The sequence below is a fragment of the Lissotriton helveticus genome, chromosome 11, assembly GCF_964261635.1.
Source record: "Lissotriton helveticus chromosome 11, aLisHel1.1, whole genome shotgun sequence".
Lineage (NCBI taxonomy): Eukaryota > Metazoa > Chordata > Amphibia > Caudata > Salamandridae > Lissotriton > Lissotriton helveticus.
The window spans coordinates 427,015,918-427,088,006 of record NC_136072.1 but is presented as its reverse complement, the minus strand read 5'-3'; positions in this window follow the sequence as shown (position 1 = coordinate 427,088,006).

Genomic DNA, 72,089 nt, shown 5'->3' with positions numbered 1-72,089 from the left:
TGGAGTAGGAGAGAGTGGATTGGCATAGAGTGGAGTGGCGTAAAGGGGAGTGGCATAGAGTGCAGTGGCGTAAAGTGGAGTGGTGTGGACTGAAGTGGCATATAGTTGGAGTAGCATAGAGTCAAGTGGCATAGAATGAAATAGACTAGAGTGGAGTGGCATGGAGTTGCAGAGAGTGTACTTGCATACAGTTTAGTGGTGTGGTTTGGCATACAGTGGAGTGGCATGCAGTCAAGTGGCATAGAGTTAATATCGTACAGTGGCATGGTATGAAGTGAAGGGGCATACTGTGGAGTGACGTAGAATGGAGTGGCCTAGAGTTGTGTGCCGTACAGTGAAATAGCTTACAGTAGAGTATCATACATTTTAGTTGTGTAGAGTGCAGTGACATACAGTAGAGTGGCATACAGTGGAGAGGTGTAGAGTTGAATAGTGTAAAGTGAACTGGCATAGAGTGGAGTAGCGTAGAGCAGAATGGTGTATGGAGTGGTGCATACTGGCATATAGTCTAGTGTCACAGAGTGGAATAGCATAGGGGGCATTGCATAGAGTGCAGTGGCATATTGTAGTGTAGTTCCTATCTTCCCAATAGGCTCTGCGCATTGGAATAATACCTACAGCAGTAAAGGCCTAGGCCAGACGTTAACTAGGTCTACTACTGTCGATACTAGACTTAAGTTTTGGGTTTGCCAGCGTAGCTCAGAGTTCGCTAGAAACTTTCTCGAATGTTCAGGAAAGAATTAACTCCCCTGATTAGACAAGAAGGGATTTAGTTTCTGACAACCATAGAACATGACAACTTTGCTCTCCCCTAATCAAGAGTGTATCTCCAGAGTCGTGTGAGCACAAGGCAATTATTTTACTCAGTCAGTACGTGCATTCTTAGTCTCATCAGATTGTAGAGAAAAGGAAGAGACGGGCGTGTTCAATAAAAAGGTGATATTTATTGATCAGTCTCTTTTCTCGTACAAGAGAAATGGATCGATATTATTGCAATACTTATAGTTAAGTAAAGTGCATACATTAAAAGCAATAGTATAAAATAATACTGTAAAAACATTGATATGGTTTCTGAGCCATATGATGTTTAAAATGATTAAAATATATTTACATACACATATACATTTGACTAAACGTACTCAACTGGTGTTTCTAAATACGCCTACCCCGTGTACCTGACCTAAGTCTAATGCGTGGGCGGGAATAGAAAGTTACAGTTTAAGTTAAGTTTGTTTTTGCCAAGTGAATAACTAAAGAATTCTCTGTGAGGGGTTATTCAGTTCTGTACCTGGAAGTTAGGATGAATGAGGAATGGTATCTCTTTCTCTGGTCTCGATATTCCAGGCTGCCTGCGAGGGCTGCCCGAAAGCGCCGGTGCTGGGTCTCTCGGTAGGAGATAGCAGCGCGTCTCTCAGCGCGTCAGGAAGGCGGGGCTGCTGCCAGCGGGGTCTGCTCTGCTTCTGGGCTTCGGCAAGTATGGCTGCTCCGTCTCGTCACCACGCGTGTGTTTGCATAGGGCAAGATCGGCAATATTTATACCTTAAAGGTGCCGAGATTGACGTAAGGATGGACATAGATGCGTCAATAAAGATGTCATACGACTTGCTCGTTAGCACATTCTTTTACTGAAGTTCTCTGTGAAATCAAAACAATGGCCGCACGGATTTTCCAGGTTGTCATAGGTTTGATTTGTTATGAGAACGTCGTATGCCTTATCAGGGGCTGGAGGAATGTCGCTTGTCTAATTAGATCTCAAGCGTTATGACCTAATCAGATAACACGTTCCTGTGCCGTAGTGTGACTGCGTCAGATAACGGTATCTGCATCATGGGGGCTTTTCTTGCCTCATGGGCTGACTGTTAGTTAACTTGATAGTTAGTTTAACCAGAATAGGGTCAGGAATAGGGGGATTGATTCAGAACCTATAGGAATACATGACACCCACTCCACGCTAACTATGGTCATATTTATTAATCTATGCATAGTATACACTTAGTACAACATACTATAGAGTATAGTGTATACCTTACCACCCCAAAATACATAAATGCATTTTGAAATTTTCAAATATACTGAAAAATTGCAGTCATATATATTGTATGCACTTAAGCTATGAATTAAACGCTAAAGTAAACACGCATTTGTAGACATTATTGCTTATTTGGTATATGAGAAATACACATGAAATGGCTCTTAATATGGCTATACAGAAAGAAAGTTCGAGACCATTTCATCACATAATAAAATATTTGTGAACATACCAGCGGGCAACTAAAGTTTATAAAGTATCTAAAAATAGAAATCTTAGTTCTCTAGGAATAGTTTCTTACTTTAAGCAGAAGATAAGTGTCCCGAAAATTTTGTAAAAAATAAATTGGGGCTACTAAAAAATTGCTGTCCGTGAACTGGTGGGAAAAATTGTTCATGTGACTTTATTTTTAAAGTTGAAGGCCGAATTCAGGGAACGCCGTGTGCGAGCTTGCTCAAAAGTCTCTATTTCTGTTCCGGAGAGAACATCATATCATTAAGGCTTTCGAAAAAACTGTCAACAGCTTCATGGGAAAGTTCCACTAAGTCAGAAATAGGTGTAACCATGCATTCATGCGCATGATTGTCTCCATTGACATTCTGATTCGCATTGCTGACAGAAGGTCGTACCTGATTAATGCTGCTTTCATCTTGAACTTCACTACTCTTCAATCGTAGTGGTGAAGACTCCACGAATGCCGTCATCAGGATTGGCAGCCTTTGAGGGCAGCACAAAGCGTGAACCTTGGTAGGAACCAACAATGTATCTGCATCCACTGGCGCATCCGATTGTAGCGTCAGACAGGTGTCTAACACGCATTCTTCTCCGCATAGCAGACATCTCAATACAGGTAAAACACATCTTTGCCACATTGGTCGAAATGATAGAAACCAAGTCATGTTCAGGTCTCTAAGCCGGGAGAGTCCCAGGATTTTTGATATCCGGTCCCGGTATCCAATGGCTAGGATTGTATCTTCCATTGTCGCGAGAGTTTGATCTGTGACATGGGTTGCCATAACGAAAAATAAGGACTAAGAATAGGATTCCTGCAATTAGTCCCAGGATCAGGGGAAGTCCGCCAAAAATCGAATGGACGAAATCTGGAAAAATACCCAGTATGGCTTTGAATGGTGTTAATGCCATCGAAAATACTGTCTTAAATACCTTTGAGACCCCAGTGGTATCAGAAATATTTAAGATTTCGCTCAGGATTTCCGCGAAATGTACGGGGGAATTAGTTGATAATAATGTATGTATCTCTGCAGTCGTCCTTGCGACTTGTAGATCATACGTTTCTTTTGATGACGTGAGCCTTGTAGGCGTCTGAAGAAGCACTGTTTTCATTCTGCTTAAAGTATCTATTCGAATAGAAGTAATTTTCAAACTGGGCCATGCCCTTGCCTCCCTGTCTGGAAAGGAGCTGGGGAACAAAGAACGTCCACAGCACTTGACCTTCGCAGTCGTAGTGACTAGATAAGGAGTCCCGGGCATAAGACTACAACATTTGCGGTCTACAATAAGAATGTAACTCCCATTATAGAGTCTTTGAAAGAATGGTTCTATTTCAGTTGCAGGTGCGCCTTGCTGGTGACATGAAAGGTTGTATGAATTCCCTTCACAGGCTCCATGCAAACTAATTCCGTTACACAGAAGCGTGCCGCTTAGTGACATAGCACAATTGTTGCCACTAAGAAACACTTTCTGTCCTTTATTACTGACACATGCATGTGAATAGGGCAGGTCCCAAGTTGTTTTAAGGTACCCCTTTCCCAATTTCTCGTACATGCCAGCCTGTATATATTTTTGGCAGTATTGAAACCTGAAGGTTGAGATTGGAATATTTATGATTCCGTGGATTATCCATTCACTGACAGGTCGTTCTGACATTGTCATTGGTAATCTTTCTAGTTTTTCAATGCTCAAGATTGTATAATCAGCACCCTTTTGCGCCATACCGATTTGTCTATCAGTAAGGTTAAAGATTTGGAATAGTGACGTTGTGTTGATTAAACGCCAAGGCACATAGCCTGAACGCAGATTTTGTAACGTCCAGCCAAGCTGTACAATAGAACGCAATTGTGACTGACCATGTTGTAATAACAGTAAGTCTTGCGATAATATATCGATTGCTGAAGACACAATGCTGTCCAATGAAAAAATTCTGGAGGACAGAGTCATTAACCCATTGTCCACTACAGAAAGTGATTTTTCCAAATTAATACGGTCAATTTCCCGTATTCTCTCTGCTGTTTCAATTTGATTAACCTTCCAGGCCTCATTGTATGCTGCATATACAGAGGCTGCTATGAAACGCTTTTGACGCTGTTTGCGTGGTCCCATTATGAAATCACGCAAGTCAGCACCATCAGTAAGTAAAGTTAGGTGTTGCTTAATTTCAGGCAGTGTGGAAGTTTGTAGCCATTGAAGGCATAATTTGCCCACACTGTAGGTTGTTATTATCCCTGGGTGATGTCTTTGGGGATATCTAGGGTCTGGCCTGGTCATTTTGAACCCCTGTGTTTTATTCAGGAATCTGTCTTGACAGTTATTTGTATCTGTGGGCCAGATCAACCATTGTTTCCAATCAGGATGTGTTCTGTTTTGGTTTAATATATGGTTTACGTCTATCTCTTCATCCGTATCAGAGCTGTTGCTAAACATTGTTGGCTTTGGAATAGACGGTTTATTTAAATCTTTGATTTTGGCTAGGCCAAGACAGGTGGTTTGTTGAACAGTGTCATTTAAAAATATCATTTGTTCTGGGATCATGCAAGCTCTAAACAAAGCTTCTAAACCCTGTACTTGCCATTCTTTTGTACCCCAAACACTTTTCAAATCAACATTTTTGTCCCAATAATTAAATCCTAAAGTATTCATTTCTTCGAAGAATGAATCTGAATATATCAACTTTGTGTTGGTTATCATGGTTTTCATCCCTGTCTTGTTTGACAATTTATAATAAAATGTTTTAGCATTACTTGTGTTAAAACCTGAAAAATATGAATATTTGTCGTAAACGGTTCTTGAGCTCCCTTTTGGAGGTGTTGCACAATGTTCCCATTGATTATAATTTAAAACATTTCTAGGTTGTGCAGATTTATGTAAAAAATGGTTACCATAGTGGTTATAGCAATACATACTATCATAATTTGTAGAACCTTGCAAATAATCATGTTTTGTAAATTTAGCAGACATTACTAAGTCAGACATCATGTTATTAATGCTTTCGAAGTCCCAATCATCAGCAAATGAGTTTGGTTTTGCAAAGTCACTCAAGGAGATCTTGATTTGGTGTGGGTATTTCAGGATCTCGACCGGACCATAAATTTCATAGTCAGTGTTGTCCCAGGCTACCCCACCAGGTATAGGATTGGCTGTGAAGTTGGCTGAAGAAAGTTCTCTTTTCTCGACGTGTGAAGATGTGTGTGGTTTGAGGACCAAGTTGATGTTCTGACTTGCTGTGTCCATTTTAGCATATTTTCCCTCAATGAAGCGTCCCAAAGTTAATACCATGATGAGCCAAAGTATGAGGATAAATGCACCAAAACCCACCCAAAATTCAATCCATGGAGAAATCAGATATGTTTCTTTCAGTTGGTTCAAAAGTTCCTTAGCTTTGTCTTTAAAGGATTTTGATGATGGCTGTGTCTTTGATTCACTGAGGCTTTCAGAGGAATCATCGAAGTTGATGAAGTAGCCGGATGCAGTTCTGTCAATTGTTCCAATTGCTTCAGGATTTTTGTTTCTTGCATTTTCACTTGGTACTTCATTATAGATTGGTGTGTCCCTGCTAAATGTTTTTATTTGGGTTTTCAGAGGTCTGAGTTCTATTGCATCGTTGCATAGTCCTTGTTGTTCTTCTGTAGGCGTTTCGAATGTGATGAGCCTCTTCGTTAGGACCTCTGTACTGGTAGCAAACCTTGGTGTTCTGCTACTTATTGGGAGTCCACTTGGCCTACTGTTTGTTATCGGCCACATGTTGTGGTTTTACCAGGTCGATGGATACAACTCGGTTCTCCTTTTTACCAGCAAGTGGCGGTAGTACAACTGATCTTGTCCCGTTGACAGACAAGACAGGAACTGCTTTTCTGTAAGAAGGCCCAAATTCCTTCTTTACCGCGATCTTCTCCCTGACTAGATCCCCGACTTTTGGAATCCAGACAGGTCTTGCTGGGACAGGTGGTGATTCTTCAGTGGTTGTTGGCTGTTGTTTCAACTGTATGTTGCTCAGGTCTTTTCTTCTTTTGTTTAAGTCCTGCAAAATAGCCAAACGGTCTTTGACATCAAAGCTTTTTTCTTTAACCACTGAAGTCTGACTGTCGAGGTCAGAGATAATCATTCTAGTTCCAAATAATAATTCGTACGGACTGAATCCCTTCAGAGAATTTCTTGGCAAGTTATTTAGACTACGTTGGACACTTATTAGATGTTTGACCCACCCAGCTCCCGAACCTAATATCCTTTCCATTATAGATTGCTTTCTGCCTTGGTTTTTTCTTTACACCATCCCGTACCCTCAGGAAGGAAGTGAGAAGATTCCCGCTGGGCTGTGCTCATTTGGCCATGTTTCCCCCCCGGCCGGAGGGCTAGAGTGAAGACAATGGTCAAACGTAACATGCTCTTAGCGTATATGCCATTTAGACTCGCAAATCTTTGTATAACAGTCCGGACGTCAGCCGAGTGCTGGTGATCTACATTATAAGTGGAAACTAGCCTGTATATGTTAATCGCAAGCCCTGCTTTCTATTGGTCATATTATCTGCCTTGATACGACGAGGTATTAAACTGTTTCTCTCCCCACTGCGATCTCTGTTGCAGTTTGGGCAGTTTTTTACAAACATGGTGTAATGCAGGCTCATGCCTGGCCACCAGTACCGTGATTGTAATTCTTCCAGAGAATCTTTCAGTTTGAGGTGTCTGAGACCCTCGCCCATGTTTGCGTCTGCGATTAACAAGCTTCTCCTGTCCATGTTTGGAATCACTCTATCCCCCACTCCAGGGATTCGAGCAAAAGGGACGGAGTTTGCATCGATTATGTATGTATAATTGAGTGGATAGTTGATCGGTAACGCTGAGCAGTCGCCTTTTGATGACGTTTTCACCGCCAGCATTGTTTCACCGTCAATGTATTTTAATGTACGCTTTTTTCGATCTACGGGAGCCGGTTTAGTGGCTGCCGCTGCGGCTGTTTCAGCCAATGAATTCCCTACAACGTGAACGCCATCACGCTGATGACTCAGTGAGTGTGTCACGTGAGTCTTTGGTAGTTCTTTTTGTAAAAGAGCTATTTGTTCCCAGAGCAATTTCTGCTTTATTGGTGCATCTGTGTCATCTTTGTAACCGTTCTGAATCCATGTCTGCAAATCCTTGTTATATGCTTTGACGCAGTAATATGAATCTGACACTATAAGTGTCGGGAATTCGCGATCCGCATTATCTAGCGCCATTTTCAATGCTATTATTTCAGTTTGTAGTTCTGAATTAGTTTCAACTGAGTGTGTTTTTGTTAATAGAGGTATTAGTTTACCTCCGCGCCACACTTCTTTTGTAATCTCACATGTGGGGTTGTATGCATGTTCTCCCCAAACGGAGGGTTGAGCATGTCCGTCTGTATAGATTACACAGGCGTAATGTCGTAGAGGCAGAATGTCGATTGGCAGAGGATACGTCTTTTCATATTTTAGATTTTTTAATTCTTCTAGTTATTTAGAAAATTGTCAACCAGGCTATACTTGATAATTCATATCCTACGTATAAGACCGTTAAATGGGCAATTCTGGATTTTTTAAAGTTGAATTTGTAACCCTCTGCTGCGAACCCAAGTATTATGGTGTTCACTCTTTTCAAGTGAGTATCCAAGTCATCATCTGTTAAGTAAATGTCATCGACATAAGATAATGCTTCATCATCATATAGTTGAAGTAATTCTGTTACTCTCGCTGAGAATACCCCCGGGCTGTTCTTGTACCCCTGGGCTAACCGACAGAATTGCTTTTGAGTGCCATTTACTGAGAATGCAGTTAAATATCTGCTCTCTGGTGCTATGTTTTGACAAAAGAATCCATTGGAGATGTCCAAGGTTGTTTTGTATTTTTTGCGCACTATGTTATTCATTAGTGCAGCACTGTGTGAGTTTTGCACTGCAAAGGTTTTGCAACATGTGTTAAGGTGTCGGTAATCCAAAACTAGACGATATGAATTGTCTGGTTTGGAGACCGGAAACAAAGGATTGTTCATTTGTGAGGTGCAAGTTTCAATCACCCCCTGGTATTCTAGCTGATCTAGTATTTCATTTACCTGTTTTTTAGCTTCTTGCTTAATTGGGTACTGCCTTTGTGCAGTAGGTTGTGATTTTAACTGGATTTTGTGAGGAGGAGAATCCTCATCCCATCCTACATGATTTTTATATAAAGCAGGTGCTAAGGCCACTGCCCACTTTCTAGCAAGTGTGTATTTTTTATGAATCGGGATTTGATTCGAGAAGGCAGGCATAATTACTTCTTCGCCATGAGGGCACTCCCTGACAAACTCTGGTGGCCAGTCTTTTTCAGCTAGAAGGATGTCATAGCCCTTGGAGAGGTTATCCCAAAATAGTCCCCTTATTTTCCTAGTCTTATCTCCCTCTATACGTAATGTTATCTCGTATATCTTGTGGGGTTTGCTAACTCTGGTGTCTGCAGTTTCCACTTGAAGATATTCATTCGTGTCCACTGTCTCCAGATGATTCATAAGGACTTTGCGAGCTATGCTCACTTCTGCTGCGCTGTCTAGCATTGTCTGAGCCCACTCTCCGTTTTTCAGTTGTGTCCTCAGTATTCTCGGCATTGTTAACTACCTTGATACTGGCTACCTTCTTTTTTGGAAATTGTAATTTCTTTTTTTGTTGAGCAGGTTCCTTGTCTTTGGACTTGGCGTGCTCTTCTCTTTGTTCTGATCGTCCTCTTCTTTCCGATTTCTGCGAGGAAGTCTGAAAAGATTGAGAGGGACGTGTATCAATGTCTTGATATCTATCAGGTTTTTTAATATTATCCCTATTTCTAAGGTTATATCTTTTCCCAGAGGGGTCACTCTGGGGTGACCTGTGTCTCTGGTTCGGAGATTTCTCCCTTCGCCTAGGAGACCTTCCTCGGGACTGGAATTTCTTTTCTTTTGGATTGGATTGTTTGTTTCCATCCCAGTTCTTTTTTGGTGAATTATTATTAAAAAATATTTTTTCTGGACTTTCAGTCAGTTGCGGTTTTACTGGTATTCCACCTAAACTATCTCTACCTAGTTCTTCATAAGATTTTTCTATGATTCTGGCAATTTCAGCTGGTTGGTCTGCTATATCTGTCTCTTTTAACCTCTGGCGGATCGCCACGTTTGCTGCTTCACCTTTTATGTTGGCTAATAATATAGCCGAGACCTGCTTGAAGTCTTTCAGTAATTTCATACCAAGAGTTAAAGCTGGTTCTGGACCGTATTCATCTTGAATTTGTTTTAGCACATCTGGTATTACCGAAATGGATGGTACACCGTGCGTTTTTGTGTAGATTGAAGCAAAGACTGTACCCCAAGTGTCACAGTCCTCTATGTGTGGTGCGATTCCCATTGGGAGACATATAGTCAGAATCCTGTGTTTTTCTAATGGGGTGGTGTCAGGAAACACCGCCTCTATTTGGGTGATTTTCTGTGCCAACCAGAATGGTATTTGTTCCCGTTTAGCCGGAACTTTACCTAGGCAGGATTGGATGTTCTGTGGTGTGATTTTATTTGTGTTCCCCTGGTGAGGGGTCAGCTGTGGAAGTTTAATCGCTGGCTGAATTGTTGAAGTCCGCATTACATACTGGACTAATTGTCTATGAATTTTTAGTAATTGTTTTAGCTGTATTAACAGCTCTCCAGTAGACATCCCTTCGATGTCTGGGTGTGGTGTGTATCCGGCTAAGACCGGCCACGTTGCTCCTGGTCTACCTAAAGGACCGAGCCTTGTAATGTGATTATTATGTATTAGGGCGCCATCAAATAAGAGCAAATGCTCTTGGAATTTGAGTGGTACTTCCACCTCCTCGAAAGGAGTGTAAATGTCGGGTGGAACCTCTATTTTGTAATAGTGGAAGTACTTTGTTACAGCATTTGCTGCTGGAAAATGTATCCATGTATAGTATACCTCTGTCTGCCGATATTCGTGTGCCTCAATTACGAATATGACTGTGCCACCTTGTGGAAAAGTAAATTTTGCCATGTTCTGTGTCCCTACGAGTCCTCCATCATATGTTATGTGTGCATGATTAATATGCATATGTATTCCCTACGTTCGATTAAAGACGCAATTACAGTTGTGTCCACCTCTAGTATGTCAGTTTCCAGTTCTCGTGAATACTACGAATATCAGGCCTATGTAAAGTTACGTTGCCACGTTTCTCAGTGTGCACGTTATTCCATTGTAAAGTCCCCGTTTCTAGGCCTCAAAAGGGCCTGGATACCAGATTCAGCTCCTGTCTCCTGAAGCCTCACTGAGGAGCGATACAGCCCCCACCTGTATCCTCGACCCTTCACTTACTTCCTGCCTCGCAGTGCCCGGCTCAGCCTGGCTCTGCCTCTGAGTCTGCCAAGAGTATGTTATGATTCCAGTTATCAGTTCAGTCCTCCTTCTCTGCATTCCTAAAGCTACTGAATCGCATCAATAGTTTCCGTCATTGTCTAGCCTTTACGTCTCCACGTTAGAGAAATACTGCATTTAATGGTCATTTAATATTCTTCATCACGCACTACATGTAGAATAATGCATGCTCCAGTCTTAGAGTCCGTTAGCCTCTCCCCTCCTGACTCTTAGTTCATATCAACATGTTCTCAAAACATCAGATACCAGATACTGTTTAGGTACATGTCGCCCTGACTCTCCAGACTTCAGTCTCTGCTCCTAGCACAGAGTTCATAGCCCCCAGCTTCTCCTAGTAACACGTCATTGCCAGTTTGCGCGCACCACCAGGTTAGAGGTCCCGGCTCCTTAGGTAGCCCCCTCCATGTTTCCGCCCCATTCATGACATATTCTGTTACGTTTGCATCACATGTCTATGTATACGCCTCTGTTACACCTACTTTCACCCTTATCTTTCGCGACTGCTACGCGTCACGCCTATTGCTCCACCCACTGCTACGCCTATTGCAATGTAATGCTATGTGTTTGCGTTATGTATATATGCTCATGTACTGTTATTAAAAAGTTATCCCATTCCCTTACGCCGACCCCGATTCTGCCCCCGGCAGCGCTGCCATCCTATTCCTGTGCAGGTTGTCCTGTTCCTGTCCTTATGCTGTATTAAACCTGCAAAACTCCTACTACCTCGAATCTTGACTCTTATTTATTGAGCTATCTGTTATTCATTTATTCATTCAAAAATAGATCCGGTATTATTTATTTATATACCACATAATGGCGCCCGAACAGGGACTTGCCCTTTCCCCACGCGTCGGTGAAGCCACGCCGACCCCCTGACCCTCTGCAGTCGTGACGGAACTCTTCTGCGCACCGGCAGATATTTCTGCTTCAAGTATCCCTCAGGCCCACGGAGGAGACGGAGGAGGCGGTCCAGCATCCAGACGAGACGGTGGAGGAACGCGGCGAGTCCCGACCAGAGCCCAAGCCGAGAGTCCAAGGTCCGAGGTATCCGGAGGCCCACCCGTAACAGAAGTCCGAAGTTCGTTCGTCCGGCGTCGAAGCAGTCCAGTCCCGTTCGAGGCCTTCCGTTCTTGCTGCCCGGTGAGTACCGTTGCTGGGGTAGTATCTAGACAGGGTCAATCTAAATTGTCTCTGGTCCGATAGGTCTGGGTACGCAGATCTGAAACGAAGTGTTCACCTAGGTGGATACGGGTCTTGATGCGTCCCTTTATGGGACCGGTATGTTCCGTGCTGTTTCAGCAGCGCATCCAGTAATTCTAGTCTGTTCCGTTCTCGAGAAATTCATGTGTTTCTGTTCTCAGTGTTCCAGGTAGTATTCTGTCCGAACTGTTGCTCCATAATGTTATTCAATGTATTTTCAATGTCGTGGTATGCCTGAATTGTTTTCTCAATTGTTATTGTTCCTTGTGTATTGTATTGTGTTCAGATTCAAGTTTGCAATGTCCCTCTTTTCAAGATTACGTCAGTTAAGAACTAGAAAGGGTCTGCTAGAAGAGGCAGTTCCTGTCCCGCCTAGGGACAGTCCAGGTCATTTCATGTATCAGAAGCATGGCATAAGCGCCATATTGTATCTAGATTTATGGGTAGAGTATACCAAACAGTTAGAAGAAAAATATAGATGGCCCGTATCGGGTACATGGGATGCCGAGTGCATCATGCGAGTAGAAGAAGCATTATGGAAAAAGAAAGCCAGACAGTCACAGAAAGATGCCATTGAGTTATGGCGCAAAGAATCTCATAAAAGAACCGAAAAAGAAATCAGAAAGTCAGAATTAAGTAGAGAATCCTTAGAACGAGCCCAAGAAAGGGAATTAATCGAGATAGGTGAACGAGTTAAAACCGAACAGTCAGACAGACAGAGGCATGCCCTTATTAAGGGTATGTATCCTCTTCTTGCCGAGGGCTTGCCAAAAGCGACCCCGGAGGCATCCAGTAATTTCCCGCCACCATTAGTTCCGACCAAGCTACGTCACAAACCGACCGCAGCTGATATTTTCATTTCGTCCTATTTGGACGACACAGTCCCAGAATATGTAAATCCCGTTCCGCCAGTCCCTGTAAATCAGGCACTTCCCGCTCCTCCAGACACCGGAGTACCTGTTACGGTACCCCCGGTCCAGCCCGCCATACAAGTCCAGCCTACATTTCCATTTCCCACTCTGCCAGGACGAAGAGCATCAGTAGACGACTCTAGTTTAGGGGCCGCAGGGGGAGGTCCTCCTCAAACCCCGCCGCCACACAAGCGTTTAACGTTAGCCGAATTACATGCACAAGCGTCACAACGTACGCCCAGGCATCAGTCTGTTGCAGAAATAAGAAAAGCCCTTACCGAATGTGGCTATGATCCAGTCCCAGGCGAGGATAGTATGGTTTTATATTCATTACGCGTAAGAAAGGTGACCGAGTATCTAGTCACCCTAGCAGATATGAAAGAAGATCTAGACAGAATATATCGTTTCATCCGTACAGGGAATGATCCAGAAAGTATTAGTGAAGTCATGTGCCAAAGAAAAGCTGAAGTCCAGCTCATGCTATTAAAGTTTCTGATTAATTGTCTAATACGAGAACAAGATTATCCGACCAAAGATCAAGTCGAAATGAGAACCCTGACAAGGTGGAGTGATAATATAGCCGAGGGTAAGCACAGAACCATCAGTAGTATAGAGAGTATGTACAAGAAGATTCGTAAAGAAATAATAAGGATACACGAACAACGTAAAGCAGCACAAGTAAGCGAGAAAGAAAATGACTCTACAGAAGAGGTAGAGGACGAGAATCCCGACAGAATAGCGTATGTAGGAAAATCTAGATTTCCAGACCGCCATTTGCGCCTAGAACACAAGTCAATTTTTCATCATCCAGCACCAGAACAAGGTTCTCTGGAACAAGTATTTCAAGCTACCGATCACATTCTGAAATCACGAATCGGTTATAGCGAGTTAAGTACCATGCATGAACAAGAACTAGTCCGATCAGCAGTCCGATGGATTACTGATTCTACCACTTTTCCAGACGAAATAGTGGCACAAATGTTTCTGAAAATGCCCCCAGCCGAGCAACGACTGGTGGGTATGTATATGATCCAGCACCTCATTACATTGTATGAGGGTCAACATTCTGATCCAGGTCCGTTACACGATGTCCTGAACAAGTTACTCCAGTATAGATGGAAAGGTTTAGGTACCGATTTAATTAGTGTTATTCTAGAACAGCGCCACAAATACAGAACGTTTTTGAACCCGCATTTTGTTCATGTCTCACCCCCAGAAAGTAAACCCTTTTACATAGACAGACAGAATCCGTTACGAGAAGTACACCCAGTTAAGACAGACGGTGGTGAAATGCAACGAGTGTTTGTTTACACCCCGATCACAAAGATGGAACTCTTAGAGATGAAAAAGTTAATTCCCTGTCATGATAAAGATCCAGCAGGGTTCCACCGAGAATTAAAAGACATGCTCCGTATGGGAGAATACACGTATCCAGATATCATTAAAATGTTAAAAGTCTTGTTGCCCGCAGGGGTATATGAGAAACTCAAAGAAAAAGAATGGGAGGTGGGAGAGAAAAAGATCGATTGGGCAGTTCTAGAAGCTGAAGACAAGGCACGAGTACCAGGTACCGGTCTTGGAGATAAATGTAAAGAATTACCAGAATTATTAATACAAGTATTGCCTAGATTATTAGCCACTAAAAAGGAAGACTGGGATGCAATCTCAGCCTGTAAACAGAAACAAGACGAAGATATTAGTGATTTTTATTCCAGATTTGAGAAATGTTTTAGCATAAACAGTGGCCTCAAGACAAGTAGCGAGTCATACCCTCATCTTTTTGTTACTAAATTAGTCGAGAATTCAAGTCCACAAATTAAAAACCGAGTTTTGAAAGTCGAAAGTACCTGGCAAGCTAATACCCCGTCCCAAATGTTACAGATGCTTCAATATCACCAGAATAGAATCAGAGAAGAACAAGATCATGAAAGGAAACGTATGAAAGACACGAAAATGAAAGTACTAGTTGCACAATCTGTTCCTCAAGACAGTCAGAAGAGGGGTCCAAATCAAGCCAGTCATCCTGCAACTCCCGTTAAAGGGAACTGCAATTATTGTAAACAGCCAGGTCATTTTATAAACGAGTGTGCAGTTCTGAAACACAACATAGCTACCGGTAAGACTAAAGAAAGACCACGTCCGCCGAGACAAGAACAAGTTACACAGACTCCTCAGTCACAGAATACACCACAGACAGTTACAGCTCCGCAGCCTATCGCTGCAACACAGCATGTTACACAACAGATGTACCAGTATGCACAGTCTGAGCATCCAGAGTATCAACCGTATTCATGAAACAGCCTAGAGAGGGAGGTAGGCTTGCCTCTCATCGAGATACCTGTAGATCAAGAAGGTCCCTATGTTCACAGTCAAGTATTAGGGAAAGACAGAAAGTTTCTGATTGATACAGGGGCAAGTAGGACCACCATCAGTCACGCCGAAGTTCCAGGGGCTCCGCTCTCAGGCTCAAGAAATGTTTCCCTTGGATTTTCAGGAAAACCTATTGTAAATGAAATCTCAAAGCCAGTTACTCTAGAAGTAGGTCCATTGTCCCGCACTACTGATCTGTTACTTACTAAGTCATGTCCAGAAAATCTATTAGGCATTAAGACACTGAAAGAATTAGGTGCAGTTATATGCTGTTCCCCAGAGGGAATACGATTGTTCCTACGTGACTTCAAGGGTCACTATGTATTACGAGATTTTGATCCCAGATTGTCTAATGTTCCGCAGCATCTATGGGCGCAAGGTCCAACTGATGTTGGCTTTATGCAAATCACACCCCATCGTGTGACTCTCAAGCCAGGTGTAGTCCTGCCACGAATCAGACAGTACAGATTGCCACCTGAGGCTGTAGCAGCCTTATCCAAAATTATTGACGAGCTCATGGCTCAAGGAGTAGTTGTAGAAACTGACTCCAATGTATGCAATTCTCCGATCATTCCAGTCATGAAACGTACTGATCCGAATGCACCTCCAGTATATCGTTTAGTGATTGATCTCCGAGAACTTAATAAATGTATTATTCCCCAGTATCCAGTTGTCCCAGATATCTCTTCCCTGTTGACAGCCATTGATTCCGAAGCCTCATTTTTCACTGTCATAGACCTCAAGAACGCGTTTTTCAGTGTCCCCATTCATCCAGACAGCCAGTCCCTTTTCGGATTTTGTTTAAATGGAAGGAGCTATATGTTCACACGAGCTCCTCAAGGTTTCACAGAAAGTCCTAGTATTTACAGTCAAGCACTCAAGAGACAACTAGACAACATTCACATGCCAACTGACACTGCCCTGCTCCAGTATGTCGATGATCTCCTGATCACAGCCCGTTCTGAACGTGCTTGCGAGCGAGCATCACTTACAGTCTTGTATTTCCTAGCCGAGATGGGACACAAGGTGTCCCCTTCGAAGCTTCAATTCTGTGTCCAGCAAGTGGTCTACTTAGGACACTTACTGTCCAAGAGGGGTAGGCAGTTGACACCAGACCGAATCCAGTTAATAGCGAGTCTTCCTCAGCCCAAGACCCAGAAGGAGGTACGTGCTTTTATTGGCCTCACTTCTTACTGCAGACAATGGATTCCTCAGTATGCATTTCTAGCCAAACCACTGATACAGTTAACGACACAGGAGGCAGCCGTATCGACTGTCCTCCCTTGGACATCTGAACATACACTTAGTTTCAATGAGTTAAAGAAAGCCCTATGTCAAGCCCCAGTTCTAGCAACACCGAACTACAGTAAGCCTTTTACACTTTTCGTTACTGAACATGAAGGTACAGCATTATCTGTCCTCACACAAGATCAAGCAGGACAATACAAGCCCTGTGCTTATTTTTCGAGCACATTAGATCCTGTAGCCCAGGCTCTGCCTGCGTGCCTCAAGTCAGTTGCAGCCACAGCACTAGCTATCAGACAAAGTGATTCCATAGTATTAGGACACTCCCTGACAGTACAAGTTCCACACTCCGTGGAAGTTCTTTTCAACCGAACACAAACTTAGCACTTGACAATTGCACGTTTAACAGGTTATGAATTGACACTGTTCCAGCCACACATAGAAATCAGACGCTGCAACGTTTTAAATCCTGCTACATTGTTACCATCAGTTACTTCGAATTCTGCCACACACGACTGTGTGGAGGTAGTTAACATCATGACAAAGCCAAGACAAGATCTGACAGATATTCCATTACCAGATCCCGACCTGACACTTTATGTGGATGGTTCATGTATGAGAACAAGTACAGGAGAACTAGTCGCCGCGTATGCAGTGACTACTGACACTGAAGTTATTGAAACACACCGTATTGACACCCTGTCTGCTCAAGCAGCAGAGCTAGTTGCTCTGACACAAGCCTGCATACACGCCAAGAACTTGAAAGTTAATGTTTACACAGATTCACGCTACGCATTTGGAGTTGTACACGACTTCGGAGTGCTCTGGCAAGAGAGAGGTTTCATGACTTCTCATGGAACCAAGATTCAGCATGGTCTCCTTATTCAGGCTCTGTTAGATGCCATACATTTACCGACATCCATTGCTATCATGAAGTGCAAAGCACATACGAAAGTTACTGACATTATTTCCCAGGGTAATGATCTAGCAGATCGCACAGCCAAGCTTACAGCTCAGACACCAGACATTCCAGTAAATAAGACACCGACACACACTCCAGATCCGACTACATGTATGACAGTTAAGGACCCTACTCAAGACGTCATAGATATCCAGTTACATGCTACTCCCGATGAAATCAAGAAATGGTCCGAACAAGGAGGGGTCCAGACAGATCAGGGATGGGTAACGAAGGGTAGAACCACATGGTTTCTCCCCGACTCCATGGTTCAAGTCATTATTAATACCGCACATAGCCCAGCACATTTAGGAGAAAAAGCTATGTTAGACAGTATCCAGAATATTTGGTTCAACAAGCATTTGCGAGCTGCAGCCAAGCAGAAAGTCCGTACCTGTATGATATGTTGCCAGTTCAATCCAGGTAAAAGTGTCCCGGTGGAACAAGGTGGATTCCAGCCCCCTGACCACCCTTTTGAAGTCCTCCAGATGGATTACATTCAGATGGAGCGATGTCGAGGTTTCAAGTATGTCCTTGTAGTTGTATGCGCTTTGTCCAGGTGGACAGAGGCATATCCAGTCCCAGATTACACAGCCGCGACCACTGCCAAGCAGTTGGTTCGTGAATTCTTCCCCCGTTATGGACTCCCTAGAGTCGTATATTCTGACAACGGCCAGCCATTCTCATCTGAACTCATGAAGCATGTGTCCCTTTTGTTAGGGTACCAGTGGAAGTTCCATTGTGTACGCCATCCTGAAGCAGCCGGTCTCGTAGAGAGACATAATCAGACCCTGAAAATCCGAATTGCAAAAGTTTGTCAAGAGAAAGGTGTGGACTGGCTCATAGCTCTGCCGGTCGCCCTGTTCTATATGCGCATGGTCGCACATTCCAGATCAGGTCTGTCCCCGTACGAGGTCGTATTCGGCCGCCCCCCTAACATGTGGGGTACTCCTAGACCCCGAAGTATTACCGATGTTTCAAGTAATATGCTGACAGATTACCTAGCTTCCTTGATGTCTGCCCTCAACTCTTGTCGTTCACAGGTTGCCGCCGCATTTCCAGACAATACCGAGGTGGCACCGCATGAAATCGTTCCAGGATCCATGGTCCTAGTGCGTAATTTCGATCGCTCAAGTCCGCTGGAGCCTCGCTGGAAGGAGCCCCGACAGGTCCTCCTGGCCACCCGTACAGCCGTGAAGTTGGAGGGACGCAAAGGCTGGATGCATCTTTCGCATATTAAAAAATTTTATGGATTGAAGCCAGTCTCAAAGAACATTTCCCAGGATTCAAAGGACTGCCAAAGTACTATTCTTAAGGACTGTCCCGCAAAAGACATTGCTACGAACCCTTCCCTGTTAGAGAAAACTCCGCAACAGGAGTATAAACTCAAGTTAAGGTCTAGTAAAATAAGTCAGCCAGTTTGATTGTCTAAGTCCTCCCCTAGGTGAAACGGTTAGACCGGTTTCTGACATGTATAAAATAGACCCCCATAGTGAGAGAGTTAGTCAAAACTCAATCCGATGTATCGTTTTTCTATGTTTCATATTATTTCTCAGTATTATGATTTCCTGCACCAGTTATGCATTTTACCTGTATTTTCCAGTTTCTCATGTAAATAAGTCCTCTAATGCTACAGTAGAGCACACGTTTAGTGATCTGCCTCCTCATGAACTCTCCTACCGCCTCGCTATGCGTAACAACTCTTTTATCCGCATGTTACATTATTCACACCAGACCAGCAATGCCACTAATTGTTGGGTGTGTGGTCGACTCCCCCCTTTCCAGACACCGAAGGGAGTTCTGCCACTCTTTCCTTATCCATTTTCACATAATGGTTCGTGTGGAGCATGGTCTACGTTAACGTCATCCTCAACAGATATGTCTTTTCTTAACAATACATGTTTCCCAGACAAGCAAGGTCTTCCCCACAGAACAGGGTTAGATCTAGAAAATGAAGTTTACAACTTAGGTAATTATTCTTCGAATTTCATGGTCCTGAATGTTCAGTCTGATTCCACTCCAGACTTACCTGCTATTTCAGTACTACCAGTCAGAGGCGAATTATGTGTTAGAAATAATGGTTCCATACATGTAGGCCATAGCGATTGTACTACTATTGTCAAATATAGTGACAGTGGGAAATCTATTTTCAAAGCTTCACGTCATTCTTATTTTATTTGTGGTCAAACTGCATATGTTCGTCTGCCCCTCGATTGGGAGGGAACCTGTTACATTGCCTTCCTACTGCCACCTGTTTTCCTAGCCCCATCTGATTATCATAGAAACACACATCTAGTACACATTAGACATAGAAGGGAGATCGAGTCCCCCATTGTCGATTATACTGAAACTGCTCTAGAACAGTATACAGATTTCAATAGAGGTTTCTTCTTCTTTATAGGACCTATCCAGAATAGTAAGCTAATCCGTAGGTTAACCAGAACCCTTGAAGCTGTAGTCAATGAGACTGCCTCTGCTCTAGGTAACTTAACCGAAGAGCAATCTGCTATGAGATTTGTCGTTTTACAGAATCGTCTCGTCCTTGACGTCATACTGGCCGATAGGGGCGGGGCCTGTAGAGTCATCGGATCTAGTTGCTGCATTTTCATTCCAAATAACGCGCCGTCTGTTTATTCAGCTATAACCAGACTCCATAAAATTGCCCATCTGTTACACCAAGATCCAGGCACCTGGACATGGTCCGGTTGGTTCTGGAATATAATTTCCGCTTGGGGATGGAAAGTCTTGTCCTTTCTAGGTATTGCAGTAGCGATCATATTCAGCTGCTGCCTCTGTATACAATGTGGCCCTGCGATTTGCGGCATTTGTGCTACCTCTTGTATTCCTAGTCCCAAGCCCCGTTCTAAATCCCGTTCCAGGATAATTCGAGACGAGCAAATGATACTGTATGAAATGATAGATGGTATCATGAATATAGATGTTTCCTGATGGAAACGTAGTGACAAGGAGGGAATGTGGAAAAGTAAATTTTGCCATGTTCTGTGTCCCTACGAGTCCTCCATCATATGTTATGTGTGCATGATTAATATGCATATGTATTCACTACGTTCGATTAAAGACGCAATTATAGTTGTGTCCACCTCTAGTATGTCAGTTTCCAGTTCTCGTGAATACTACGAATATCAGGCCTATGTAAAGTTACGTTGCCACGTTTCTCAGTGTGCACGTTATTCCATTGTAAAGTCCCCGTTTCTAGGCCTCAAAAGGGCCTGGATACCAGATTCAGCTCCTGTCTCCTGAAGCCTCACTGAGGAGCGATACAGCCCCCACCTGTATCCTCGACCCTTCACTTACTTCCTGCCTCGCAGTGCCCGGCTCAGCCTGGCTCTGCCTCTGAGTCTGCCAAGAGTATGTTATGATTCCAGTTATCAGTTCAGTCCTCCTTCTCTGCATTCCTAAAGCTACTGAATCGCATCAATAGTTTCCGTCATTGTCTAGCCTTTACGTCTCCACGTTAGAGAAATACTGCATTTAATGGTCATTTAATATTCTTCATCACGCACTACATGTAGAATAATGCATGCTCCAGTCTTAGAGTCCGTTAGCCTCTCCCCTCCTGACTCTTAGTTCATATCAACATGTTCTCAAAACATCAGATACCAGATACTGTTTAGGTACATGTCGCCCTGACTCTCCAGACTTCAGTCTCTGCTCCTAGCACAGAGTTCATAGCCCCCAGCTTCTCCTAGTAACACGTCATTGCCAGTTTGCGCGCACCACCAGGTTAGAGGTCCCGGCTCCTTAGGTAGCCCCCTCCATGTTTCCGCCCCATTCATGACATATTCTGTTACGTTTGCATCACATGTCTATGTATACGCCTCTGTTACACCTACTTTCACCCTTATCTTTCGCGACTGCTACGCGTCACGCCTATTGCTCCACCCACTGCTACGCCTATTGCAATGTAATGCTATGTGTTTGCGTTATGTATATATGCTCATGTACTGTTATTAAAAAGTTATCCCATTCCCTTACGCCGACCCCGATTCTGCCCCCGGCAGCGCTGCCATCCTATTCCTGTGCAGGTTGTCCTGTTCCTGTCCTTATGCTGTATTAAACCTGCAAAACTCCTACTACCTCGAATCTTGACTCTTATTTATTGAGCTATCTGTTATTCATTTATTCATTCAAAAATAGATCCGGTATTATTTATTTATATACCACAACCTCTAGGTGTCAGTCCATTTTCTATAAGTTTTAAGGTTATAGATTTCCTTTTGGCGACCGGGATGAGTATTATATCCCCGTCCGCATCTAGTGCTGCAGTATCAGCTGCTACTATTTCAGCTGCTAATCTAACTGCCTCTCTTTCTTCATCACTGTCTCCCATTTTACCGACAGGATGGTATTATGTTTGTTTGCAGATCAGGTTTCTTAATGGAACAAAGATTAGATGCACAATATTTTGGAACTGTTTATCCTTCAACGTTGACTATACCAAGAACCTTACATAGGAGTTCCCTCCTGCGAGGTTTTGGAGGATATTACCTTTCACCCACTCCAGACGTCTTTGGAGTATTTGGGAAAAGGGGTCTGAGTGAGAAAGCACGACTGAGTTACTCTAAATGTCTTACGTTAGTTTTATCGCCCTTTCCAAACGCGTTGGGCGCCATGTAGTGTAGTTCCTATCTTCCCAATAGGCTCTGCGCATTGGAATAATACCTACAGCAGTAAAGGCCTAGGCCAGACGTTAACTAGGTCTACTACTGTCGATACTAGACTTAAGTTTTGGGTTTGCCAGCGTAGCTCAGAGTTCGCTAGAAACTTTCTCGAATGTTCAGGAAAGAATTAACTCCCCTGATTAGACAAGAAGGGATTTAGTTTCTGACAACCATAGAACATGACAACTTTGCTCTCCCCTAATCAAGAGTGTATCTCCAGAGTCGTGTGAGCACAAGGCAATTATTTTACTCAGTCAGTACGTGCATTCTTAGTCTCATCAGATTGTAGAGAAAAGGAAGAGACGGGCGTGTTCAATAAAAAGGTGATATTTATTGATCAGTCTCTTTTCTCGTACAAGAGAAATGGATCGATATTATTGCAATACTTATAGTTAAGTAAAGTGCATACATTAAAAGCAATAGTATAAAATAATACTGTAAAAACATTGATATGGTTTCTGAGCCATATGATGTTTAAAATGATTAAAATATATTTACATACACATATACATTTGACTAAACGTACTCAACTGGTGTTTCTAAATACGCCTACCCCGTGTACCTGACCTAAGTCTAATGCGTGGGCGGGAATAGAAAGTTACAGTTTAAGTTAAGTTTGTTTTTGCCAAGTGAATAACTAAAGAATTCTCTGTGAGGGGTTATTCAGTTCTGTACCTGGAAGTTAGGATGAATGAGGAATGGTATCTCTTTCTCTGGTCTCGATATTCCAGGCTGCCTGCGAGGGCTGCCCGAAAGCGCCGGTGCTGGGTCTCTCGGTAGGAGATAGCAGCGCGTCTCTCAGCGCGTCAGGAAGGCGGGGCTGCTGCCAGCGGGGTCTGCTCTGCTTCTGGGCTTCGGCAAGTATGGCTGCTCCGTCTCGTCACCACGCGTGTGTTTGCATAGGGCAAGATCGGCAATATTTATACCTTAAAGGTGCCGAGATTGACGTAAGGATGGACATAGATGCGTCAATAAAGATGTCATACGACTTGCTCGTTAGCACATTCTTTTACTGAAGTTCTCTGTGAAATCAAAACAATGGCCGCACGGATTTTCCAGGTTGTCATAGGTTTGATTTGTTATGAGAACGTCGTATGCCTTATCAGGGGCTGGAGGAATGTCGCTTGTCTAATTAGATCTCAAGCGTTATGACCTAATCAGATAACACGTTCCTGTGCCGTAGTGTGACTGCGTCAGATAACGGTATCTGCATCATGGGGGCTTTTCTTGCCTCATGGGCTGACTGTTAGTTAACTTGATAGTTAGTTTAACCAGAATAGGGTCAGGAATAGGGGGATTGATTCAGAACCTATAGGAATACATGACAATATAGTAGAGTGGCAAAGAGTAGAATTGTTTTGAGTGGAGTGGCATAACATGGAGTGGCATAGAGAGGAGTGGCGTAGAGTCCAATGGCATAGAGTAAAGTAGCATAGACTTTGATAGCTTAGTGTGGAGTGGCATAGAATGGAGTTATGTAGTGGCATAGAGTGAATTGGCATAGAGTGGAGTGAGAGAGAGTGGAATGGTGTAGGCTTGAGTGATGTAACATAGAGTAGAGTGGCATAAAGTGGCGTGGAGTTGAATAGTGTAGGGTCGATTGGCACAGAGTGTAGTGGTGTAGAGTGTAGTGGTGTGTGGTGTAGTACAGTGTAGTTTAAAGAGATGTAGCATAAAAGTGTGTGAACTGATGTGGATGAAATTTGGCAGGAATATAGATTATGTGGTAGAAAAGGTATTTTTGGTATCAGCTGTAAATTGGTTAAGGGACTGATTATGAGTTTGGCAGTCCTGGATCGGATCACCACGCCAGCGCTCCGCTCCAGGACTGCCAAACTTGACCATTGGTCGCCTGCCAAATTATGAGTAACCTCGTGGTCTTTTTGGGAAGTCCTTTGGTGTTCCCACAGCAGTGCCTATTAAAAAGGCACCACAATAGGAATGCCAAAGCCCTTTCCTGCATGCATGGACTCCAAAGTCCATATTAAAATTAAATTGGCCTCAATTGATAACCCCAATATTATTGTTTCAGGAGATTTTAATCAGTTGTTAGATCCCTTCATTGATAGGCAATCTAAATGTAAATGTAATCCTGATAGATTTCATGAGGCATTTCAATCGGCCATTGCCACTCGTACATTAGTTGATGTCTGGAAAACATGTAATCCTGATGTTTATGAATTTACATCTTTTTCTAATGTACATCAAACCATGTCCAGTCCTCAGAAATGAATTCCATTTTTATTTTAGATAAGGTACTGGTTTTATCTTCTTTTAACTTAGCCCGCAATAACTCTAAAAATGGCCATTGGAAATGTATTTATTCCCTTCTATCAGATAATACTTTAATTACAGAAGCCACTACTTTTATTAATGACTTTTTTCACTGTAACCAGTTCTACTGAAACATCTACTTCTAACAATTAGTATGCTTTCAAAGTTTCATTCTGGGCCTTCACTATAGCATATTCAGCCAAACGGAAAAAGGTAGCAAATTCGCAGTGTAATACGTTATTACAGCAAATCAAGACACTGGAACTTGCTTATTATTATACCTCTAAATCTTCTTCTTTCCTACATGAATTCATTAAGATCAAGTCTACCCATAATAAACTTCTACCACTGGCCCATGTACCATCTCACTGAAAGTTAAATTGAAATATCGTGGTGGTCAAAATAAGGCAGCCATAATGCTGGCGGATTATTTCAAAATAAAATCTGAACGTAAAAACATTGGACCTATTCTTAATAAACTTACGAATGATAGTGCATACTCTGATCTGGATATTTCTAATACCTTTCAAGGATACTAGAAACTATTATACTCTGTAGACACTAATCATTTAGAGCACGACATACATACCATTTTTAATGTTCTCCCTAACCCTCATATTAGAACCCAAAATACACAATCAGGAGGGGATGGACACCATTAAAACCTTTAAAAAAGCTAGAGCCTCAGGCCCTGATGAGTTTTCTATTGAATTGTTTTCTGATTTTTCTTCCATCTTTGCCCCTAAATTACTTGACATTTTCAATTCCTTTATTTTAGATTCACAAGTGGATCTTTTTTGGAACCATTGACAGTGGTTATCGCTAAACCTGGCAAAGATAAGAGTTATCATCCTATTTCATTAATTAACTATGATTGCAAAATATTTGCCAAAACTTTAGCATATCGCCTTAACTCTATTGTTCCCCTACTTGTCAAATCTGATCAATCTGGTTTCATTTAGGAAAGACTTGCCACAGAGAATGCTAGAATGTTCTCAAATATTCTTGCATTTGATAAGAAATACCATTGCCATCTTGCAGCCTTATCCCTTGCTGCCGAAAAGGCATTTGACTGCATGAAATTGGCACTACATGTTTGCCACTCTTCAACGGTTTGGCTTTGGTCCTAATTTTATTTCCTTTATTAAATTATTACATTCAGAACCCTGTGCTAGAATTTTTAGTTAATGGATGCTTTTCTCTCATTTTAATTTACAAAGAGGTACCAGAGAAGGCTGCCCCCTTTCCCCTCTGTTTTTTGTTTAGAGCCCTTCCTTGAACTTATTTGCTGCAATACACTTATTTCTGGCTTTGAAAACAATTCTATTGAAACCAAACTATCATCTTATGCTGACAATATTTTTAATATTCATGTCTAATCCCCTCTCCTTTTTAAATCCCTTTTTACTCTAGCATCTCTGGTTACAAACTACATTTTTCTAAAACTGAAATCCTACTATTAAATTCCTCCTGTTATCATGTTTGTTGAACCTATTTTTACATGGTGCCCTTCTACAATTAAATACCTAGGTGTTTGGTTTTCTCCTAAAATCCCCGGCACTCTTAATCACAATTGTAATACTCTAAAACTTAAAATTCAAAAATTACTTTAATCATGGTCTCCCCTCCATCTATTATGGTGGGGTAGGATGGATGATGATTGTACCACATGTCATTTTTATACTATCTATGTTACCTTTTAAAATACCCACTTATTATTTCTCTCAGGGTAACTCCATTTGTACTCAATTTCTCTGGAATAACAAGAGCTCTTGCATTGCCTTGGTGTCCGTTGTCTGATTTTAAGATATATGACTCTGCTTTTTTAATTTGACAATTTTATGCTCTAACTAATGATTTTCAGAATTCTCTCCTACCAGGATGGAATGTATTTGAACTTTCCCTTCTAAAGGATGCTTCATTTACTGATGTAGTTTATATGTCTAATTGTACTTTTATTTCCAAAAACTCATTATTAAAATACTCCCTATATCTTCTGCAAACAATATTTTCTGTTTTTTTTTTACTTTTATCAACATTTTAGCATCTTCTATTTGGTACAATAAGTTCATTAAATTTCAACTTACATTTTTTTATATGAAGCATTAGAAGGAGAAGGGTTTTATTTATGTCCCTCAATTTACTAAGCACAACTCTATTATACATTTTTTCCAATTACAATCACAATTTAACTTGCCAACCTCTTTTTTACATTATTCTCATCTGCTCTTCAAAGTTTTTTATTAGGTAATAATTTTCTTTCTAATTCTCCATCCATCACACTCTTGACACCATTACATAATATTGTTTATGACTCAATTCTTAACCGCTTTGCTGCCACGGACATTCCACCAGGGTGCGGCCTAATCCAACGCGTGCACAGATCGCACGGCCCCCGACCGTCCGAAACACACGCCCACCGTGATGTCGGACGGCCCCTGGCCATCCGATGCATCGAAAAGGTTAAAGCTGCTTATTTATATAACACTTTATTATCCCCTACTGCTGTTTGATCAAAGAGTCTGCAGAATTACTATGGGAAATTGATCCCTCTATCTCATTTTCTGTCCGTCTTAAAGTCTGGCTTAAAATACTTAAAACCTCTAAAGATGCACGTATCACACAGTCTCTATTTTTTACCTATAATAGAGCAGTTCTTATCCTGAATTTCTCTCAAAACTTAGTTCAAGTTTGTTCCGTTCATTTTGGTCATGTTCTACTACTACTTTTAACTCATTTACACTACTATTGTTCTCATGTGTTTAATTTCTGGAAAGCTATGTGGTTCAAATGTTTACTAATCTTTCAATGTAATATTCAATTATCTAATTGGAATGTTTTTTTTGGTTCCATGGCACCTGACTTTGACAATGTTTCGTCTAAACCTCTGTTGTTTGATCTTTTTATTTCACTTGCTTTTAAAGATATACTTTCCTGTTGGAAAGATTCTTTTAAGTTATCTATATCAACTTTATGGAATTTTATATGTGATGAACATAGAGTAGCCAATGTCTCGTCATTATCTATTTGTCAAAAAATGAAGGGCCTTATAATGAGTTTGGTAGTGCTGGAGCAGGACCGCCCGGCTCCCGCACGGCCAAACCCATGTTTGAACCGCCCATCAAATTAGGAGTTTTCGCCTGGCTGGCTTTTTTTTGGCATTCCCATGCAGTAACTATGAAATAGACTGAACGCTTTTTGACTCCGTTGCGGAGCGGTTTTCACAACGGTGTAACGGACATTAATGCCAGAGACGTTTTGAACATTTACATTTAAGAGATTTGGAGTGTGATTAGTTCGCCACAGAAACTTGGAGAGAGGTCGTGTTTAAAGTAAGCAGTCAGCCCGGTTGGGCAGGCTGCACAGAGCATCCGGTGCTGCGTGGCTAGCCACCGTGACACGACTGGAGAATATATATGTTTGCTGCCCAAGACCTGAGGAGGCCTAAACAATTATAGGCTGAAACGCGTCGACTATAGTTCATGTTGGCATCACGGAAAGACTGAACTGAATCAAATTTTTTTTTTATAAGAGCCTTAATTCGAACGGGAAGTATAAAGGGTTGATTCTTCCCAGGCTTCTTTTTTTTTTTTTTTTTTTTTGGGTGTAAGATATTTATTTCACATTGTCACATAGGTAAGTACATTTTCACCGCCTACAACCTTATTAGGCCGGCTATACAGTTTGTTTACTCTACTTTTTTGCTTGTACCATTAAGCTCGCCTTTCTTCATACACGGCCCATCAGCCGACAACCGTAGGTCAGGCGGTGTTTCGTGAATTATCAGACATGTGTGAATGTAAACAATGCTACTACCGCGAGCATTTACGTTCTTGTTCTTACTATTTTTATATATTGTATGTGAAACCATAGTAAACTAGATAAACTAATAAAAAAAAAACCTCAAAGCACTGTGTCACAGCATTCTCCCTCCCCCAATACTCTACATATAACCATACTCATTTCCATGTGGCCGGATTCTTTTCAGATCTTCAGTAACGTCTCAGTCCGTCGTATTTGTTAACAAGTATTGTCTAAAAGGAGCCCAGTAGTCCCTGGGGCGTTAACTTGCAGGCAAGTCTTCTTCGAATGTGGCAAGTGTATCACAACAGTACGTTAAATCCTCCAACCAGTTTTTTATCTTGGGCCTCAGTTTACTGTTCCAATGTAAAGATACCCTCCGTTTTGCCATTAAGAGTGCTATTACACACAGTTTACGCCTCTGCGCTCGCAGCTGCGGTACTATTCCTAGCAAACAAATCTTGGCCGTACACTGCAAAGTTGCTCCCAGTATGTCATTAATGGCCTTTATCGCTTGTTCCCAGTAGTTCGCTACCGGGCCACAATGCCATGCTAAATGCACAAAGTCTGCATTCTCTTGTCCACATCTTATACAATTGGAGGTGTCCCTTAATCCATACCTGTGTAGTCTGTGCGGCGTGTAATACATTTGGTGAAGATATTTATAGTGGATAATTCTTAAGTTGCCATTAGGTGTCAGTAACCCCGTCAGTAGGCAGGTGATTTCCCATTCCTTTTCCGAAAGTGTATCATCTAACGCCTTGCTCCATCTTTCCCTTGCCCTTTCAGTGTTCCCTCCAATGTCTGTTTGCGCGCTATTGTACAACCTAGATACTAAATGTGAGGCCGTAGGTGTGGTAAGTACCAGCTGTAGAGGGGCTAGCGTCTGTGGTTCGTCTGGGAATGAGGGAAAGTATTCTCTCATCGCCCTTTGTAACCTATAGTAATTGAAACTAAACAACAGTGTTGGGTTGCTGATGTAATCTAGTTTGTCAAGAGTTAGAAATACTCCATCCCTATATAAGTCGCCTATTCTGTCTATGCCCGCGTGTTTCAGTAAGTCCATTCCAATTTGCTCCTGTGTAACTGATAGCGCCGGATGATGGGCTAGTGGGAGTGCAGGAGCGTAGAGTGGCATGCTTTGTGCTACTTTGCCCAATATTCTCCACGCCTCTGTTGTGGTATTTACCGGATTGATGTCACGGTCATGTAACCTTACTCTCTTATGTGTCAATATACTTGTGAGCGGGATTGGGTCAGCGTCTCCCTTTTCCACCGCTACATGCGTTAGGAAAAGTATTTCGTGATACCAGTAATGCGCAAATTGCGCTTGAGCGCAGAGGTAATATAGGTAGATATCTGGGACCTTAAAGCCACCCTTAGCATATGGTAGTGCCATCGTTTTCAATTCTAGTCTGGCTTGTTTCCCTGCCCAAATTAGGTTCAGTATGAGGGTTTTGATATTACGGAACACCTCTGCTGGGGGTTTGATAGGAATGTTGTTGAACAGGTACAGGAACTTGGGGAGCAGCACCATTTTCACAATTGCGATTCTTTCTGCCAGGGATAGCGGCAGCTTAATCCACCGCTTGATTTTGTCCTCCAATGAAGATATAGCTCTCCCGTAGTTGGTGCGGATAACCAATTCCGGGTCCCTGTGGAACCATACTCCCAAATACCTTGCAGGCTCATTTTGCCATTCTAGAGGATAGTCCAGGGCCGTTGGATGAGTACCGTCTGTTAATGACAGAATAAGGGACTTGGACCAGTTGATTTGTAGCCCCGAGTACTGACCAAATTTGATATACTCTCGCAACAATGGGTTAAGATGTTGTTCCGGGTTCTTAACATACAGCACCATATCGTCTGCGTATAATGAGATGTGGATGGGTCGTGTTGGGAGCTGAATGGCCGAATAGTGGTGGTGCTGTCTGATCTTGCAGGCCAGTGGCTCAAGTATGAGGACAAATAGCATAGGTGACAGTGGACACCCTTGCCTGGTACCGCGACATATTGCTATTGGGTCCGAAAGATGTTTATTTATCCGTATGCGTGCAGTTAAGTTTGTGTATAACATCGTTATCCACCCTATAAATAATGGCGGAAAACCCAGTCGTATAAGTACTGCGTGTAAAAAAGGCCAGTCAATCGTATCAAACGCCTTGGCCGCGTCCAATAGAACTGCCACTGCCTTTACTTCTGGTGCCAGGTAGTGTGCCAGGGCAAACAATGTGCAGGTGTTATGTGTGGTTGATCTTTCTGATATAAAACCGGATTGGTCGGGCCTGATCAGCAGCGGCATTAGAGGTTTCAATCTATCAGCTAGTATGCTCGCTATTATTTTAGTGTCTACGTTTATGAGCGAGAGAGGGCGGTAGGAATCACATTGTTCCTGATCCTTTCCTGGCTTTAATAGTGCAACGATTAACGCTTCCCTCATTGAAACCGGTAATGTTTGCGCTGCGTGTGCTGTCTCGTACAGGTTTATCAGATGTGGAGCGAGCGTGTCCGCAAACGTTTTATAAAATTCGATCACGAATCCGTCTGGCCCCGGAGCTTTTCCGTTCGGCAGACGTCTAATGGTATCTAGTACTTCCTGAACCGTAATGAGGCAAGCTAGATATTCCCTATGCCCGTCCGCCAACCATGCCAGTTCCACATCCGCCATATACTCCAACATTTCTTCTTGCGGTATCGATGGTCTCGCCTCATATAACGCCTCATATGTGCCCATGAACTCTCCCAGTATGTTCTTGATGTCGTGTGTGAGTGTGCCCGCCTTAGTTTTAATTGCTGTGACGTGTTGTGGTGCTCTACCTGTACATATCTTTTCAGCCAGGGCCCTTACCGGTCTACCTCCCTCTCCATACCTCCTTGCAGTTGTCCGTTTGAAAATATATTTTAGCTCGTCCTCTGCAAATGAGCGGTGCTCTATCAGTAGCGCCTGTATGTCACCTAACATGGCGGTGTCTCCAGTTTGTGTGTATCGCTGTTCTAACTCATGTATTGCCTCTTCACGTGTCTTCAATTGTTGGCGTATGTCTTTTAAAATGCCTGAGGTCGTGCTTATACATACTCCCCTTATCGTGGCTTTGAAAGCTTCCCATAATAGACAGGGGTCGTCCGTCGTGGGGGAATTTAGTTCAAAATAGTCTGATATCGCTTTCTGAATGGTATCAACATACAATGGGTCACGTAAGGCTTGTGCATTAAAACGCCACGTGAACGGTGGTGGTATATAGCAAGGGATTCGCAGCTCCAAGATCACGGGGCTATGATCCGAAAGCGTCCTGGGGAGGTGCTTGACAGTTACAACCCATGTTATTATATCCTGTGTGCCTAGCCAGTAGTCCAGCCTGGACCAACTGCCATGCGCTGCATTTATGTGTGTCGCCATTTGTTCCCCTGGGTGTAATATCCTCCACATGTCGCCCAGGTGTAGGTCGGTCATCGCGTCAAGTAACATCGCCCTTGCTTTCGTATGAGGTTCCATTGTGTGCAGCGTTCTGTCTAGTCCATCTGCTAGCGTGACATTAAAGTCTCCTCCCCAAATTATATTCTCAGCTTGAATGTCTGCAAGAGTGTGCCATAGAGTCTCATAGAACTGAGGGTCGTCTATGTTAGGGCCATACACGTTTACTAAGGTAACCTTTTGTTGTCGAACCTTACCCACCACCACGACATATCTGCCCTCTGTATCTTTGTGCGTTTCTGAAATCTGGAAGTGTGTCCCTTTCTTTATCAGTATGCTAACCCCTCTTGCGTATGTCGAGTAGTTTGAGCTAGTGATTGATTCCGCCCACCTATTACCCAGTGTTGACGTACCTGTCGGTGCCAGGTGCGTTTCTTGTAGGAAGGCAACATCTACCTGTGACCTGTCGAAGAACGCAAACATTTGCCGTATCTTCTTAGGGTTGCCTAGGCCCCTAATATTCCATGTTATGAAGTTCAGTGTATTATTGTGTACCACAGCGTTAAGTCTGCTTGTCTATCGTCCATGCCCGGACCTACTATTGCAGCTAGTCTTCCAGCATTGTGCCCTAGTGGACACGAGCGTATAACTTCTCTGATGATGAGTATAAACAAAACAACAGCATATTTGGTAGTGAAAGAGGTTGCAATGCCTCTCAGACACAGTGCATCTATTTGAACATTTCCCAACATCCCTTCCCCCCTCCTCCCACTTCAGCGCTCCAAACTTTGCCAAAGCCATCCCCCTATTAACAGCAAACCAGTACCAGAACTTGAATTGGGGTACACCCTCTTGGGGGTGTCACCAGGTGCACACGTCTCCATCCACATTGTGGATGTGGACGGGTGCTCATTCCATCATTGTATTCATGAATTGCTTCCCCTTCCCTCCCCATCTCCCCTTATACATGTCAACAGTCCCCTTTTTCAAAAACACTAACAACTGCACCATGTTTGGGATATTTTGAATATAGTGCGCAACGGGTCTCCCATGTGGGCCCCCCCATGTTGTTACTATCACAGTGCATTAGGTTAGGGGCTCTTGTCCATAAGTTTGCTGCATACGTACCCCGAGGAAATCTCCCTAAGAGTTTACCACATTTGACTAACAGCGGGGAGCGCTAGTGTACTCACTGTTCAGTACGAACGTTCACACTCATCGCGGCTCTGTCGGTTAGTGACCCAGTGCCCTCCATGAAGTCCAGTTTTCCGCACATTGCCTTCTACACTATCCGCAAACATCCGCTTTCCGTGGTATCGCATTTACTCTCTTTAAAAAAAAAGGGGGGGGGATGTATCAGCAGCAGCCACTGGACTCCCGGAGATCCCGCCAGTCCTGTATGTCTCATCCATTGAGCCTCTCAGTCGTTATCACTCATCCTGTCTTCTCTTTCCCGTTCCTTGCGGCGCTTCCCAAGTTTCTTGATGTAGTCCTGCACAGCCTGTACCGTTGGAAGAATCACAGGTTTGCCCGCATTGGTGATTTTTAGTTTTGCAGGGTACAGCATCGCATATTGAATGCCCATCTCGCGGAGTTTCTTTTTCACTGTGGCGAATTCCTTTCTCGCCATCTGTACCGCCATGGTGTGGTCTGGATAGAATTCCAGGGTGTTGCCTTGATACGCGACTGTACCCTTCTCCCTTGCGAGTCTCAGAACTGTGTCTCTATCCCTGTAGTTTAACATGCGGGCAATAATCATTCGAGGTGCGGCTCCCAGCTTCGGGATTGGCGTCAGTGATCGGTGCGCTCGTTCGACGAGGAAAACCTCCGAGAAGCTCCCTGCGTCAAATATGTCCTACAGCATTGCCTCTACGTAGGTCTCCATCTTGCCCGTGTTTGTTGACTCCGGCAGGCCCAAAATACGTACATTATTTCTGCGAGACCTCGCTTCTTGATCTTCCACCTTCGCTCTTAGGCCCTCCAGTGTCTTTTCAATGTTTCCGCATGTTTTCGTGGTGTTCCTCGACTCATCCTCAACTGTAGAGATCCGTTGTTCAGCCTCCACCAGCCGCTCGTCGTGATTTTCTAGTTTCGCTGCCATGGTGTCCACTCGCAGCATGACGTTATCTAGTTTATTGTTCATCTCCTGTAAGCTTTGTTGGATGGCCCGCAACACTGATTCCATGCCGGCACTTTCACCCAAATCTTGTTCACCCTCTGCCTCCGAAGTAGTCGCGATATTTTTGGCTGGCTTCCTAGTTTCGAAGGGCAGTTTCGTCTGTTGTTTGTCGGGTTTCCCCATCACGCTGGGATGTGTCAAAGGGCTATTACGCTGTGTACCTGGGCTTGTAATGGCCGTGGTATCCGCGGTAGTTCGATTACGATGCTGAAGTGTTCGTGCAGCCGACTGCGTAGTAGTGCTATGCATTGGACCCTCCACGTACTCACATTTCTGCCCGGCTTTTTTGCAGTTTCTTTGCGGGTAGTCTCTTAATTTGCGCAGTGTTGTCTCATTCCTTCCGTGTCACACCATGCCAGGCGCTGTGTGGCTTGCGATTGCAGGATGTGGTCATGTGCAGCTCTTGGGACCACTAGCTCTCAATAGCGTGCGGCTATGGAGTGTGTATGTCAGGCGGGCAGTCCAGCTCAAAACTGTCTATGGTGCATGAATGTACGTTTCGTTTTCTTCTTCTTTTCTTTTTGCGCCCCTCAGTGCTGGTATTTAGTCGTGCAGGCCTCCAGGTGGTATCACGGTCCCCGTGCTCTTTGTACGTCCGTATTGTCGTGCTCGCGCGGCTCACCTCGCAATTCTCTCGCAGCCTCTCCCGCAATGGCGCGCAGCCGCTCTCCAGGTGTAGCGCCTCGCAAGCTGGCCCACCACCAGTCTCTTCCCGCGCTCTGCCGCTCCTGCCCAGCCGCTGTATTTGCTTGCGTGTCTTTACCGTCCGCCGAGCTGCAGCCTCGTGGTATCGGAGCTCCCGCTGTACCCTGTGTTGGCAGCGATGTCCTTGCGTTCCAGCGCCGCCGCCATTTTGCGTGATGTGGAACGCAACCTCTTCCGTAGCTCTTTCTTAGTTAGGAAGGACGCCCAGCCTGCTGACCTTATTAGCGCCGTGGCTTCTACTTACTGGGGCTAAAGTCTTGCGGTCCGTGAGCCTGTCGAGGGTGGTCATCGCCTATTAGACCCGTGGCTCTGTACCTCAGGCGCCGCCATTTTAAATCTCCTCTCGCCTCCACTTGTATTTTCGCCGGTTTTATCCTCCTAGGACGCTTATGCAGAGTTGAAGGTCCTGCCGATTATTGCCTTCGTCTTCCGATTGCCATATTTCTTGCCGCCGTACTTTTTAGCTCAGGTTTAGGGGTAGGAAAGTCGTTGTTCCCGCACCCGTCCGGCGGAGCTGACTCACACGCCAGCCATCCCGCAGTGCGCCCTCTAGCGCCCCTTCCTTCGCAGGCTTCTTTGTTTAGAATACTGTGATGACCAAGAAAAAGGAATAAGGACTGATAATTATGTGCTATACCTTTCCTTTGTTGTAAATAAATGGGCACTGGAACCAGATATTGGGTTCAGAAAAACTTCAGCACTTTATATTTGTGTTTATAGTTGTAGATATTGTGTATAGTGTATAAAAATGTATATATATTCAAAAAAATGATCAAAATGTATACATATATGTAAAAAAACGAATGTAAAAAATGAAACAAGAAGCATAATAAGAGAAAAATTCATTTTTTCTACAAAGAATTGAGTGGATCAGATAGCGAATGGATGAAGCAAAATAGAGTGATATTGAGATTAACTCTTGAAATATTGGTTAGAAAACCTAAGATAGTTAATTCATGGTATCTGTCTTAAAAAAGATTGAGATAATTAGTACCATAGGCATCACTCTGAAAAAAAGTCTAGTTTGTATTCTCGGGTGCCTATATGGTCTAACGGGGGGCCCCCTTGATAGTAGGGTAACTATGAAATAGGCACCGCGATGGGAATGTCAAAATTAGTACCTGCACGGCATGCACTGCTGCAGTCCATGCCGTGCAGGTACTAGTATACATGCACACAGGGGGGCACATGTGGTGCCCCCTTAGGGGCATCCACATAGTGAGAGGCATCAGGGGGCCCTGTAGAGCCCCCTTTTTTTCCTCATCGCCACACTTTTCATAACAGTTGCACCGCCATGAAAAGTGTGGCGGTGAGGAAACTCGTAATATGCTTGGCTGAGCTGTAGCAGCCGTGCCAAGCATATTGCAGCCTCGTGACTGCTGCGCCATAGCCAAGGATCTCAAATCCCTGGCGGTTGCGGTGGTCCTCGGGCAGCCCAACAACCGTGGTCATAATAGGGCAGTTGGAAGACAGCCACAGATGTAAATGTAAATGTATTTCGATTTATATAGCGCACTAATCACCCAGGGGTCTCAAGGCGCTTGCTTAGGGAACCCGTCCTGGTATTCCCCTGTGAGATACCCCGGCAGGGTATTCACAAGGTGAAAGCCAGGCATCCCGCCGCGAGGGGCCATAGTGGAGATTAAGCAATCTATTGCCCAGAGTCGCAGAGTGTGACCCCGTGAGTCGAGTAGGCACCGGAGTGAGAATTGTCGAGTCCGTGGAATTTTGAGCCCGAGACCCGCCGAGGCGGGGAACCGAACCCTGGTCCATGGCTGATCTCAGCTTCCGGGTCTGCTGCCTCTAACCACTGAGCCACGCTTCTCCACAGATGTGCTCCAGTGAGTCTGGCAGTCCATGGCCTCCAGGCTCCTAATAAGGCCCCAAATCATATCTATACTGATTACCCTTTACTTCCTATTTATCCTCTCACTCACGTGTACATTAGCTCTTTTTTCCTTTTACTCTATCTCTTTACACTTGTTTAATTTTCTTTCTTTCAACTCTTTTCTTCTCTTTCTCTTCTTTCCCCTTTTCTGTCTTTTCGTCCTTCCTGCTTTTTTCCCTTATAAAAACAAAGAGTGAGTGAAAATCTGATTCTTACTCATAATCTCATGTATCGTTGTTATTTCTTCAGTTACTGTACTACTATATACCTTTATTGTCATTGTTATGCATTTATTATATATTACTATTGTTAATCTTTCTTTTTCATTCTTCAATAAAAAATACTTTACAAAAATAAAGTGTTACATTAGGCACTGATACCCATACTGCAACTAAACCATCATATAATATCAGGGAATATCCTGGCAGCAGCACGTAAACCCTCTGCCATCCGTTGGTCAGGTGAGCAATGGGCCCTATAACATAATGTACTTGATGTCATATTTACACATTCAACATTTCCTGAGATCTTGTCAATATATGTCCTTTTATCCTTATTAATAGAATGTGCCATGTCTTATGTACATCTATCTGCATTGACACCATGTGTGTAACCTGTCAGTGCTCTCACTCATAAACATCAGCTTTCACATTAATCTTCTCTACAGGATCAGGGGAGCTATAGCTATAGCCATAGTTGTCTTTAAGCACACTGATTCAGAAACTGATGTCAAGAGGTCGGTCCAGAAAGCATGCATCTGTGGCAGAAGCAGGTACAATGCCATTGTATATGATTTATAGGATCATGTATAATTCATTCATTATTATCATATGGTTAAGTACTTTCTAATACAGGCCTGGTATAGACAACTAACTAGACTGGTGAGGGCTTTTCCACAATATTAATTGTTTGAATAACAACTAATTTCATATTACTCTAACTGATAATAATGCTGAACTTTCCACCATCTCTGAATCATGTGAAGAAGAGGACACCCACGGCAAAGAGAAGCTTTCCCTCAGTTACCAACCTCCCCTTCACAACTTCTCAGGGGTGAACCCTCCCCATGGTTAACAACCTGCTGGCCATGTCGGATGACCACATATGCTTGGCAACGACAAATCTGAACCTCTTGGAGATTCAGGGTTTCAAACAGCAGTGATCAGTTGAGGAGGGTATTCATGATATCAGGGTGACCACCTATGACAATGCGGACCACCAGGAAACACTCTCTCAATTGTTTGAGAAGCACATCCAGGTCTTGTCAAAGATGAACTGGAACCGTTTTGTATTCCGAGGGCAGAGAGTGCAAGGCAGAATGCCTTGACCAAGTAAATGATAAAAGTCACAATCTTTAGGGCCGAGACATTCACAGAACTCAGCTCAAGCACCACATAAGCCTATCATGCCCAAACTTCCCACAAATCCTTATGCCCCATCACCTTCACCCAGAGCATGGAGATCTCTACCTTGCCAGTTGAGCACTTCATAGACATTACAGAAGTGGAGAAAAATTACCTGGAGTTCTTTTGCTATAGTTCACTACATTTTGCTATGGGCTGTAACAAGTAAACTGACATGATTATGTACCGTGCGAATTGTAAATATGGGCATAATGAATGAGTAAATGAGAAAGGGATGTGTATGTGTATGCATGTTAGGCACCAGTGTTGCCTTTGGATAGTGTATGTGGGTGGTTTGCTAGTCCACCCTTCATCTTTGACTCAACAAGTCTAAGGACTTTGAATCAGAAACTGAATTAGCAGCTCATGTGATGTATGAAGCCACTAGTCTCTCTCACAATTGTGAAGCCCCTCTGGAACCTGCATGTGGTTATAGTCTAGGGGTAAGGTGTATACATCCCATTGCATGGCAATGTTATGGCTATCATGATATTGCACATATCTGAGAAGTATTGAGCACCCATCCCCCGAAAGAGCAAGACATCACAATTGTGACCTGAGGACAACAAAAGTGTGTTCAATGATTCAATATGTACGTTTGCATGCCTTATCATACCTTAAAGGCAGTGTGGTTGGACTTCGTTAAGGTAGTAGGCGATGGGGGAGATGGCACACCCATCACCTGTAACACAGAAATGTGATATATCATATTTTGGTTAACTTCAGGTATGATCTATACACTTGATCTATACATGCATGCATTTAATCTAAAGGTCAAGTCTGGCTATTGTATTCTTTAGAAGTTATGAGAGAATACATTTGAGGTGCCATCCCGGATACACATGCAGTGTCACTGTGAGTTTTTTCTGATTGCCTTTTAGTTACATTTTACTGAAATCCCCAGAATCCATCTGACAAGCAATGATTGATTGTATATGTATGTGGCTGCTATGTATGTTTCCAAGAAAAGCATATTACACTTCAGTGAAGTAGTTTTAGGAAATGCAGAGAGCTTCAGGCTGATGGAGTGCCAACTGTATCTGTTACTGTAAAGATGTTCCCTGTGGTGGTGTGGCTGAAGTTTCATGTATGTTTAATTAATGCCACCAAATACCCCAGGTACCTTGGTAGTGGCATAAAATTCCCTCGCCAACTGTTATCTTTCTACGAGTAAGTGTGGCATGGCAATGAACAGTCACACTTGGTTGATGCTACATCTGAGTACCGGACACAGCATTGTGACTGGCTTTCCTGTGGAATGCAAATGATGTGCCCAATGGATCTCTGGAAGTACCCAGTGGCAGGAAGAGAATTACAGCGAGTACTTCACTACCTTTTCAAGGATGGCTTGGTAGTGACCAAGAGGAGAAGCGAGATCCTCTTTCTATTTGCCAAACATGTAAAGGATAACTTCAGGTGGGAAGCAGTATCTGGCAATGACTGCTCCCCTCGACATTCTGAAAGTGGCAATCCTCTGTATGTAAATCATCTTTATCGTTGTGAATACTAGAGGCACGGCAAACAAGATATTCACTGACATGGTGAAAGGAATTTATTTTTGTATGTGTGGTGATTTCCTATGTGGTCAAGCTCGGTGTGTTTGGTTTTGTAATAACTAGTTCCATCTGTCGAAGGGTTTGATGGAGTCCTCACAGTTTCTTCCAGCCCCCTGGTAGATGAGAGTGACTTGATTGTCACTTAAGTTTTTGTATAAATGTGTTCTAGCATTTAATTTACCATACATTTGTTCAAATTTAAATACATTTATTTTATTTATATGTTTTAAAGGTATCATTGCACCCAATTTTACAATATACAAATATTTTTCTTTTTCATTTTCCTTATTTGTTCTATGTGGTTTTTTCTTGTGGCTCCATTGAGCTCTAGAGCTCTATGAGAGTTTGTTGCAGTACATGAATGTCCACGTGTGGTGCTTGGCTTACTCCAAGCTTTGACTATATGAAATTCCAGACTGTTTTGAGAATAGTACTATTGTACTAGGTGTTGCTGTAACTTTTGTGAATAGCAATTTTGTTACTCTTTTGTAGGTGTTTATATTTTGTATTTGCATGTCACTCCCAAACCCTCCTTAAATTTCCCTAAACGTCTCCCATTTTCCAATAAATATTCCTCATTTTCCAACGACTTCCCCTTATTGCTCCCATAATTATTAATAAAACAAAAACCTTGTGTTAGAATTGTAAATCAGACTCCACTCCTAATATCTGAACTTTTCACAATCTTTGCTGGATGGGAGTTAGAATATTGAGTCTGACCATCTCCCAATGTATGCACTTTATGAAAAGTAAGTGGACTGAAAATAGAATAGTAAATATTACCCCCTCCCCAAATACATATGTTTTCCCCATGGTCTGCTATATTTGAGTAAGTAAATAAAGAAGAATATAGTAAAACTGCATTGCATTTAATTTATGCACTTTTCCCAATTTATGTTGGATTGGAGCTAGACTAGAACTTTTTAACCTCTGGTCCCCCACCTTGTTTCTCGTAAATATTTAGAGGACTGAAAATGTAAATGTATTTTTTACTATTTAGCTGTTAGTCGAAGGGATTGGAACACAGGGTTATGTCACTACCTTATCTTCCTCATCAGTATCTTCCTCCGCCCTGCCCCTAGCTTCCCAGGCTCCAGTTAATGGTGGCCAGCCAGTAGCTTTTGCTAAACCTCTGCTGGAAACTCCTACAAGACCCATATAAACAACCCTAAAAGCTGTCCTCCAAGGCAAGATGTTTTAGACATCCCTCCTGATTGTACTCCATATGAGGCAGTGTTAATAAACGTGCCCCCAATAGTGACATATGCCATGGAAGGGTTTCAAGAATTAAGAAACAAGGTAGGGCATTGTTTCTTTAAAGCAAGGGGGAGTCAACACTCACACCCAGATAATAATGGCCCACAAAGAAGGTTGGGTGGGTCACAGTACTTTCAGCCTGATTCATCAAGCGAAATGCGCTCGCAAAAGGGCCAGATTCTGAGAATCTGGCCCTTTGCGAGTGCAATTTTTGCATTTGGGATTAATCATCCCAAATGCAAAAATCGCTAATAAAGAATTCGATAAATTGCGAGGATTAGCATTTAAGGAATCTGTATTAGAGATTCCTTAAATGCTATTCATGAAACATTAAAAAATTCCGAATTCGCAATTTAGGACCGCTATTTACCACGAGGTCAAACCTCGTGGTAAATAGCGAAAACTTAGAAAAATGCATTTAAATGCATTTTTCTAAGTTGCATGTTACACACACACATGTCCTTTGGACATGTGTGTGCGCAACACCAATGTAGATTAAATTTCAGGGGTGCTACAGGGTGTCCTTTGGACACCCCTGCACCCTTGAAATCACATCCTTATTTGCGATTAGCTAATTGCTAATCGCAAATAAGGAATTACTCCCCATTCATTCCTATGGGCCTGTAGGCCCATAGGAATGCATGGGGAGTTATTCCTTATTTGCGATTAGCAATTTGCTAATCGCAAATAAGGAATGTGTAGGAATCGCATTTCTTTATGCAATTTCTACATGAATCCCGTTTTGCAAGTCCTTAATAGCGATTCATTATGAATCGCTATTAGGGGCTCGCAAAACGGGAGCATGATGAATCAGGCTGTAAATCCTGTAAGGGGGACTGTATTGTAATTAACTTCAATAACAGCAGGGTGGAAGCTAGACTCCTTGCATCGTTTCAGGGCATTTCAAATCAATGGATAAGCCTGAGCACCTCGGCTTTCTTTTATAGAATGAGGAAGGAGTTGATGAAGAGTGCCCCCCTGGAGCCTCGTTCATTTAACCATCCCCTAAGTGGCCCGAGTCGGGGATATCAGGGGAGCTCTCTTCATAATGCTGGTCCAGGTGAAGCTCAGCATACTATCCCTTGGGGTAGAACATTGTGTAATGTGATGATGTCTTATATAGCTCCTGCTGGTGAGTTTTTGCTCCATTCACAGTTGTAAATAGATTTGAGCCTGTGGGCTCTTTGGAGGGAGTGGACTGACTACCCAACTGAGAAATGGGTCTGGGGATCTCAGCTGAGGATGCTGAGCGAGTAAGGGGGGAAACTAAGGATTTTATCTTGGAACCTAGCAGGGCTGGACGCAAAGAAAACAGACCCTAATTGGCTGAAATGTATTACATCCTTCTATCGCCTGGCCTTCCTGGAAACTTGGTCTATCTCTGGTACATCTTTTTTTCTTAATCTAACTTTGCTCATTCTTTCTGTTCTGCTGTACCTTCGACTTCTGGGCGTGCCAAGGCGGCAATCTGCATCTTGGTCACCCTAGCCTTAAAATGTGTGGCCACTAAAGTCGAAACATTTAGTTTAGTGCATATGTAGGGGTGGTCGTGTTAACATTTGGGGGCAATACACAGATGCTAATAGTAAATGATTATAATCCACATGGCAATTTGACTCATTCAGATATCTTTCTTCATCTTAAAGCTACTGTTGAGAGATTTAAGAATTCTTCTCATGCTAGGGACCTGTGCCTAGGTGCTATAGTTGCAAAAGTGGTAATAGCTGATTTTAACATCTACCCTTGTCCCTACGTAAAGTCTGGATTTTATACCTTGGATCGCCCTAATCTGTTTACGCATACAGAAGAAATTACCAAAAAAGATTACCAATGGGTTAAACATCATTTCTTAATGCAGCTATCTATCAATCGTGAGGAAACTGGATCTCAGAAACCATCAGTGCAGGTTCATTTCCTTACACAGTTAGCTTGATAGAACTATTTCTCACCTGAGTGAATAATATTTATAATCGACATTTCTTTTTGATATTTAGGATGAATGTGTTTCTGCCATTGATTAGATTTCCCAAAGGATGGGTGGTAGATGGTGTGTAGGGTCTTGTGGGTGTGATGGCTCCTCATAGCAGACTCTGCTGCATATTGTCATGCTTTGTAGTCATTACTCTCTACCAAGGAAAAAGTATTTGACCTCAATCCTGAAGGAGGCAAAATGTTGCTTTTCCTGGCTACGTTGGAAGATGTCTCCACATTTGTCTGCATGGGGCAGTTTTCAAGTTGTGTGGTAAAGATATGAAGTGCTTGGTCTTGAAGTTTGGGCCTTTATAAGAAACATGCCTCTGTTTTTATGTGGTCAGACGGAGAAGCTTTGAATCCATTATTTTTATTATAAAATGGTATGTGAGGATGGCTCGTTATTTTGTTATGTATTTTGCTTAATGAATTAAGATTTTATGATTTTATGTATCGGTTTTTGTATGGTTATCATGTTTTATATCTTTTATGGTTAACCATGAAACCCAATATAGAAATCTATCTATCTATCTATCTATCTATCTATCTATCTATCTATCTATCTATCTATCTATCTATCTATCTATCTATCTATTTATTTAATTTTTTTTGTTTTGTTTTATTATTATTGTATTTTGATTGTTTTAAATTATTATATCTACGTTATTTTTTATTTATGTAGGGCTTTAAAAATAAATTACTAAAATCACTAAATTATTTTAATCATTTTTATAGAAAAATAAAATATGATACATTTATAGATATCACATTTTTCACAATGTACTTCTTTATCAATTACTTTTGTTTATATTCTGGTTGTTTTTTTTAAATTCATAAATTGAGTTAAATGTATGTTTTCTTTAAATTTTATAAACATTTCTTTTTATAAAAAAAATATGATTACATTTATAGCAACCTTCAAAGAACTTGTTTTAAAAACAGATGTTTACATTAAATATATTTTATTAAAATATTTGAAACTTCTTCTGCATAACGTTACACGCATGAGTCATTTTTAAGATTACTATTGATTAAGGTGCGATATTTTTTATATAAATTAAAATAATATTCTAAGTTTGAATACTAAACAGAAATACAAATACGTTTAATATCAGAATTATATGTTGGCACACTGTATTTTTGTAGAAAATATTTCTGCAGTTTACATTATATGCATGCAAAATTGATATTTTCTGATATATATTTTGACAGCCAAAATGTTGTACCATAATACTTTTGCTGTTGATATTCTCACATACAACCACTTCATGCTGAATTCTCCTATTCGTTAGTGGTTTAAGCAACAGGTGTTATTGCTACCCCATTTAATGGTACTCCATTCACAGATCACAGAAGGATGGAAGGCTGAGATGGCCTTGCCAGGGTACAAATTCATAACCTGTCGATCGCCACGTTTAGGAAGAGAGTAATCAAATCACTGAGCATCATGTTGGATTACCACTCACATATTGTCCGATGTGGCTACTAATAAATTGAGGCTGCATAATGCCACAGGATTATTTTGTATTACGGTCTGCCGATGGAAGAGACAGTCAATTGGTGCCAAAGCTATGTTATCAATGGCCATATGTGCTGGTGATCGCCTTCTGTTACACTGTGAATTGCGACTGTGGATTGCAAAAAACCCTACGCAATGTGAACTGATATGTAATAAAACAGTATCTTTATGCTGTTGCGTTAATCTGCGGCTAGAAAATGAATTGCCTTCAGATAGAACAAAGGTCAGACTAATGCTTCAAAATACTGCATTCAGCTCGGGCACCTACGTTTTAATCATTGTCACGAAAGTGGCTTTTCAACAGGATAGACCCATATAAACGACAAATATATGAATCTCTCAATGTGGCACAAACTGATAAAAACGACATCTATTCAGGCGGCCAGTGGAACACCCTTCATCATAAACGCAGCATGCTTCCCGCCGAAACCGCAGTGTGCAAGTCTGCTCTGCCGCCCTCAATGCATAAGAGAAGCAGACCCTCTGGTGCGTGTAGATACTGGGTGACTAGGGAGCTCTGTAATGGAGTGACTTACTCTGACAGCTTAGAAGCCCTTTAAATCTCCCTAATAGCCCTTGATGGTTTAGAAGCATGCTCAGTTTATGCCTGGAACTAATATACCTATTGTTCCGCTGTAAAATAAAACACTAATAACAACAAAAACAAAACAACGCTAGGGTACTTACGGACTCCATTAATTAATTACTATTAGAGAATCAGGCTGCAACCACACAGTTAATTAGACAAAGGACAATTTAATTTCACTAATTCATTTTGAGCTTTCTCTGTTTTTCTTTTTAGTCCAAACACTTGGCTGCTGTGCATTATTCCAGTCCGGTTATCTGCTCGGAGAGCTCTCTAGGCCAAGGAACTGTAATATTCAGTGACTTAAAGTGTTGCCAGATATTTCGCTGTTGTTGTACTTAAGTATTTCAGAGGGTGGTAACAGAGTTGCTGCATCTCTAATTTATCTCGCCACATTATTTTAATTTTAATGCTGAACTGTTATTATCATGCCATGATGCATATGCATAGGATATGTTAGCGTTACATCCTCCTTCCAAGGTCTGTACAATTTCTTCGATTTCCCTTCTGTTTGTTATGGGCTCGAGCTACAATTGAGGGCCTATGAGGCGAGAAAGGTTATTTAAGAATTATTAGAACATTGGAATGTTGGGAGCTCCATTGAAAACAATGGAGTGCTCTGGACTTATAATGGCTGGTATAAGCCTGGAGCACCAACATTCCAATGCTTCTTTGTTCACACCTCAGGCTGTGAACAAAGGCTTCAGGGAACCTGAGGGAATTCCAATCCCCTCACGCTCCCAAAAGGCTTTGTTTTTTTTGTTAGAACATTCTGTCCTCTAGTGACAGAATGTTCTAATAGCCTTATAGCCCTTCGTAGATGGGCTATACCGCTATTAAAGTCCCTCTCCCTTGTTAAAGGCCCTCGCCTTCGGCTCGGGGCCTTTAACGCTGGAGAGGGCCTTTAATAGCCGGTATAGCCCTCTACGAAGGGCTATAAGGCTATAGTATAGCCCTCATTACAAGAGAATTAGCTGTGTTATGCCCCTTCATATTCCCTCAATTCCCCTTCAGTCCCTGCCTCTGCCTTCCTTTCTTCCTTCCTCCAATTCTTGTTTTTGGATGTTATAGGTACTGTACAATAAGTGCCCCACATTGTTCTGTTATTACCGTAATTTAAATAAAGTGTCTGAACCTCCTCAAATTTATTTAGTTTTAGGCAGGAACAGAAAGGGGAGAGCAGTGCCCAAACCGTTTTTCCCATGGGCATGAAGCCCTCTGGTAGCCACACCTCAAGGGTTAAGGTTATAGTTAGGTTCAGATTTTACACCCACAAACCATAGAAATTCAAAAGTTCAAGTTAGAGTTATCTCAAGCAACTATAACTCATGCCCTAAGGTGAATATAAATCATTTTTAACTATTCATGAAAGCCCCCTGTGGATGAAAATGGATTGATAAACTCCTTGGTTCAGAAACCCTTTTCTGCAATACGGCTTGAAGCTCTTCGTCAAAAATGCAACAACATATGGTAACGGTTTTGCTCTGTTTAATTCAACCAAAGCAAACATTTAGCAATTTGTTCTGGGTGGCTGATTATAAGAGGCGAAAGGGGTGTTGCCCTACCTAACATCCGAGTGGAGAGAGAGAATGAATGTACAGCACGAAGCAGCTTTAAATAAAGTGCTCTCTGGCTGCTTCGTGCTAATTGTAAGACGGATTCCGATACTGTTGCTTTAAATGAGAACTGAGGTCGGAGCGAGACAAGTCCTTGTACGCATGTGCTGGCTGGGGGCGACGGCTATTGCTCGCCCTTGAGGCACACACGAGGAATGAGGGATGTCAGCATGGTAGGAGTGGCCAGTAGAAAGAAAAGGGGGGGCCAATCGGCCCCCACGCACACATGGCAGGGCCCGGCCCCCCCCCTTGCTGCCCGACCCTTGCTGGGTTTTTCGCATCCCGCACCCGCCCCGGAAGTGGTTGTTACACTTCCGGGGCGGGGGGGCGGGACTTCAGCCTGGAAGGGGTTAAGAGCCTGGGGAGCGCGGGAAGCGGCCTCTTTGTGCCCGCGCTTCCCAGGCTCGCTCCTCGCCCCCACCGTGGGGCCGTCTAATTTTGCAAATTCAGGCACGCGTGCAACTTATGCGGCCATCCTTCCCACCCAGAGACGGCATGCAGGGCAAAGGGCAATGGATCTGGCAACAGAGGGAGGAGGAAACCAGAATAGCAAAATACATCCCATTATGGCACATTCTCCTATTTTGTTGACGGCTATGATCCCCTGGCTCAATAGGTACCCTAATCACACTTCCGGGAGGTTGTTACAAGAGGGTTTCACGCATGGTTTTCGAATTCCAGCTGGGAGTTATATCGGGACACCACAGTGCAGGAACCAGTTATCAGTTCTGACCAATCCCAAGGTGGTAGCGAACAAAATTGAGAAGGAGCTGCGCTTAGGGAGGGTAGCGGGACCCTTTAGTGGCATTCCTGCACAGAATTTTGTCTGTTCACCTTTAGGGGTAGTGCCAAAGAAGAAGAAGGGCGAGTACAGGCTCATACACAATTTGTCAGCACCTAAGGGCCTATCTTTGAATGATGCAATAGATGAGTCAATTTGTAGTGTGAAATATGCTTCTTTTGATCAGGCAGCGGACATGTTGAGGACCTTGGGCCCTGGGGCACTGATGGCCAAATCGGATATTGAATCAGTCTTTAGACTTCTCCCAGTGCACCCAGCGGACCAGCGCCTGTTGGGTTTCTCTTTTGAAGTAAAGTACTACATGGATAAGTGCATGCCCATGGGCTGCCCTATCTCATGTTCATATTTTGAACAATTCAGCTCTTTCCTCGAGTGGGTCTTCAGACAATCTTCAGGGCACCAGCATGTCATGCATTATCTAGACGATTTTCTTTTCCTGGGGCCGGTGGGATCACGGGAGTGCGCGTCAGCATTGCAGGAGTTTTGCGTGCTCATGCATACTTTTGGGGTCCCACTAGCACAGGGGAAAACGGTAGGGCCATTGACGTGCTTAGAATTCTTGGGAATTTAATTGGATTCAGTGGAAGGCTGCCTTAGACTACCCATAGATAAGATTAAAAAATTCAAGGCAACTCTTGAGCTATGCTTGCAGTCAAAGAAAGTCACTTTACAATTGTTACAACAGACAGTGGGTCAGATGAACTTTGCATTGAGGGTGATTCCCATGGCACGCCCGTTTTCCCGCTCAATCGCACAAGCCATGAAGGGTCTGCGGGAGAAACACCATCGTACACGGCTATCTGCTGAGGCTCGCCAGGATATGCGGATATGGATTGCATTCCTGGAGGACTTCAATTTCAATGGCAGAGTGCTATGGGGCGCCCCCACGCTGTCATCTGAGGACTTAGGTTTATGGACTGACGCTGCAGGCAGTGTGGGGTTTGGTGCAATCCTTGGCAAGAAGTGGGTGGCGCAAAAGTGGCCCGCCTGGTGGGAGGAGGCCGGGCTGACTGTGAACATCGGCTTCCTGGAGCTCTTCCCAATCTGGGTGGCAGTAAAAGTGTGGCCGGAGGAATTGGCCAACCGCTCTGTGATTTTCTGGTCGGATAACATGACCGTTGTTGAATGCATCAATCAGCAGGCAGCGAGGTGTCCATTCATACTGCGCCTGATGAAAGAGATTGTGCTGTGTTGCATGACATTGAACATACATTTCAGGGCCAAGCATGTCCCCGGGGTGTTAAATAACGCAGCTGATGCCCTTTCTCGCTTTAAGATGCAGGTATTCAGAGATCACATGCCGGAGGCAGAGGCATCCCCGGCCCATTTCCCAACGATTCTCTGGCTCATTGGTGCCCCCAACTACACGACCTCGTGGCAGCCAGCCTAGCGCCAAAGACAAGGACAGCTTACGAAGGGGCGTTCAGGTCTTACTGTAATTTTTTGGGTCAGGGTTGGGAGAGCGAGTGGAACTTAGAGGTTAGTTTCAACAGGTACATGAGCGCATTACATAAGGAAGGGCGCACGGCGGCAACAGCTAGCAGACACAAGGCAGCAGTCTCCTTTTTTGCACGCGCCAAGGGGGAGAGGGACCCAACAAACAGCTTCCAAGTGCAGAACGAATGGAAAGGATGGCGGCGGTTGCAGGCTCCTTCCGCCGATGCGAGGAAACCGATAGGTTTTGACCGATTGTCAGCGGTGCTCCTCGCTCTGCCGGACGTATGTAGTTCTACAGACGAAGTGGGTTTGTTTAGAGCTGCCTTCTCTCTGGCCTTTTATGGGGCGTTTAGGGTAGGCGAACTGGTAGCTGCCAACAAGCTGGATAGTGGGGGCGGCCTTCAGCTGCATGATGTCAATGTGAGGGGCGACACGATGCGGGTTCACATTAGAAAATCCAAGACTGACCAGGAGGCTAGGGGGGAAAGCCTGGTGTTACACCGGGCCGCGTAACAACCCGTGCTGCCCAGTGGCACATGTGGAAGCACTGATGGGGCAGCGAGCGGAGGAGTCTGGGGGAGCATTGCTAATGCATAAGGATGGTACCCCCTTGACCAGATTTCAATTTCAGAGGGTCCTAGCTATGAGCGTGAACAAGGCAGGCTTTAACCACAGGGAATTTGGGACGCACTCCTTCCGGATAGGGGCGGCCACGGAAGCCACGGCTCGAGGCTTGAGTACAACTAGTGTTCAAAAGATTGGGAGATGGTCCTCGAATGCATATAAACGTTATGTGAGGCTGCACATGTTGTAAGGGTCAGCTGCCACCTTTTCTTACGCCTGCTGTTTTGTCCGGTTTATTTACAGTTTCTCGGGCCTGTGACGCAGGACGGAAACTGCACAAGGATCATCACAATCATCCGTCAACATCAAGGAACCGGCAGGAGGGCACAAGGAAGACTTTGGTAGTGTGGGTAGTTGGTCATTCATATGTAAAACGTGCTAACGCCATTTTCCTTGCAGGGGCGGGTAGACGGAGGATGGAGAGCGAGGGTTGTATGGACTCCTTTCACGGCAGGGGGGTTCTTCGCCTCAGTCAGCTTAGGGATTATATGGCTGAACTACTCAAGAGACACAGCTCACCTCCCTCAGCGGTGATCTTACATCTGGGGGGGAATGACTTAGCGGATCTGGGGAGAAGGGTCCTCTTGGAAGAAATCATAGCAACAGCAGGGTGGCTAGCAAAACTGTTACCAGGTAGCACTATTGTATGGTCCCAGTTGATACCAAGACTGCAGTGGAGGGGGGGGACTCAGTCAGCGCGTTGAATCACTCGGTAAAGAGGGTCAACAATAGGCTGTACAAACTATTCAGAACGCCGGTCCTTCAGACCATACCTCATGGGTGCATCTGGGGAGAGCAGTTCTACGTGCGGGACGGGGTCCACTTAACTGAGTCAGGAAATGCCCTATTCATAAGGAACATCTTAGCATGGGTGGAGGGCTTTGCGAGGGGGATATGACCTTGTTTGTTAGTCTTTGGGGGGGGGGGCCGGATAGTCGGTCAACTATGCTGGCCTGTGGCGGTAAGGTCATAATCGGTGAGCAGCAATTGAAGGTCCTTAGGGGGGGCGGTCCCATTCACGAAAGGGGCCGCCCAGGGGGAGGGGCCACTGGTCTCTCCCAGAACTTCAGGGGCAAGTATCCATCGCTTAGAAGGGTGCGGGGGAGGGAGTTTACGCTTTCCTCAGGCTGGTAGCCACCCCTCACATATACTATGACGTCATCAAGGGGCGCGAGTGTAAGGGCCCTCCTGTTATGGTTAAATGGAGTTCAGGGAGCGCACGCGGGTAAACGGGCCCGGGTTGCGCATGCGCATCTCGGACGTGAGAGCGTAGCAGGTAAAAAGGATCTGACACCGGTTAGCGACCTTGCCGTAGGACCAAAATGATTAGAATGCAAAGTAAATTTTCAGGATGTTAGATTCGGTTAGGAACCACACTGTATTAGCTACTTGTTAAGGTTAGCCCATCATATCATGTCCGAAATTGATGTAAATCTAATGTTCTGAAATTTGCATTTAATAATCGAGTAAAAGTTTTATTTTATTAAAATTTTTAATTTTGTTTCATATTTTAATAAATACGGCCAGGGGGTCTCAGATCGCCTGACTTCCAAAGAACTATGTGTTGACTTGTTCAATGGGTAATGTGATTTGTGTGTTAGGGCGGGGGGTGGCCGGCAGTCCCAGACCATGAGAAAAGGGGGGCCAATCGGCCCCCACGCACACATGGCAGGGCCCGCCCCCCCCCTTGCTGCCCGACCCTTGCTGGGTTTTTCGCGTCCCGCACCCGCCCCGGAAGTGGTTGTTACACTTCCGTCTAATTTTCCCCACCCGCCATCCCTTGGTAGCAGAAGCCTGGTGTGGGCACTGGTAGGTATACGGTGTAAACGCTATGTAATGTCATGGAAGTAAATGTTTTCTTTCCTTAGGCTCTTTTCCCGTTTACAGGCAAATGTAAATATGTCAAATGTTGGGTGTGTTTGCTGTGGTATTAACTCTTTTTCCTTAGGCCCTTCTTTCCATCTTAGATTAGTAATGTCGTATTTATTATGTGGATCTGGCGGTAAGGTCATAATCGGTGAGCAGCAATTGAAGGTCCTTAGGGGGGGCGGTCCCATTCACGAAAGGGGCCGCCCAGGGGGAGGGGCCACTGGTCTCTCCCAGAACTTCAGGGGCAAGTATCCATCGCTTAGAAGGGTGCGGGGGAGGGAGTTTACGCTTTCCTCAGGCTGGTAGCCACCCCTCACATACACTATGACGTCATCAAGGGGCACGAGTGTAAGGGCCCTCCTGTTATGGTTAAATGGAGTTCAGGGAGCGCACACGGGTAAACGGGCCCGGGTTGCGCATGCGCATCTCGGACGTGAGAGCGTAGCTGGTAAAAAGGATCACCCACGCACACAAAGCACTCTACGAACTTGGACCCGAATGCCTCAACACACGACTGTCCTTCTACACCCCCACCCGTCAGCTACGATCCTCCAACCAAGCCCTGGCCACTGTTCCTCGCATCAACAAAACCACCATGGGAGGTAGATCCTTTTCCTACCTGGCAGCTAAAACCTGGAACTCACTTCCCACTCACCTTCGCCTTACTCAGAACCACCTAGCATTCAGAAAGCAACTCAAAACTTGGATATTCGACAAGTAATTCCCCACCCTCCCTCAAGCGCCTTGAGACCCTATGGGTATGTAGCGCGCTATACAAATCTATTGACTTGACTTGACTTGACACCGGTTAGCAACCTTGCCGTAGGACCAAAATGATTAGAATGCAAAGTAAATTTTCAGGATGTTAGATTCGGTTAGGAACCACACTGTATTAGCTACTTGTTAAGGTTAGCCAATCATATCATGTCCGAAATTGATGTAAATCTAATGTTCTGAAATTTGCATTTAATAATCGAGTAAAAGTTTTATTTTATTAAAATTTTTAATTTTGTTTCATATTTTAATAAATACGGCCAGGGGGTCTCAGATCCCCTGACTTCCAAAGAACTATGTGTTGACTTGTTCAATGGGTAATGTGATTTGTGTGTTAGGGCGGGGGGTGGCCGGCAGTCCCAGACCATGGAGGTAATGGTTAACTTGTACATGGGGCGCTAATGCTGTGGCCCAGGCGTTTTCAGCACAGCGCCATAGAAATAAATGGTATGGGGCAGGGCTGGCCTACATCGAGGAAGTAAAGTGGGTGGCAACAACTGAAGGACTCCCTTCATGTTTGTACTGTGTTTAGGCCTCCTGATTGGATGTTGGACGCTGGGGGGGTGGGCTGTGAAAGAGTTGGTCTACTCTAGACAGTTCCGATTTCATTTCAGGGTCGGGATAATCAGTATGCAGCAGGTGTGTGTCGTGTACCATGTTGGCGGTTCATTATCCAGGAGGGACACCGACCAGACGAGATGGGACAGGAGGAACTTAACCAGGCACAAGCTTTCAAGGTAAGTGAACGAGTATAATGTGTGGAACATAATATACTCTTCCGGTCGAGTGTGGATTAGGCTTTTGTTGTGTCCGCTTTATTCAGAACAGCTTTAGCAGCCCTTTTTTAGCATAAATAAAACTTTTTCTTTTCTCGCTATAAGGTCAAGCACAGAAAATAAACGGAGCTATTTCTTTCTTGAAGCGCATTCCGGAGTAGCTGTGTCTCCACACAGGTGCTCTGGGGCTCAGGGCTTAATTTCTGCCGAGGTGTCAGGCGCGTGGGAAGATTCTGCATTGGGCCTTAATTTAGTGTGGGCTGCTGACTGCATGACACCAGTCGGGAATTAATTGCATGTCATTTCACTTGGGTAAGTGTTGTATGAGTTACACGGAGCTGGTTGATGTTGATGTGTTATGGCGCTATAAGTGGCAATGGTTTCAGCACGTTTCTGGTGATTTGGGAGGGGGGGCTCAGAACATGCCCTAGCACGCCCCACCACTTTCAAAATCCACCAGCCGCCCCATCAGTAGATATTGTCACTGCTGCATATCCTCTGACAATCCAGCTTTACTACAAATTTTGTGTTTTAGATAGATCACAGTTAGTTTTCATTTAAGAAGCTTTTAAAAATAATATCAAAAACGTAGCCTCTAGAAAAAATCCATACTCAAGATGGGGCCTCCAAAACTGGACACAATACTCTGAACAAGTTCCTTCAGAACTTGAGAACAGACATTAGGAATGGCCTCTGCTACCACATACAGATTCCAGGTGAAACACCCAGTAATTATCACCGTCCTCTTGGTGTGTCAACAATTGACACAATACACCAAATGATGCTTTCAGAGTCAGACACAGTATAACTTCATTGGCCTTCATTCTGGGACATCAAATGCTAGAGGTGAGTGTTAGGTGTAGTGTACAATGCACTGACTGTTGTGTGGTCAGCACTACACGTTGCAGAGAGGCTCATGAGTGTACACGTTTTAAGAAGCTAAGGAGAATGGGAGGCTGTGCAGGGTCTGGACACTGCTTGGGCAGCAGGCTCACGTTTTAGAAGGACATGTTTGTACATGACCTATGTAATGCAAGAAGGACTACATGACCTAAGAGCCCACAGTACTTTCATGGGACTTGCTAAAGGTAGCGGCCATCTGTAAGCATAGAATATAAATTCCTCGTAGTCCATAGTGTTCCGTTATAGCCAATCATGATATATAGTTGTTGCAGCCAGGACTTCTTGCAATCCGGTTAATTATTCTTCCATGATGTTGGCAAGACATCTAGGAACCACAGAAGTACCGTGCAAGAAACATCCTTGCAACAGTTTGTTTTATAGAGATTACAATCTCTATTAAACTTGGTTGGTTCACATGAGCCATCCTTCGGGCTTACGAATTCTGTTACACATATTTTAGTCACAAGAGCCAATCTGAAGATTATGAACTCTATTGCACTATTCCCTCCACAATAAAACAACTGTATGGGCCATGAACTATTGCAAACAACAGTTGAACTAAACTAGCACAGAAATATTGTGCTGATATCAATGATAGTGAATACGCATATGACCAGGAGTAGTAACTATACATAGAATACTACTGAATGCTTTCATGTTTAAGTCAGGTGTCACCTTGTTCTCAGACCAACCATGATTTCTTCCCCTAATATTAACGTTAACTCTTATTTTCAGGGCCGGACTGGGAACTGAAAGCAGCCCAGGCAAATTTTGCCAGACCAGCCCCGGTTCGGCATATCGCGAGCATCCTCATCATCAGTACCTTGGCTCTAGTCTGCACCGCCGTAATCCTCAAAAACCCTCACAAGAGAGGAGGCTGTGAAGAGGCTGTACCTCTGTTAATCTGAACAAAAAGGGGATAGGTCCATAAACACGTGGTGGGGGCTAGACCCTTTTTAAAATATGTAACACAAATTGCCCGAACCACAAAATCTCCACAAGCTTATTGAGAGGGAAAAGATCAATTTATTATGATCACCCTCAACTCTTTACTTAGTGTCAATGTTTTTTTTTATCTTTTTCAAGTTATGACAAGCTATATGACAGAAAACAACAATACATTAAATATTTACACAACTATAAATACTTTGTACATACATGAAAATCAAATTCTTTACACATTACCAAAAAGAACATTTCTTGCATCAAACATTACAAAAAACTAAGAATACATCACAAACAACATTAGAACAAACATTACATTAAAAAATGAGAAAAATATAGAAAAAAGCATTCCAAGGGGGAATTATAAGCAAATGAATGGCTTTTAAACAAATCAATACTGGACCAGTCGGTCCTAGTATCGTGAAGATGACATTTTGTTCCACCCTATGAAAGTGCCGACGCGTTTCGAGATCAGACAAAATGTCGCTGATCTCTCATCAGGGCTGTTTTATTCTTTGTATCTGCAAGATGCAAAGAAAATATTTTACTCATCACTTCTCAAAACCAAACTTCTTTTAAGGCAATGGGCTGAGAAAGAAAATTGCTACATACCAAACTTCTTTGTAGGTAGAGCAGGGCATTAAGGCGTAAAAGGATTTCGAACCAATTATTTTAAACGTGGCCAGGCAAGACTCCCTACAAGAAATTTTGAGAAGTTTTTATACATTAGTAAGTCAAACCAGCTTGTGGTTTCATTACTAAAGCATAACCCTGTACTACTTAAGGCACACCTTAATGTTGTCGACTGCCGCCAACAGGCGTACTTGTATGTAGTCTACCACCGTGCGGATAAGCTCCTAAAACAATAGTGAAAATTGTTTTAGTGGTAAGGCTGATGATTACAGTATTTGCATAGTGCATGCATTATTAAGATATCAGAATGGGCAGGAGTCATTTCGCCTACCTGAATGGTGTGTTTCTGTTCCCTTTTAAGTTTTTGAAAATGTGCTCTCAATAGGCCGTCCTGTTTTAGTGAAAAAACGAAAAAACAAGTGTGAGAGCTTGTAGCTAAAAGTCTGAGCATTCAAACAGATTCTGAGCATTAAATGGACCAAAAGCTTGTCCTGGCAATTACCTGCTCGGAAATAACAGCACACCGCTGATCATCACAGGGTCTCTTTGGTGACGTCACATGACTCATCGACCGGGCCTGGTCGGATCAGAGGGTCACGAGTTGTTGTTGTGGCCAGGTGCCAAAACTGAAAGTGCCTGCCTGCCCAGTAATAGTGCATGTGCGCAGGCAGCAGGGACTCCAGGGAGGTTGACTGTGGCCACGCCCTAGGGAGCGGATGATCGGGGGGGGATTGGGGTGACGTGGGCCAATGGACAGGACCGTGTACCGAAACTTCAGGGGGCCCCCTGCAAAGCACATGGAGGCCCCCCCCACATGAGGCCACCTCCCTCCTCAGGCTCTCACTCACAATCACAAACTGGCCTGGCAATCGGTCATCTCCACTGCTGCGGTGGGGGCCTGTATTAATTTACAAATTACCTTCTAGGCCCTAGAAGGTAATTTGTAAATTAATACAGGCCCCGGCCCCAGGCCCAGTTCTACACTGCACAGCAGTGGAGATGACTGTCTAGGCTTTTACTACTTTCATCACACCACGGCCAAGACCGTGAAGGGCTGGAGTGAGGCACAAGTTGGTATGGACGTGAGAAGAGGGCACATTCTCGCCTATGCCGGTTGACGTCACGGGCCAATGGACCTGATTCAGGCAGGAGACTTTGGATTTTCGAGAATCCAAATGTATTTATTTAAGCTGCCTCCCACCTGAAACTGCCTCTGCGTCAGTACTAATCAAAGGGAAAAATCCATTCTCCCAATTCATTTTTCTTAATCTCCCAGTTACCTCTTCTGAAATGTTGGCATGTAGATAAGGGGTGTTTGGTTTAGGGTGCTGGAGGGGGTCGTAAGGCCCAAACCAGTGCGCTTGTGAGCTCTTGCTCGCTGCTATGCGAGCTAAAAATGCAAGGGGTGAGAAATACAAGGCCTCTATTTGTCACTCTTTTAAAAATTTTATTTTATTTTAAGAGTTTTATATAGCGCTGGCTAGACCCTGAGGTATCAGAGCGCTTTACATGAAGTTCCACAAAATTACAAGATTACATCAGTTCCAATTTACATCAGTTGCTAGACAAACAATTACAAGAGCGTAGAAAACGAGATAAGTGAAGTGTAGAGGGGCAGGGGGTAAGGGTAAAGGGGTGGGAGGGAGATACGTCAGGAATATGAAGGAAAGTCTGCCCAAAGTCTGGCTGGGTAGGTGACGGTCGAGGGGGAAGTCCCAAAACCCATCTCCTCTATACCTATCAGGTTGCTCCACCCGGCTTTGGCCAAATAGCTAGGTCTCAATGGGAAACATTTAAAGAACATGGAGGGCAAAATAAATGGAGCGTAGAGGGGAGGGGACAGGGAAGGTGAGAAAGGGAGGATAGGGGAAGAGACAACAAGGAGAGACAAAATGAAATCTGTCTAAAGGCCGACTGGGTAGGTGACGACCAAGGAGGGAGTCCATGGCCCATCTCCCCTATAGCTAAACCAGGTAGCTCCATCGGGCATCAGACAAAATAGTTCAGTCTCAATACATTGAGAGAGGAGAGAAGGAGAGACATAAATAGAGGGAGGATGCGGGAAGAGAGGACAGGAGAGACGAAAGGAAGTCTGGCTAAAGACCGACTGGGTAGGTGACGTCCAAGGAGGGAATCCCTGACCTGTCTCCCCTATAGCTAAACCAGGTAGCTCCATAGGGCATCAGACAAAATAGCTAGATTTCAAATGACGAGGGAAAATTCACAGGTAAACAGGGTGGGGACTAGGGCCAGGACAGGTGAGGGCAGAGGTCAGTAGCAGGAAAGTGGAGAGGAGTAGAGTGGGGAGGGGAGGGGTAGGGGGTAGGTGGTTCGGTAAAAGTTCCCATGGATCTGCTTCGAGTCATTCAAAAAGCAGGTCCGTTCCTTCTCAGGCGCCATCTTAAGGTGAGATTTTCGCCAGTAACCTTATGTTGCTACGACCGGTTGGCATCAGACGCTCCCGACCATCCGATGTCCGGAGATGGTTGAAACAGTTGTTTAGGTGGGGAATTAAGCGCCTCACTTAGTTGATGAAATCGGGTTTACAGCGGAACAGAGGCTCCGAGCAGCCAAGTTGGATCCTGGCTCCTCCTCCTTTCCCCTGAGGTGACACCCCCGAATGCAGCACTGAAGCATGGCCCTGATATTTATGGTAAGGCGTCCCTCAGTTAAGTTTACTGGCAGAGGAAGGAAACAAGCAAAACCTCACTGTGCCTTCCGGTGTGTGAGGCACCCAAAAGGTGGTATTGCGTGTCACAGGCTGTGTGGCAGGAAAGATTAGTAGCAATGGCGTCCCAGGTGCTTGTCTGCTACTGCTTGGGCGGAATGTCGGTGCTTTCACTGGTGATCATGCCTTCTGGTGACCACCATTTTGTCTGAACTGGGGAGGCAGAATGGGCTAAAGAACGGTGATGGATTAAACCCAGATCTTTTGACTGGGTGTGAGTGTTTGATTGGTTCAGATGCTCCATCCAACACAACCCCCTTTTGTACCTCTTTGTTAGCCGTAAGTTGGCAGGGTATGCTCAGAAGTGAGTCCCTTGCTCACTTTGCCACTGGATTCAAGCAAGCCTGGCTGAAGACGGCTGAAATGCCAGAAACCGGTCCTAGGAAGCTTGTTTCCGGTCCAGGGAAGGCATGGCTTGGCAGTTCCAGCTGGACTGTTTGAGGCCCAGGGTCAGACTGATTTGCATATGGCCATGTCTGAACTGGGGTGGCAGAGTGGGCTAAAGAACGTTGATGGATTAAACCCAGATCTTTTGACTGGGTGTGAGTGTTTGATTGGTTCAGATGCTCCGTCCATCACCACCCCCTTTTGTACCACCATTTCAGGGTCAGGCAATGGCAGTCACTGCAACCAGCCCGCAGTTAGGCACTGCCGCGAGTGGGGGGGGTCAGTAGAGCGGGGTTTAGTGCAGCTGAATCAGGTCCCTGTCCCTCTCACCTCCTTTGTTGCGGCTTGTGAGTCCTCTGGTGGAGATCTGCCTAATGGCCCCCCTCCGTAGCTCTCCGGAGTCTGATATGCTGTGGAGGTAAGGGCTTGCCTCTGATTTCTGGTTAGACGTACTGACTTGCTTGTTTGTTGATGCACGCTCCTCCTATGTACACCACAATTTCCAGTCTCCCTCTGTAATAGCTTACTCACTCCCGGTTGTGGTTTTGACTAAGAATGTGGCTAAGAATGTGGTGGAGGTGGGGGGTTGGTCACGGGTCAGTACTCAGTAAATTCGGTGTTTGGGGGGGTGCGATCCTCTGCTTTGTCACTAAGTTCGCAACTCTCTGTGGGGCGCCTTAGCCTGTCAGCACTCAAGCACCCCTCAGCGCGCGCTTCTCAGGATGCGCGTTTCCTTCAGGCATCTAGGGACACCCAATGTGTTCCGGGCGAGGTTTTTCTTTTGACGCAGGGCCGGGATCGGTCTCTCAGAGTGAATCAGAGGGACGGGATACCTTGTAAGGAGCAGGCAAAAAAAGTATGTTTCATAAGTGTATTAACATTAAACCTTGGGAAGTGTGTGGTTAAAACAGTAAGCACATAGGGCCTATGAAAGGTACTGGCACGAAACAAGCTTAAAGTCCCCCAAAGCTTACATGTAACAGCTCCGGACGCAGCGCCAGCCAGCTCCATCATGCAATTGCGGTGCACTGATGTGGTCTGATGACTGCAATAAATCAAAAATTTTAATCATGATGATTGTGACGGTCACGGTGACAATCATCATGATTAAAATGTTTGATTTACCATCTGCGGTGTGCAAGCCATCTCGCTCCGCTGAGGACGCTCTGCATCACAAAAACTTTAAGAGTAATCCCAGGCAGAACCGGGCCGGGCCTTTACATTTGCTATTAATCCCGGCCCGGGCTGCCTGCGCTCACCTGGTTGTGCCCATGAAGCCTGATTGTGCCACCCGCCCCGAGTGGACCGTGACGGACGACACGACAGACACCAGGCCTGAGTGACAGACACTAACCTACAGGCAGCAGTCTGGCAGAGGAGAGCACCGGCAGTGGGCACCTGATTAATATCACAGACCTGCCTGCCTCTGCGGGCATCCAATGGCACAAAATCAATGCCATGATCAGGCCTGGCCAAAATAATGCCACATGGATGCCAGTTGTGCTTTTCCCCCGGCCGTAATAAGGTCAAGGTCAGACAGACCAGTACAGTCGGACTTGGAGTCACAGGTGGCACAAAAATTGGCTCGGCCCCAGCAAAACCGCCCCCCTCTGATGAAATCAGCCCTCACACCATCCAGCCTACCGTGGATTGCCCGCTGCCCAGAATCACCAGTCCGGCCATGCTTATTGGTAATGAAGCTTACTGTAATCCTGATGGTTATTAAGGTATACACCAAGAGAAGTAAACTTTGAAACTGCACGTATGGGGAAAAGATAACATCATATATTTTTTGCTATTCTGAAATTGGGGCCTGATTCAAGAAGGTCATCTTACACTTTTGTGTTAGTTTACAATGTTTTGCAATTGTAAGGGTAGTATCTCTACTACTGCAGAATCTCTACACTGGTGGCGTAGATGCCTCACGTAAAAAAGTCCTAAAGATATTAATCATAAACTTCTGTTATGCAACAAATTGTAAACTTACACAAAAGTGTAAGTTTAACTTTGGGGGGTGCTAGAGGGCGCACGAGCAATATGGCCGCACACATGTGAGGCTCCTGCTGCCTGAACCATTTATCCTCACGTTTATCCGGACGTCTGACACACAGACCGCCTGCGACTACTGCTGCTAACAGTGCATGTCATGGGCCAAACTCGGTGAAAATTGGAGCCTTATTGGTTGCTTCCCCGAGATATGCCATGCACCTGAAGTTCTGACCGGTGTGAACCCTGCAAGCCTGAGGGAGCCAGAGGCGGAGGGAACAACTACGCGAGGCCGGGGCTGAATTAACGGCGAGTGGGCCACAGTACACGCTGCGGGACTAGGAGACGCCTGGAAACTGTAGATTCGGAAAGAGGCCACTAATGCTGCCATGAAGCTGGGTGAGATATAACGAACAGTGCTGGGAGGCGGAGAAGTACAGCAACTCTTTGAAACGATCCAACTGGACGGAGGTGCCTTTTGCCGGCGGCGGAGGTTGTGTGAGCCGGTGTGGGCCGTAGCAGTGATTGGAAAGGAGGCTTACCGGAAAGCGAAGACTCGTCCGAGGGGGAGGCCGCCTTGTACCAGGGACCTGTGAGGAGAGCCTTGGTGGATGGCGGTGTCCGGGGCTCCGGTGCCGGAGGTGGTGAGTGAAGACACTGTGCGTGAGGGGCCTGTGTCCGCGGAGGAGGGGGCGATCCTGGTGTGTGCTGCGCCCTGAGCTCTGCCGCTGGGTGCTGGGGCTTGCGGGAGACCGTGGGGGCTGCTCCGGGCCTGACCGAGTCTTTTCAGGACAGTGCTAATAGTTGCCCGCACTGAATGTGAGGGCCCGCCCTGGAGATATTTGCGACGCTAACCACCGTGGACGAACTGCTGGAAGGCCCGAGATTAAAGGAGGCTTATCTAGCGCAGTGGCGGCCATTAAATACGCCAAGCCCCAGGCTAATTGATCAAACGTTCTTCTGGTGTTGGCAAGGGTGGAGTGACAGCCACTGGACTGAGACCTGCAACAAAAAAAAAGGGTGGCTGAACAGGATAGATGAGCGGGCTCTGTATGGCGTTGCGGCCTTCTGCTTTCTTGCCACGTGGGCTGCGCGCTGAATTTCCCTGAACTCGAGAACACTGCGGAACTGTGGTGACACATGAGAGGCTGATACTGGTGGTGTGAGGCCTGTGGACTGCTGTGGGGATCTGCTACTGAAGGCTTTAATCGGAGCAGAGGCGTTCTCGTCGCAGTTTAGAGTCGAACATGCCCACAGATCCCTTGGACCGAGACCAGTGCCGGGCACCACCACACCCCATAATAGCACGTCTACTAAACTATCGAGACCAAGATGTGGCCCTCCGAGCGGCTCGGCAAAAACAGTCTTTCAATTATGATGGCAATGCGTTTTCAATCTATCCGGACTTTACACCAATGGTGCAAGAGGAAAGACGTAAATTCCTAGATGTGAAGAAAAAACTACGGGAAGCACAGATTAATTATGCACTGCTCTAGCCAGCCAAATTAAGGATAACTCACCAGGGGAGAGAGCAATTCTTTTCTAAACCTCATCTGGCGGAAGAGTTCCTTAAATCTGTAAAACAGCAGAGGAACAGAGGCGGCAGCCCTGGTTCGTCTGGAGGGTCATCACCTGAGAGAGCTGACGACGGGAGGCAATAATTGTGGCAGAGTCCAGCAGCTAGAGATATGATAGAGGAACAGTGTGCATGTCCGAATGACATAGACTCACGTGAAGAACGCAGCGGATTGTGACAGTTGTTTAATACAGTTGTGATTCAGGCTCTTCTCCCCTGAGTAGGGTCCCTAATGCTAGAACAGGGGACGGACGTTGAGGGGAGAAGTCATGGTGTTGCCCTCTGGAGATGTCCCCCAGTGGGTGTACCCCTATGAAAGTACACAGCACGCAAGATGCTAGTGTCTTTGAGAAATGTGTGGTTTTGTTGGGGTGGGTTAAGAGGAGGGAGTGGGATACTGGCAAGATTGGGTTGCTTCAGTGGGTGGTGGGGAGGGGGGTAGTAGGGAGGATGGGTAGTTGGGTGATTTGGGAAGCGAGAATGTAGCATTTCAGAGTACGTGCTTGGGTTCTATTACAGTGCGGTGACTGGCACCGGTATAACAAGAAAAGAGAGACGCAGTATGGAGCAGTGTTGCAGGTCTGTGCCATTGGATTGATGCTACAAGAGAAGCGCATAGCGAGAAAGTATGGCTGAAGCAGCGATTGGCTCTTTGAATATCATGTCGTGGAATGTCCGAGGCCTAGGGGATCCCAGAAAGAAGAGGCAAATAATATCGTTTCTAGACAGGCATAATGTACATATTGCAATGTTACAGGAGATGCACTGCCCGAGGAACACCCCCTACTTGTTCACCAGTACATGGGCTCGGGACAGAGTATTTTCATCATATTCCACTTACGCCAGGGGCACTCTGATATTAATTTAAAAAAATGCCCCATTTCAACTGGTGGGGGCATCGTGGGACACAGACGGCAGATATGGCTTGGCTTGGGGGAGTGTGGGGTCCCAGTCTGTCACTCTAGCCTGCTGCTACGGGCCAAACATAGATACTCCTGGGTTCTTCGATACACTTTGGGCAAGGATATTCGAATTAAACTCTACACATGTTAAATGGGGAGGAGATTTTAATGTCACATACTGTCCCAACATGGATAGGTTCCACCCTGCGCCTCATCATTATACAAAAGCACAGGCTGTACTGAAAGAGATTATAACGACATATCAGCTAATTGATGTTCGGAGACACACACACCCACATGTGCGAGAGGGCACCCATTTTACGGCACAGGCATGATCTTGGGCTAGGCTGGATTATTTCTTGGTGACTAGGGGACTGGCCCCAGCGATAGCTTATACCAAACAATTGGCACGGACATACTCTGATCATGTACTGGTACTATTGGCGCTTATATCTATCGATTTCACTGTACCACGTAGGTCATGGACACTTCAGGCCTCGACATTGCTTGACACAGTCTTCCAGGAGGAATTGAGGGAGGAGATTGTTGACTTCTTCCGGAGGAACAAAGACTCTGTCCAAAGTGTAGAAATAGTTTGGGAGGCGTTTAAAGTAACAATACGAGGGTTTTGTATAGCGAAGGGAGCCGGAGTACTTAAGGATATACAAGCTACACTGTGAACGCTAGAAGGGGACCTTAAAAACCTAGAAACAGTGCTGGCTGCGAATCCTAAGCTATCTTTCGAGACAAACTCACTTTATACATGGAAGAGGCGCAAAGGGAAGCGAGATTTAGAGGAAAATACTGGATAGCCAGAAGCTATCCAGGGAGATAGACCCGGTAAGATGTTGGCACAGAAAGTGAAGCGCCCACATTGCTCACTCTACATCACAGAGGTAGAAGACTAGGCAGGAGTGCCATGTCGAGATACGACCACCATCCTCAACACATTCCTAGAGCATTATAGCACACTATATACCACCTCAGGGCTGGGAGACAGAAGAGTTAGATGGGTTTTTGGGAGACGTTGCACTAGGATGGCTAAGTGATGATCAGAGAGCATTTCTATGTGCTCCATTTGAACTAGACGAGGTGCGTGAAGCCATAATGGGTATGCAATCTGGCAAAGCCACGGGTACGGATGGGATCCCGGTTGAATTTTATAAAACATACATTGATATTATGGCTCATGTGCTTAGAGAAGTCTATGAGGATGCAATGGAAGTGGGCCATATTCCCCCCACTATGCGAGAAGCCCTCATACTATCTCTGCTAAAACCGAATAAGGCCCCGGTGCTTTGTGACTCATACAGGCCGTTATCGCTCCTTAATTGTGATGCGAAAATCCTGGCAAAACTTATCGCAACAAGACTGAGCTTACTGATGGAAAACCTGATACTGCCGGATCAGTCGGGGTTTGTACCGGGAAGATCTTCCCACAACTTGAGAACATTATTTGCCATTATAAATACTATTTCCCCAGAGTTTCCTATAGCAGCAATTTTTTTGGATGCCACTAAGGCATTCAACTCTGTAGAGTGGAGCTATATTTTTGCGGTTATGAGACGGATGGGTCCCCCCCCCCTGTTTTTATCCTGAATTAAATTATTGTATACTATGCCGGTGGCTAAAGTGCTTGCCAATGGCCAAGTGTCCTGACCGTTTGATATAACAAGAGGGACTAGGCAGGGGTGTCCCCTGTCCCCTCTGCTTTTCGCTATAGCTGTGGAACCGCTGACGGCGAAGCTGTGCCAGTGTCATCGTGAAAGGGCACTACAATGTTATCACGCCAAATACTTGTGTCCCTCTATGCGGACGACATCACTCTATATGTCACAGATCCGCGTAATAACTTGAACCCGATACTACTTGAATTCATAGTATTTGGAAGACTCTCTTGAGTCCAGATTAATTTGGCGAAATCTAGTATTTTTCTGCTCACAGATGCAACGGAGAAATTTTCTCTGGATTACCCCCTAGAATGGTGCGCGGATGACCTAAAATACCTAGGTATTGTGGTTACTAGAGGCAGGGTAGAATTTTTGCAGCTGAACTATGGGACAACTATGACGGAGTGACTGAGAACATCTCGAGATGGGTAGCGCTGCCACTGTCCATGGCTGGGCATGCGTCTCTAATAAAAATGGTGATACTTCTGCAATTTTTGTATTTGTTCTTGAATATACCCTAATACCCGGGAACACTTTTTTTTTTAAACACTCAGGACAGAATTAATATGGCTGGTCTGGGGAGGTAAACAGCCGAGACTGCAATGGGAAGTGATGACAAGGCCTTACTCAAAGGGGGGATTCGGAATACCGGACTTTGATCTCTATTTCGCTGCAGCACAAGCCCACTTTGCGTGGCACTGGGTCAAGCAACCAAAATATATGCCACAAGTGGCAGAAGAACATTGGCTGGCACACCCTGTTCCTATAGATGGAGCACTGTACCTTAAGGTGGGGCCTGGTGAGAGACAGCCTACCTCGCTTATGTGCACGATCACATCATGGCAGCGCCTGTGCCGTACGCTGGGAGTGCCCATGCTATATGCGCCGTCATTTCCTCTGTCCTATCATCCTAGCATGCCGCTAGTGCAAGAGGAAGTCTTTCAAGCCTTTAAATGCAAGAAGAAAATCAACACATGGGGGGACATGTACCACAACCAGAAATTTCGCTTGACCGACCAGATGTTCCCAGAAACCCTGACAACACCATTAGACGTCTTCCTGTACATCAGACTAAGGCAAGGGGCATGCTCATTAACGCAGGAATTCCCTGAGGAGCCGCAGGTGCTCACCCCTCTTCAGTTTATGCTGGGTAAGACTACACCTAAGAAACTAGTGTCACAGATTTACACAACAGTCCACTCTCAGAAGGAGTTCAATGATACACGGTCACGTAGACGATGGGTGGAGGAGTTGGGGACGGCCCTGACGGATGACCAGTGGGAGTTCTGCTGCTTGCAGACGGAACGTGTTACGGCGAGTAGCAGACTTCGGATTATCCATTACAAGTTTCTGCACAGACTATATTATACCCCAGCTAAGATGTATCGATATAAGCTCAGAACAAATGAAAGATGCCAGGTTGAGGGGGCTGATTTCTTACATTTGGCCTGGGACTGTCCGACGGTCAAAGACTATTGGACCCAAGTGGTCAGGGCACTACAGGTAATGATTGATACCCCAGTGAGGATGGACCCCGTGATGACTATACTTGGATATGTTGAAACCCCTTAGGGCAGAACATCGGAAATTTATGGCTATAGCACTGCTGATGGCTAAACGACGGGTGTCCTGCAGATGGGGCAGGGGGCGTGCGCCTAAATTCAAGGAATGGCTGGAGGACTTAATTAAGTGCCAAGAACAGCTCGATACTTATGCGGAACTGTTACCAGTGGCATCCAGACCCAACAATATATGGGCGCCATTGCAATATTACTTGATCTCTCATCAGGAGAACCAGGTGGATTAGGACATATTAGCAATTGCGGACGACCTTGGGAAAACTGTAGAGAATGGTAGACCAGATATTTACAAGAGAGTTGACAAACAAAAGGGCAGGGGGCACAGCTTATGGATCAGATATGTTTTGTTCAAGTGACACTGTAAATGTACAAATGATATGTTGCCTCAATGAAACCAAAACCTGCGGTAGAATGAAATGGGACTAGTGTGTATTGATAGACTCGCGTTGGTGTGATTAGGTTATTGTCATCTTGATGCCGGCCCAACCTGCACATATATGTCTTATCTTATCTTATCTTATCAAGAATTTATAGAGCGCACGTTCACCCAAGGGTTTCATGGCGCTAACTGATATACTCTGTGAGATTACTGCTCAGAGGCTGAAAGAAATTAAGCCAGTGCCTGGGCAAACAACCACGTCTTGAGGAGTCGCCTGAACTGGAGAATAGTGGCACAAGAGCGAATTTCCCAGGTAAGAGAGTTCCACAGTTTAGTTGCAAGAGTTGCGAACCTGCGTCCTCCTTTACATTGAAATATATAACGGGGGACAGTGAGAAGAGTTAGTGAGGCAGATCGTAGATTACGCGGAGGAATATACTTGGGCAAGAGTTCTTGAATGAATTTAGGGCTGCGAGTATGGAGAGACTTAAACGTCATACAGGCAGTTTTGAAAAGTGTGCGCTGCATAATAGGAAGCCAGTGAAGCTGCTTCAGTAGTGGTCTTGCATATTTCCATCGCGGAAGGCGAAAAATAAGTCTGGCTGCCTGGTTTTGAGCCAGTTGAAGACGTTTACTGAGAGTGGCCGGGAGACCCAGGTAGATGGCATTGGCGTAGTCTAAGTGCGACAACACCAAGGCCATCACCACTTGGGTCAAGGCAGATTGAGTGAGCATCCGGCTAATCTTCCTGATTTTCCGAAGTTGGAAGAAACACGATGATACCACTGAGTTAACTTGAGGTCTCAGTGATAGTTCTTCATCAATAATGACCCCTAGACTTTTAACAGAGCTGGAAGGAGTGGGGGGAAGGCCAATAATGTGGGCCCCAAAAGATCTTACTTTTGCCAAAGAGAACCAGCTCTGTCTTTTCAGGGTTCAACTTCAGTTGATTACCGTCCATCCACTTGCGTTTGAAGAGCATGGTGGATTGAAATTGGTGAACAGATTCTGGGGAGCCATCGATAGCAAAAATCAATTGCAGATCATCTGCATAATTAAAGGTAGTAACTTAAAAAGTTTTTAGTGAATGAAGCAGGGGCAACATATAAATGTTAAACAAAATGGGTGATAGGGAGGAGCCCTGAGGGACCCCACAGGTGGTAAAAAGTTTGGAAGATGAAAAAGGTGATAGAGCAACGGCTTGAGAGCGGTCACAGAGAAAGGATCTAATTCAGTCATGTGCGGGGCCGCAAATGCCGGCTAGTCAGACACGGTCGAGCAGAATGTCATGGTCGACCGTGTCAAACGCCGCCGACAGATCAAGCAAGACCAGAGCCTGGGGAATGCCCAAGTCTGCACTGTAACGAAGGGAATACAGGACTGCAGTAACAACCGCCTCAGTCGAATGCGCCGGCGAAAACCAGCTTGTGCGGGATCCAGGATGTCAGACTGTTCAATGAAGCTAGACAAATGAGATGTAACATGGGCTTCAAGTACTTTAGCTAAATAAGGCAATAAGGAGATTGGCCTGTAATTGGATAGGGTAGTGGGTTCTATGCCTGATTTCTTTTGCAAAGGCATTACCACTGCCTCCTTGAAAGAGATGGGTACTACACCTTGATTTATCGAAGAATTGAGGAGGGCCAATATGGGAAGAGGGAAGTCAGTGATGACGTTTCTTAGGACATGAGGGGGGCAGCAGTCTCGTGGAGATCCCGACTTAATTCTTGCCATGAGGAGGCACAAGGACGGGACATCCAACAAAGGAAAGCGATCAAGGGAGAATTTGTTGGGAGTATGAGTAGAGTCAGGGGACACAGGACAAGTGGGTGGGATACTGGACTTTATAAGTGTGATTTTGTCCAGGAAATACTGGTCGAGGGTATTGCAGAATTCTTGAGTGATTGTGGATTTAGGCTGAGTTCTAGCAGGGTTCGATAGTTTATCTACGATCGAAAAAATTTCCTTAGATTTATTATTGGACATTTCTATTGCATTAGAGAAGAATTCTGTTTTTGCTAGGAGAATGGCTTTCATATAAGCAGAGCGGGCAACTACATAATCAGTTTTTCTAAGAGGGTCATAGTCCCTTCTCCACTCGCGTTCTTTCTTGCGTACAATTATTTTTTTTTCCTGAGGTCTGGAGAGAACCATTTGTGCACGTCAGATTGACCCAGGGTCCTCAGTTTCTTCAAAGGGGCATGTGTATCACTAGCTTTAGTAAGCCATTCAGAGATGGTGGCTACAGAATGGCTAAGGTCAGGATTGCACGCCGGGACTGAGTTCTTCAGGCTCTCCAAAAAGGCTGGCAGGTCAAGAGAGCCCCATTTCCTAATAAAGCCTTCTCTAGTGTCTTGGTTTACCGGTTGGTTAGGGACAGAAATGTGAAATTTAACCAGGAAATGATCAGACCATATGCATGGAGAGATAGTGGGGGGCGAGATGCTGAGATTTGCACTCCAAATCTGATCCAGCGTGTGCCCTTTAATGTGGGTAGGCGAATTAATATGGTGGCAGAAGTTGAGCCCTGTGAGAAGATCCATAAGCTCACTTGCCAGTGGGCCGCCCGAGGTGCTGTTAAGCTAATAGTTAAAATCCCCGATAAGTAAAATCTTAGTATGGTTGGTGACTAAAGTGGCCAACTGATCGCACAAAGAAAATGGGAATGAGGGCATGCTCCGAGGGGGCCTGTATAGTAAAACACAGATAAGAGGGCTCACCCCAGAGTCAAGTCTAATGACCATGTTGTCGACTGCGGGGAGATCTAAAGATGTTAATTTGGAAAAAGCAAGATGTTTACTAATAATAGCAGCAACTCCCCCACCCATTTTCCCTGGGTCCCGATCTACCTGTAGAATATAATAGCTATCAGGGAGTGCTGCCAATATATCCGGGGATGATTCAGTGTTGAGCCATGTCTCCGTAAGAAGGAGGATATCTGGCTTTTGACAGGCAAGTAAAAGAAAGATGTCCATTTGGTGCTTTACTAGGGATCTAGTGTTGAGATAAAAAATTGTTAATTGTTTGGTTCCAGCTGAAACAGGAGTGCCTTGTATGCTAGGCGCATATGCAGTGGGTTGGAAAATGCCTAGTTGTATGAGGTGCCCAATAGTGGAGGAACAAAGTGGGCTAGCAGCGCGGCGAATATTCAACAAACAGTCCGATGAATAAGTCATTGGAGATGCAGGGGGAGAGGCCCCTTGCCCCGGACTGGCGCGGACGGGTGCAGACGAGCCTGCCTTTGGCGCGCCTTTGGCGCGCCCGCTGCGCGGCCGGGGAGGGTTGCACATTTATACTAATGAGGGCCAATAATGTAAGAGCTACAGCGCCAACCCTGGGCTACCCCCAAGATGGCGGATCCCCTGCCAAACCCGGTGGCAGCGCCCAGTCGGCTGCACGGGGAGATCAGGTCGTGAGAGAGAACAGGGAGGGTGAGTGCCCAAAAGTGCAAGTGCAAATGTTAATTTTAAAAAACACAGTTTACAAATTAACAGACAGTTTTAAAAGCGAGCAAACACACAAAGCTCCCGGCTTCCGCCTCAGGAGTAATCCGGCAATGATATCAGTAATGCGCGCGAGCCACAGAGCGCGACCTATATACTAAATTAAGGAGCCGGCACGAAGAGAGCTACAGCGCCAACCCTGGGCTACCCCCAAGATGGCGGATCCCCTGCCAAACCCGGTGACAGCGCCCAGTCGACTGCACGGGGAGAGCAGGTCGTGAGAGAGAACAGGGAGGGTGAGTGCCCAAAAGTGCAAGTGCAAATGTTAATTTTAAAAAACACAGTTTACAAATTAACAGACAGTTTTAAAATCGAGCAAACACACAAAGCTCCCGGCTTCCGCCTCAGGAGTAATCCGGCAATGTTATCAGTAATGTAATATATGGACTAATGTAAGTGATGACCGCACTGTACCAACGTAACCATATGTTATTATGCTACGATGTAGAATTGTACTGTTGTTAAGTAACATGAAAACAATAAACAGAAATAAAAAAAGATACAAAAAAGTGTAAGTTTAACTTTGTGAATCAGGTCGTTAGTTTATAAGACCTCACAGAAGATGGGTTTTGCCCTTGTTTAAGTACGAGGGAAAACGATCAACAATGAGTGTTTTAGTTTTCTGTAATACGTCAGACAACAAAGCAATTTATAATTCTGCATCATCCTTACTATGGGAGGTATGGGCATTAGTTAATCGTACCTTGGTAACCTGTAATAATCACTTTAGCATTGTAGCCACAAATTGATTTTTGATCAGGTTTATACATACAGGTGTATTAGATCTGAACAAAAGTTGCTCTATTTTTTTTTTTTAGAGACCTAGCATGGCAGACGTGTGCTAGGAGAGCTCCGTCCAGCTCGCTCCAATATCCTTTATTCTCCTGCTGTCTCTTCCTTTACCTGTATGGTGTCCTGAGGTCATCACGATTTGAAGTCTGCCACGGTCGCCGAGTCTCAGACTGCTCCGTGTTCAGGGAGCAGGCGCTATCGACGAAGGCCTGGACTGGGCCTTCTCCTGCGGAGCTTGGCCGTCTGCGGCTGTGGAAGTGCAGAGGCTGGTGACGGCAGTCTGACAACTAGACTGCGCATGGGCCCTACCGCGCTCGGGTGCTGAAGCGCGGCCTCTGTGGCGGGCTGCAGTGGGGGTCATCCGGAGTATTGCAGACTTTCCCCGGGCTGGCGACATGGCCGTCACGGCCATTGGAGCTGGTTGCAAGCGCCCCCTGCCGGCGGAGGAGCAGTGAGGGGGAGTGGTCAGTGACTCACTTGGTCCGCGTAGGGAAGCGCCGAGGCGGGGGTCGAGCGCTGGACTGCAGAGGGCCTCGCTGTGCCCACCCCCCTGTCATGAGTGTGGGACCCGCATCGGCGGCGCTATCGGGCCACGCGGGTGGAGTAGCACGTGTGGGCTTCCTGGCACCCTGGATGTGTGCCCCAGCTGCCCCATTGAGTTTTCTACACCACAGATCCGCGGCCTTGATGGGCCACGGGCGGGGCAATGTCCGTCGGAACTCCTTGGCCCTACTGCCTGATGTGGGACTTGCCTGTGGTGTGTGTGGGACCCACGTCGGCATTATCGGGCAGAGCGGGTAGGGGAAAGCATGTGGGCTTCCTGGCGCCCTGGGCGTGTGCCCTAGTCGCCCCCTTGAGTTTTCTGCACCACAGATCAGTGGCCTTGTCAAGCCACGGTGGGGCAGTGTCCATCAGAACTCCTTGGACCTACTGCCTGATGTGGGACTTGCCCATAGTGTGTGTGGGATCTGTGTCAGTGGTATTATCAGGCCGCGCGGGTGGGGGAAACGCTTGGGGCTTCCTGGCCCCCTTGGTGTGTGCCCCAGCTGCCCCCTTGAGTTTTCTGAACCATAGATCAGCAGTCTTGCCGGGCCCGCAGGCAGGGCAGTGTCCGTCAGAGCTCCTTGGCCCTGCTGCTTGACGTGGGACTTGTTGCAGACTCTGAGGGCTGGCTGTGCACAGAAACGGTGCTGGGCGCTCTGCTGATAGAGATAGGGCCCGGCGCGGTCCTGAGGCCCTGGTGGGGGTCTGCCTGCTGCAGATTTCCCTCCTGCTGCTGGATCAGCGGGCTCGCCTCAGTGGTTGCTCGGGCCACGCAAGCCTGCAGCAGATGTCCTGTGGATGCTGTGGTGACATCATCTATACTGTGTGTGGAGGCCTCTGAGGTGCTGTGGTGAAGCTGCCTTGCGCCCCCCGGGCCTCCGGCTGGGGGTAGTGACCAGAGTGGTTTATTTGCACTTATACAGCTGTGCCCCCTTGGCGGAGTGGGGTTCAGGCACTCCCCACACTTCGCTCTGGTGCCTCCCTCTTTGGTGTTTGGTGGCCCAGCCACGTCAACAGGAGAAGACTTCCTTTATTGGACACTGGGTTTGTGCAGTGGGTTACTTGGTACACTATCAGAGCTGCAAAGCACTTTATCCCCCTCGTGACATTCCGGGA